Source organism: Mirounga leonina, unplaced genomic scaffold, assembly GCF_011800145.1.
Source record: "Mirounga leonina isolate KUSES-001 unplaced genomic scaffold, KU_Mleo_1.0 Mir_151, whole genome shotgun sequence".
Taxonomy (NCBI): Eukaryota; Metazoa; Chordata; class Mammalia; order Carnivora; family Phocidae; genus Mirounga; species Mirounga leonina.
The window spans coordinates 63,834,742-63,899,878 of NW_023270377.1; the positions used below are offsets into that span (position 1 = coordinate 63,834,742).

Consider the following 65,137-nt stretch of genomic DNA (forward strand, 5'->3'; position numbering starts at 1 on the left):
GAATATAAAGCAACCAAAATATAATTCATGCTAAATAAAAGGCAGCTTACTGTAATTATTACTAATGGCAAGGTATGTACTCTGGATTAACACACAGCTCTGCCATCTCATATGCAAAATGAGAATGACAGCATGCAATCAAAGAATATATACAATGCTCAAACTGTGGGACTCTGATCACCACTCTTATAAGACTGCATAAACAAGTAATATAGTCCTGTAACTGTCAGTAGTTATGGATGTGAATAATGGCCACATATTCAAAAGTAGATGTAAAAATAAATGGACACTCCTGAAATATAACGTGTGACTTTCCTTAAAAAAAAAAAAGTGACTAATTTTGACCTTAAACAGAAACTATATTTATTAATTTCCCCATGCCTCCATACTTCCAAAGAAATAAAGTATTTCATTAAATGTCCTTAAATGTCTTAGTACCCACTTAGAGTTTTATGAAATGTGATCTAAAATGCCATTTCTCATTTCAAAACACATGAGTATAACTAACTGCAGAAAATGTCAAGGTTTTGGCTATTTTTTTCCCACCTGTAGATGATTGGACTAGAATATAAACTGTATACTACATAATGTGACAAATTTACCTACTGAAGTGCTATAATCTTTTCCTTTATTTTTATTACTAATAGCCACATATATATTTCTTACACACCTTATTTCTCAATTCCATGAACATTCTGTTCTGAAATAGTAAAGTGATTTCTTTATGAAGTACATCTTAATTTTCTTATGATTCGGCTTTATTGGATGCAATTGATAGGATCAATTGTAAAATTCTCTGAAAACTTTATGGTAAATGGATGTTACTGGGAATGATCTAGTACAAGTTAAAAAACATCTGGTGACTCTATAAAATAAATGAGACACACTCAATGCCATATATTAATGATGCACCCCACCTAAATTTGTGTTACAAAAATATTGTAATTTTTATTTCACCTTCTGCATAAACATGATGTTTGAGAGCCACTCTTCATGTTTGCAACTTTCTTCGATAATCACTTTAACTGATACTAATCTGTTCAGTAAAAGCATTGAGAAACCTTGGGAACTGGGCCAAATACCCCCACAATTTTAATTCAGACACATAACATTTGTAAAACCTGCTTCATTTCACAAAAGGTTCAACATCTGCCAACATCTATTCTGCACAGCAGTAGGTCTACAGTGTACCATGATCCAGAGTCTAGCTAATGGGGGAATGTTAGCTCACTACTATGCTATCCGCTTCAAGAAGAAATGTGTAGCTTTCTCAAGGTCTTAGAATTTTCAACTCATTGGTTATAGGAGTTTCATTGTGAATTTTAGCAAAATCACAAGTAATAGCCAAGAAACGAGAAAAATGGCTCAGATGGTTAAGCGTCTGCCTTCGGCTCAGGTCATGATCTCAGGGTCCTGGGATCGAGTCCCACATCGGGCTCCCTGCTCCTTGGGAGCCTGCTTCTCTCTCTCTCTCTCTCTGTCTCTCATGAATAAATAAATAAAATCTTAAAAAAATAAATAAATAAATAAAAATAAAATGTGGTTTTAAACAAATGCCTCTCTAAACCTTTTGTGTTTAGCTGAGTACTAGGAGAACACTGAACCCTTATTGTTCAGTTTGATATAGAACTGTTTTGTTTGGGGGGGGGTTGCTTGTTTTTAAAGATTTTATTTATTTGAGAGAGAGGGAGAGAGAGAGAGCATGAACAAGGAGAGAGTGAGAGGGACAGAGAGAAGCAGACTCCCCGCTGAGCAAGGAGCCCGATGCAGGGCTCAGTCCCAGCACCCCAGGATCATGACCTGAGCTAAAGACAGACACTTAACCGACTGAGCTACCCAGGAGCCCCCAGAACTGTTTTATGAGAGAAATAGTTCTTTATTCTTAGTATTAATAAGAAATGGTGATTTCTATCTCACCAACTGCATTTCTGAGGTTATCTCAAATCCTATCACCTTCTCCTGGTGGCCATTTTATTTTGGATACATGACGTACAGATCAGAGTTCTAGAAAACAATTCCAAGGCAGTTTAAGAATATGCAGCACATATCTCTCAGTGGGATGGTAACAGGAGGTTCACGTTAAAAGAAGAAACAGGGGCTTTGGAAGAAGAAAGAGGTTGGCAATAATCCAAGGTAATAAATGCATTCAGATTCACGGAGATATGGAGGTAAGTATACAACAGTTCTTAACCACTGAAGAATTTATAATCTCTTCATTGATAAAATCTATAAGGTGCTATAGGAAGAGGAAGGAAGAAAGCACTGAAATATAACTATGTGGGAAAGTGGCTATAAAGCAATTTATCTCGAGTTGAGTGAGAAAAAAAGTCTTTGTGGAAAGTTAAGGTTAAGAATGTCCCAGACAGTTTAAGGTTGGAGATAGGTCACCTGGGATAGGGTGACAAGATTTTCAAAATTGAAAAGCAATCACACTGATAGTTCCATAAGGAGTGCTGAGTAACCACGGAAAAGCTATGCCTCGTTGAGATTTTCATAAAGGTTAATTTCACAGAGATGAAGTACCTTCTTTCCTCATCCAGAAGGTACAGCAAACCAAACATACATTCTCAAACACTGGTCTATTCTACTGGGCCCATGTTTGATAACATTATGCCAATGCTGTGCAGGATAACAGTTACCAAGGAAATCCACACCCACCAATTTAAAAGCAGGAAACTGACACTCAATGAGTCCATTCATGAAAAATAATGGACACTGTATTTCTCCCCTGTAATCAAATATAGGTATTTTATATACAAAATATATACTAATATATAGGACCAAACCACCTTGTAAGAGCAATAATACCCCCCAAAACCTATCAACAGAAACCTATATCCTATTGACCTAAATGTCAGACTCTGGAACACCAGAACCCAACGCCCCCCCTTAGTTTGGCCTTCCACTTTAATTTAAAATAAATGCATGTGCACTTTTCACTAGATAACTAATAAAACAAGAGGTTTCACATACTGGGAGAAGTTTTCAGTTTGTTCATTTGCCTCTCCAATACCCTATTAAACAAAACAAAACCTAACTATAGGAGCAAAGCTACCCCCACTCACTGGAGGGCCAAGGCGTGGGGGACTATATAGCATAAATTCCTTAACCTCATCCTCATTCAAACTTACTGAACTAATGATAAATCATTGTACCTAAAAATTACTTTTTGGGGGTTTTGTTTTTGTTTTTACCTTTCTCATGTTTATGTTCCATGATCTGGCATGCTTTATCTCTTCCCAATTTCTTTGATTTGTTGTTTTGTTTTGTTTGGGGGGGGGGGTTGTTTTTGTTTTGACTTTTCTCCAATTACTCAAGGCCAGATTAAGATGTTAGAAGGATTTAGGACCTAAAATTATGATGCCCCACAAGAATGTAAAAATTGTACCATAAAATACCAGATCATTAAAATTGGAGAATATTTAATAACCCTATCTATTGTTCTTGTTTCTTCCATTTATTTTACATATTTTAACTCCTTCCTGGATCTCTAGCAAGGTATTCCACTTCTCAGCATCCATTAGGGAAGGAGGTAGAGAATGAATGAAGGGAAAGAAGAAGGAGAGAAGGGGGTCAAAGTGATCAATCAAGAATATATACTACAGCAAAAGATTTTAAATTTGTCTATTTACTAAAATATAACTACACTGAATCAATAATTCTGGTGTTGCCACCTTTGTTTCATTTTGTTTGTGCCTGGTTGATTTTATTGCTTTCACATTAGCTCATTGGCCTTGTTATCATGCCTGTCCTTCATTTATTTTACAAAATCTCCCCACCAGTGACTTTCAGTGCATCCTCAGACCAGCAGTATCACTATTACCTGGGAACTTGTTAAAAATGCAAGTCCTCAGGCCCCACCCTGATTTAGAAACAGAAAAGCTAGGGGGTTATGCCCATGTTAGGAGGTAGTTGGACAGTTAGGTAGTCAAGCCAGGGTCTCCAACAAGAAAATATGGAGTCAGGACAGCTACAATAAGACAGCACTGACATCCTGTTTTGCAGCTTAGACAGGACAGCACTAGCGTTCTGTTTTGCAGTCTTTGCAGAAATGACTTCTGCAAAACATCCTAAAATAAGGCAATGAACCACAAAGCATTTGTCAATATCACAGGCAAGGGGCATTTAAGACATAAGCCCCCAGGTGTCAGCAAAAAAGACCAATCAGCACATTGACATTATCCTAATAGGTAGATACGTGACCAAAGCCCTGATTGGCACAACTCAGCACACCCTGATTGCTTAAGATAGTTCCGCAAAAGAGCTCATTAAAAACCCTTACACTTAAAAGGGCGCCTGGGTGGCTCAGATGGTTAAACCACTGCCTTCGGCTCAGGTCATGGTCCTGGAGTCCCAGGATCGAGTCCCGCATCAGGCTCCCTGCTTGGCAGGGAGTCTGCTTCTCCCTCTGACCCTCCCCCCTCTCATGTGCTTTCTCTCTCTCAAATAAATAAATAAATAAAATCTTTAAATAAATAAAAATAAAAACCCTTACACTTAGAAACTCCTGGGGCATCCCTCTCAGGCCCCCCCTCCCTCTGCGGGAGCTTTAGACCATCGCTCAATAAACTGCTTTGCTGCCCACCACTCTTCGTCTGGTCTACCTCTTCATTCTTCGAAGCAGCAACGTGACCAAGAACTGCGGGCACTAAAGGCAGAGAATTCCTGCAACGCCCAGAGACCTGGTTTCAACAAACACTCCAGATTCTGACATATGCTGACTTTTGAGAACCACTGCTCTATATATCTATTGGTATGGTTTTTCTAAAGCATACTTCTCTCCATGTTCCTATTCTTCTGCCTAAAATACTCCAGCATTTCCTATCCCATCTTCAAAATACAATCCAGACTTCTTTTAACATAAAAACTATCATGTGGGGCACCTAGGTGGCTCAGTCATTAAGTGTCTGCCTTTGGCTCAGGGCATGGTCCCAGTGTCCTGGGGTCCGGGCCTCGCATCTGGCTCCCTGCTCATCGGGAAGCCTGCTTCTCCCTCTCCCATTCCCCCTGCTTGTGTCCCCTCTCTTGCTGTGTCTCTCTCTGTCAAATAAATAAATGAAATCTTATAAAAAAAAAAAAAAAACACTATCATGTGGTCCGATTCATACATTTCTCCTCTACCCTCATCTTCCACCAACATAGGCCAGCCACACTGAAATTTATTTACTTCCTCTGTTACCTATGCTTATATTGTTTCTGACCACTGGAAAATCCTACATATCCTTTTTCATCCAGAACATTTCTAGGTACTCTTCAAGGTTTCCCGCCTCAGGTTCCCCACAGCCGTCCCCGACACTGTTCACCCCAGTATCTAAGCATTCTTTTTTCACTGTGTTCCCTTATCACTCTATACATGTTCCCTTAACCCTTTGCTTTTTCAAGTTTTTAAATGTGTCTCTTTCTGTTGAAGGGGAGAGTTACTTTTCTTTTGCCACCCCAGAATATGCCATTTTGGCATATTATTTTAAATTAAAGTCACTTGAGAAGCAGGAAGTGCAAGGACACTCTGACCCTCCTTTGATCCCCTGAAGGCAAGAAATAAATCTTCCACATGAAAGGTACCCTCCCTGTACTAGGAGGGTAGAAGGCATCCTCATCACCAGAAATAGGAAATTTAGGGCCAAGAAGGCTATATAAACAGCCTTGTTACTTCTTCACTAATTTACAACCCCAAGTTCAAACCTCTTCATCTCATCAATTCTTCACAAACTTACTGTTTCTTTGTCCAAAAGGTATAAAATCTAATTGCTTTGGTCACTTCCTTCAGATTCATTTTTGAGTCTTACATTTTTCTCTTATTACTGTATCTTATTGTCAACTTAATTTTTAGACCAGCCGAAGAATGTAGAATGGAAGAAGGGAAAACTTTTTCTCAACACATTTTTTAGATAGAAATACCTTAGGGGAAATGGAATTTATCTAATGATATCTTGTTCATTGCACTTCATGAGCCAGGCACATATAGGGTGAATAACTCCTTCTGTTGATGAATAATAGCTACAACATCTCAGTGATCCAAGGATCACTTATTTTGGGATTTGAACTTTCCACAACAGAGTTGTGAAGCAGTTTCAGACTAGATATCCAAAACAAGTCAACGAAAAAAAAACTGAAAACACGCAAAAACAAACAAAAGGGTGTTTTGGATTAAAAAATAATGGAACAACCTTTAAATTCCCATCAGAACTTGCATTAGTGTAAGCGGCCAAGAGGAAAGAGGGTCAGGAAACCAGAATGTGCCTAAGGGTTTTGCTTATCTCAATTTCTTTTAGAGGACAAAGACAAGGCCTTGGGCTAGAACAACCTAAAGCACTGGACTTGAGATCTCTAAATACAATCTCGATTGTAAAAGACAAAACACACCCAGGAAAACAAAAGGAACTAGAAAATGTTATGGTCAAGAAAGAGGTGAAGCGGGAGAGCTAGACTTTTGTCTCATGGAGTTGGAGAATGAATCTCGCTGACAAAGGAGAGTAAAGCGATAGTTTTATTAAGCAAGGATACAGGAAAAAAAAGCTCTCAGGAGTGAGGGGTTCCGACAGGGTTGCCACTGAGGGGTTTTAGGGTTGGTCTTTATAGAAAGTTAACCAGGGAACTTAAATATTTTTGAATTCTCTACTGACAGCACCTTCATGTAAGCAGGGCTAGTGATAACATCTTTAATGGCTTACTTCTTTTTAGGGTCTGTTTATTTTCCGTTGACCACAGGCGAGGGTCATAAATAAGACTCCCACCTCAGACACCTAGGGCAGGGTGGTCTGGAGTGTTTCCTTATCTCTGGTTTCCTTACCCCTCCACATTTTGGGGATTTCTGTGAGCCTGATCACGGAGCCCCTTATCTATGTCTTCCTGCCTAGTCCTGTCTGTCCCTTTCTCGGGGAGACTTAAAAAAAAAAAAAAGCAAAAACCTGTCTATCTTGGACATAGAGTGAGAAAACAATCTCAAGAATTTTTAAGAATAAGCTGCATGCATACACATTTATACTGTGAATGGACAGTGGTAGTGTTGTCAGGAAAGCTACATTGCAAAATAACTAATAAAAAATATCTGGACTTACAGTTTTAGTTCTGACACGTAAAGAGCTTGGAAGTCACCACCGCACAATCTGAAAGCCAACAGCTCTTCTTAGACCCATCCAGGATCTGAGGTCACAGGGCAAACTGCTGCATTAAACACCGGAGAGACAGATGAATATAAAGAAAAACAGCTGAGGTCAGTTTGCCCCTTGGCGCCATAACTTGCAGGAGGACTTAGGTCGTAATTGACTAATTCCTGGAGGCTGAGGACCAACTGGCTTGAACACTAAAGCTCCTGGAAGCCCCTACACTTTCATGGGCTTAACCTCAAGAAACTCCAGATTCTTGTGGTGAAGATGGGAGAAAACCTGATGAGTGCTTCAGACAGCAAGAGGAAAAAGTGACCATTTTGAAATAGGCCCAGTCAAGGAGACCTGCTTAAAGAGAAACTCCTTTCCCAGGGCCTTATCTGATTTGGGAAAAGGCAATTAAATTGGACAACTCCATACCCCTCTAGCCTTCCTAGTTTACTTAAGAGGAGAAAAAAGAAAGTCTAGGAAATGTTTTGAATATCACAGTTCAAGGACTCCACAACTGTAGACTCTCTTCAGTGACCACCCTCAAGGTACTGATAGAGCTTTGCCATCATCAGCCAGAGAGAAGCTCCTGAGAATTCACATCCCTCATCTGTTCCCCCTTAGACAATGAATGATGGTGTGTACCAGCATATAACACCATGTACTGATAGGCAAAACAATGGAATTATAAGATTAGGCTAAGTGTTGGAGTTTGGGAAAAAGGAATCATGGACATTTAGTAATTAGAGGCTTTATATTTTGAATGTTTATCATGTGCTAAGCATTGTGCTGGCACATTATTTCCTTCGATTCATTCATTAGCCTGGTATGTAATTACTATTATTTTTATTTTATTTTATATTTTATTATTTTATTTTATTATTTTATTTTATTTCTGAAGTTTTATTTGACAGAGAGAGAGACACAGAGAGCTAGAGCCAGGGGTTAGTGTCAGAGGGAGAGGGAAAGAGAGTCTTAAGCAGACTCTGCTTAAGAGCAGAGCCTGACGTGGGGCTCAGTCTTACAATCCTGAGATCAAGACCTGAGCTGAAACCAAGAGTCAGACGTTTAACCGACTACACCACTCAGGTGCTCCTATTTTCTCATTTTATATGAAAAATCAGAGATTAAAAAAAAAACCCCCGCTTATTTGCCAAAAGATCACATAGATGGTGCATGAAGATGCATTTAATGCTAACTCTGACTCTAAAACCTGTTGGCTGTACAGTCTGCCTTTCAAACCCACTAATGGTAGAAATTGAGGCTTTTACAAAAAAACTTCCCCATGACTTTAACCTCAGAAAAGTTCTTCCTATGTCTTTTTGAAATATGAGTTCAATTGTTCTTAAACTGGATCGGCTACCTTCCAAAGACTTAGAATGCTCTGTTTAAATTCTTTTCATTCTAACGTATTCTTACCAAGAAATTTTAGAAGAAACATAATAAATCTTATTAAACTTATTTTAAGAGTTCTTTTCCAGAAAACACTTATATTGCAAAATTGTTCAAGGGCTCTTCTAGGAAGATATCCTAGCTAAATCATGGCAGTTATATAGGATATAAAAAGAGCACAATGAATGAAGATATTGAGGAATTGGGAAATAATCCAATCTCTTTAATAGCAGATTTAATAGTGCAACTTATCTTGGGGTACTAAAAGCACTGTTTGATTTATATATACTATAGAAACCAAATTACATATGTATATTAGTGGGGGGTTGAATGCCCTTGAAATTCTAAAATACTACTTTATAATGAATTACTGTATCATTTATATCCTCCACATCTGCTGATCAGGGTATCTGAAAGATTCTAAACTCCTGGCTCCATGCAATAAATTTTATAAATTTAGAATTTTTCTCTTTTTAAAAAATTTTAATTTAATATTAATTTAATTTTAAAAGAATTATATGCATAGTTTCTTTTCTCCCCTCATTTTCTTCATGGTATCTGTAATTACTGCTCAATTCAACTGAATGCCTATTTGAGACATCATGGATTTAGTTTTTGTAATTGACATGCAGATGATGTAATTTTTATTGCACTGTGAGGTAAAATGACAGATTGGAATCATACAGATTTAATTTTTTTTTAAAGATTTTGTTTATTTATTTGAGAGAGAGAATGAGATAGAGACAGAGAGAGCATGAGACGGGGGAGCATCAGAGGGAGAAGCAGACTTCCTGCTGAGCAGGGAGCCCGATGCGGGACTCGATCCCGGGACTCCAGGATCATGACCTGAGCTGAAGGCAGTCGCTTAACCAACTGAGCCACTCAGGCGCCCCAGATTTAATTTTTTTAAAAAGTATATGTAGAGCACTTTTTCATGTGTCTGTTGGCCATTTGGATGTCTTTTTTGCAGAAATGTCTGTTCATGTCTTCTGCCCATTTCTTGATTGGATTCTTTGTTCTTTGGGTGTTGAGTTTGATCAGTTCTTTATAGATTTTGGATACTAGCCCTTTATCTGATATGTCATTTGCAAATATCTTCTCCCATTCTGTCTTTGTCTTTTGGTTTTGTTGACTGTTTCCTTTGCTGTGCAAAAGCTTTTTATCTTGATGAAGTCCCAATAGTTCATTTTTGCCCTTGCTTCTCTTGCCTTTGGCGATGTTTCTAGGAAGAAGTTGCCATGGCCGAGGTCGAAGAGGTTGCTGCCTGTGTTCTCCTTCAGGATTTTGATGGACTCCTGTCTCACATTTAGGTCTTTCAACCATTTGGAGTCTATTTTTGTGTGTGGTGTAAGGAAATGGTCCAGTTTCATTCTTCTGCATGTGGCTGTCCAATTTTCCCAACACCATTTGTTGAAGAGACTGTCTTTTTTCCATTGGACATTCCTTCCTGCTTTGTTGAAGATGAATTGACCATAGAGTTGAGGGTCCATTTCTGGGCTCTCTATTCTGTTCCATTAAACTATGTGTCTGTTTTTGTGCCAGTACCATACTGTCTTGATGGTTACAGCTTTGTAATAGAGCTAGAAGTCTGGAATTGTGATGTCACCAGCTTCCACATCACTCGGCATCAGGGAAATCCAAATCAAAACCTCAATGAGATACCACCTCACACCAGTCAGAATGGCTAAATTAACAAGTTTGGAAATGACAGATGTTGGCGGGGATGCGGAGAAAGGGGAACCCTCCTACACTGTTGGTGGGAATGCAAGCTGGTGCAGCCACTCTGGAAAACAGCATGGAGGTTCCTCAAAACGTTGAAAATAGAGCTACTGTACGACCCAGCAATTGCACTACTGGGTATTTACCCCAAAGATACAAATGTAGTGATCTGAAGGGGTACGTGCACCCCAATGTTTATAGCAGCAATGTCCACAATAGCCAAACTATGGAAAGAGCCAAGATGTCCATCAACAGATGACAGATAAAGAAGATGTGGTGTATACACACACGCACACACACACACACAATGGAATATTATGCAGCCATAAAAAACAAAAAACAAAAAACAAAATCTTGCCATTTGCAACAATGTGGATGGAACTAGAGGGTATTATGCTAAGCAAAATAAGTCAATCAGAGAAAGACATGTATCATACGATCTCACTGATATGAGGAATTCTTAAACTCAGGAAACAAACTGAGGGTTGCTGGAGTGGTGAGGGGTGGGAGGGATGGGGTGATTGGGTGATAGACATTGGGGAGTGTATGTGCTATGGTGAGTGCTGTGAATTGTGTAAGACTGATGAATCACAGACCTGTACTTCTGAAACAAAAAAATACACTATATGTTTTTTTAAAAAAAAGAAGATAGTAGGAAGGGAAAAATGAAGGGGGTAACTCCGAGGGGGAGAAGAACCATGAGAGACTATGGACTCTGAGAAACAAACTGAGGGTTCTAGAGGGGAGGAGGGTGAGGGGATGGGTTAGCCTGGTGATGGGTATTAAAGAGGGCACGTACTGAATGGAGCACTGGGTGTTATATGCAAACAAAGAATTATGGAACACTACATCAAAAACTAATGATGTAATTAATGTAAGGTGATTAACATAATAAAATAAAATTTAAAAAAACTAAACCTTCGGGCGCCTGGGTGGCTCAGTGGGTTAAGCGACTGCCTTCAGCTCAGGTCATGATCCCAGAGTCCTGGGATCGAATCCCATATCAGGCTCCCATCTCAGCGGGGAGCCTGCTTCTCCCTCTGACCCTCTCCCCTCCCATGCTGTTTCTCTCTCTCTCTCAAATAAATAAATAAAATCTTAAAAAAAAAAAACAAACTAAACCTTCAAAAAAAAAAAAAGTATATGTATAAAGAAGCTCTTTTGTTTAGGGTAATTTTAGCTTTATAGCAAAGTTTTAGCTTTATAGCAAAGTGCCTGGGTGGTTCAGTCAGTTAAACGGCTGCCTTCATCTCAGGTCATGATCCCAGGATCTTGGGATCGAGTCCCGCATTGGGCTCCCTGCTCAGCGGGAAGTCTGCTTCTCCCTCTCCCTCTGTTCCTCCCTTCTGCCCATGCTCTCTATCTGTCTCTCTCTCTCTCTCAAAATAAATAAATAAAATCTTTTTAAAAAGTTGTAATAATACAGAGAATTCCCAGATACCCCTCATCCAATTTCCTCTATTAAAATCTTACATAACCATTTGTCACAACTAAGAAACCAACGTTGGTATGTTACTATTAACTAAATTCTACACTTTATTTGTATTTCAAATTTCAATTTCTGGCACTGTAAAATTTATCTCGTGTTTTACCTACTTCATGCCTAGAACTGATCATTTCTCCAAGGAGTCCTGATTCTTTTTGTCAAAGGAAACCATGATCTAGGTACTTGGTGTGCTCACTACTACGATGCTAATCACTGGTTCTGGGCCCTCCGAGCAGACTGAGCTAGGAAATGTTTACACAAGTATCTCTAATTATTGCTGTATCCATTCATCTATATTAGGTTAAACATTAGTTCATACTGATGTCTCTACCTCTAGTCCAGTTCCGCACAGCTCATTCTAGCCTGTGGCTTTCCCTTTCCAAGAATAGGAAAGTTGGTTATCACCATCCACCTTACGTTTACTTACTTCTTCAACTCCAGTATACAAATTCTTTCCCTTCTGAAATAGAACTTACCTTATTACAAAGCCTCTTAGAATCTAAGACATCATTTTTTTTAAAGAAAAATACAAGATAATTGCTAAATCAATAAAAGAACTAGAACTTTCAAAGTTAAATAAAAATAAAATTATAGTTTGATCTTAAAACTGCTTAAGGATCCTCAAACAGTATTCTTTTATATATGAATGTATATATAATTTTTTTCATTAGTTTTTCATTAGGTGACTTTAATAGCTAAAAGGAAAAAAGACAAATTCCATTCAGAATGGCCAACCTCCTATCCCAAGGTTTTCTACACATCTTAGCTATGGAGAAAATAAGAAGAAAAAAGGCACATTTGAGTAAAATAAGATATAAAGGATTTTATTCCACCTCCTGAGAACACTCCCAAGACATTACCAGGCGTAAGTGTGAACAATCAGGTTTCTTCCCTCTGGGTTTCTCTGCTGCACGGGCAAATTTTCCTCAGGGTCTCTACAGACTCAAACGCTACAGAACAGGAATCTCATCTATTAAGGAAAACTGGGTTTGAGAATATCCAGCTGTACCCTACTCCCATTTCCATCCTTACCTCCAACACTAGCTGAACTCCAGTGACACTGCCTCGTTGTGTGTTGAGATGAAGTGAGCACTTCTTAATGGATTTTACTAAAGGCAGTTGATCTAATCAGATTGAACAACTAATCAAGTATCATCATAACCTTATTAGTTGGGACAGAGAATATACCATTTCTTTCAAGTCATTTCATAAAGTATTAATAATAGTTTCAAAATTTCATTCTAGATGCCTGCCATAAAACATAATTTTTAAAAAGAGGAAAATTATGAACATAACCCCCGCCCCCTTTCAGATGACTTGTTCTAAAATTTTTCAATTTTAACTAAAAGTCTGCAGCTTGACCTACATGTCTTCTTTTCAAAAATCTCATAGCGTGTAACTTTTCAAAGATCTCCTGGAAACACATTTACAAACTCCTCCGCAGCAGCTTTGTGTGAATTTCTCCAGCCTCTGTCTCACTTTCCTACAGATAGCGTGTGTAAAAATGTTACAGGGTTTTTGTGCTGGAAAAGGCAAGCTTCGACAAGAAATCATATCTTAACATCTTAAGTCCAAGGAAGAGGTCCCAGGACTGAGATGATTTTGCTGGAGACACAGCAGTGGCTCACTGGGTGATAAAGTCACCATGTAGGCAGAACTTGCCAGAAATCCACCCTCTAGAATGCCAGGGAAAGATCCTCAAGGGGAGGTGTTTCACTGTAAGATATCTGCCTGAGAGAGATGCCAAGGCAAATGCTGGCTTCCCGTGCTGTACACTGTAGGAACAGAGCACCGGAGATGTGACCCATGTTGCAGGAGCTAAAGTAAGCCTGGGAAGCTGTGCAAGAGGCTGACTGGGAGCATCCCAGGACTGGGAAGCCCAACTCCCCCCTCCTTCAATGCCTACCCAACGCCCTCTACCAACGATGCTGCCGTCAACTGGAAAACAAAGTATTTATTCACAGGGCCCACACATCCATTGTTGTAAACAATAAAACATGAATTTGGAGCCAAGAAGCAATAAATGGGTAACTGGCAAACTTTCCTGAGCATATGTAGTTTAAATTATATTAAGATCTGAGAAGTTACCCCGTATGCGGCTCTGTGGCTTCCAGATATTCTATTAAACTCAAATGTTGTCCACTCTTACCTTGAGGGAGTAAGACTATGTTTTTCTGCTAGTAGAGCTAAGCAGTGGGGGGAAGGAGAGAAAGTATTGTCAGACAAAAAAGAAAAGTCACATTCTTGTAATTCTTATCACAGTTATCTTTCAAAGGCTACCCCCCTTCCCCCATTGTTTCTGCTTGCTTTGTTTAATGTCTCACTATTTCAAAACACTGAGTTTGTTTATTTTTTTTTCAATTTTTATAGTCATTATTTGTGGGTTTCACTGAACTACTTCACACTGCCAACATGACTAGAAGTCTGGGTTTTCATTAAAAAGTAGATACTCGGGCGCCTGGGTGGCTCAGTTGGTTAAGCGACTGCCTTTGGCTCAGGTCATGATCCTGGAGTCCTGGGATCCAGTCCCGCATCAGGCTCCCTGCTTGGCAGGGAGTCTGCTTCTCCCTCTGACCCTCCTCCCTCTCATGCTCTCTGTCTCTCATTCTCTCTGTCTCAAATAAATAAATAAAATCTTTAAAAAAAAAAAAAAAGTAGATACTCAAGTAAAATAGAGTTTCTCAGGATCTTTTTGTTCTTTGGTTTGCAGTAGAAGCTGAAGTGTCCAAGTGCTTAAAGCTCTAAATCTCACTTCTTCAGGGTTATGAAATATTTTCCAAGATGAGTGTGTGTTCGTGTTTTCCTAGAATAATTATTAAGACGACCTCTCTGGTTAGTAATATCACTGTTTGACCAGTAGCTATTGGTCCTCCAACAATTTGTGTTCTCCTTTCACAGAAAAGACTGATTTCTGGAGAGGGGCTGTCCCACCCTTTTCAAGTCTCCATTTTTCCTGAGAAATGTAAGCAGAGGGGACGTGTGTCACATCTAGGCTAAAATGTGGATGAAACAGGAAGATGTTATGAATTCTTTCCTTCTCCAGCTGGAAAAGAAATTATCTATAACCATATATGATAGAAGTAGCATAACATGGAAGGAGCCAGGATCTTTGAATTGCCCCATGCAAGCCTGCCCACTGAACACATGTTCTGGGATACAGCAAAAAAAACCCTTTTTTTTTATTAATCAAAGAAGCAGTTTAAAAAAAATTAATTATAATCTCTTCCTTTTTTTTCTTTGTTATAGCAGAACATGGAATTGTCAAGTAGGCAAAGAAGGTACTAGAAGGCAAGATTACACACATATTCCTTTATTTTTTTTATTCTTAACTGGAAACACATGGCCAGAAGGCCTGTGTTCTCTTCCAACAAATGGCAAAGTGTACAGTGGCTGAAATGGATGTGGGAAAGTTGTGATTTAGGGGCCCAAATATGTCTCTAACCACAACAGCATGTGAGTCCAAATACAACATGTACTTTACATGGAGCATTCATCTAATATTCCAAATCTCACTTGCTAAGAAGAAACGGGATTCTGATTTATTAATGAATTTGGAACTGAGAAAAGTAGAATCTGCAGGTTGAAGGATTTTAATCTTCAGTGCTAAGTGGAGCTGAGTTAGGAATGACCCAAATGGATATACATCTAATCTTTGGGGGGCTGGGTTGAATTTCATTATATAAGAAGAACACATAAAATAAGGAATAGCATTTCAATTAATTATTTTATAGGCTAGCTTGACTATGTCTTACCATCTTTTCTTTTTGTTTGGAATAGGAAATTTTGTCACCTTTATAGCAATCTGATTCTGTAATGGGAACAAAATTATTGACCACAACAACCCAATATAATACAGAAGCTGATATTGTATCTGTAAGACTCAGTTCTCAAAAAAAAAACATTACTCTATTTGCATCAACAATATGAAGATGTATTTTTATAGTCATTAATACTATATACATGATTACAGTGTACATTGTCATGCATTTGACTTTTATATCTCAAAACTTGAAAATAGAAATTTTACTCATTCCTCCCTTTCATCTCATTTTTAGCAGAGTTCCATTTTGTTTGTTTGGCATAGGTATAATTTCTTTCCTCATATAGTCCCTATGTGCCAGAAGAAGCCTACCTCACCTCCAAAAGCTAACTTGGGCCCAAGTGAATAGATAGCAACCCCATCCTTCCTCTTCAGTGATTGGTTTAAGAAGGGACACGTGAGGCAATTTGGACCAATGGGATGTGAGAAGAAGTTTTGAGGAAACCATGATGCAATTATTCTTTTCTCTTCTGGAATTAATTCATTAAATGACTGTTTGCCCATTCTCTTTTACTGTTATAAATTGATCCAAAGCCTGGAACTGATACCATGATCTCAATAACAGCCTCACTGATGAAACCAACACATGTAAAGAGGAAGAGCCAAAAGATTTACTGGAGAAAACAGTGAGAGACATTGAATTTACTGGTAGTTATATTAGCTAGCAATTAATATCAGGTTTCACTGTTTAAAACAGTTGTATATTAATTTTTCCTGAAGGCATCTAAATGATTGAGTGAAAGTAATTCTTCTAAATATGACAGGGTTTTCCATATAGATATTTCTCTCCATTTTTTTTCTCTCAAGTATTTGAGAGATCAGAGACTGAGTCTTTTAAATTATTCCAGAGCTTGCCTTTGTCTTATGGCTTTCCCTCTAATCACAGACAGATATCAAGACTATGCATATTCTTGATGCCAGAATGTGAAAAATTAATTCCTTCTGAAAACGGAACTTTGGACTTTGTATCTCAAAACTTGAAAGTAGAAATTTTATCACTTCAGCTTAAGAAAATATCTAATATATTTTTACCACTTTCATTGATGTCTCCTAAACAGGTCCTTTTGTCACCAAAAAAAGGTAATATAATTCTGTTTTTTTTCTTACAGGTGTTGTCATGGATTTTATTTATACAAGTCACTCAAATTTGAGAATGTGAAGGTTTCTAAATATTATCTACCCTGCACAGTGAGAATTCTTATTTCCACTATGTGAAAAGTGAGAAGATGAAGTACTATTGGAAAAGTAATACATCATGGTCTATTTTGGTATTAATTTGAATTAATCTATCTAACTGTCATGAGGCCATTGATATATTGTTCATTCTGAGACAGTTCTTTATTGGCTTCATCATACATCAAATCCATGCACCACAGAAATCTATTTGTGGACTATGGATTTAAAAATAAAATATCTGTCTATTGAGATATTAAAAGTCAAATTCTCTTCCATGTCCTGGGAAATAAGGAAGTTGATACATAGGGACATGCATGCATAAATAAGAATAAGACAAACTGCTTGCCAACAAAAGAGATAATAGATTAGTAAGGATGAAGAGGAAATGTGAATAAAAATAATTCAAAATAAGAGGAAAACACTGTGTTTGCTTTTTTCTATTTTTGTTTGTGTTTAGTTTCATTTTGTGTTTGCTTTTGGATGGCTTAGTATAGAAGCAGCTAGATTCAATGTTTTAAATAGAAAAAAATAGTATATATTATGTCCTTCTTAATTAATAGCAGGTTGGAATGTTTAGTAGTGGAGTGTCCTCCTGGTTTTGACACATAAATAATTCTAAGCTTCAGAATTAACTGTGGAAAAACAGAAAATCAGGAAAACTTTTTTTTTAGCTGTGTAACATTTTTGCCTTTAAAGAGATTTAACTATAGTTACAGAAAAGGGCTTCATTAAATTTTCTCATATTATAGAATTTCAACTTTTGAAGGTGATTCTTGAAACTTATTTTGAAGGAAACATCACGCAAGATTTCACTTATTTTTATCTTAAATTATATTGCTCCTTGCCAAGAATTTTCTCTTTGCATTTGCAAGGAATTTTTGAGATTTTTCTTTCAGAAATGTTTCACGTTGCAAATGCAATGTTTACATAAAATTACTGCTCTCATTTTTATCAAAGAAAAGGCAGAAATATTTAGACTTGTTTGTAATTTCACAAGAACAAAAATGATATATAAGGTAGCAACTGTGGATATACTAAGATTCTATAATTACTCTTACTGATTTATTATTTATAGTTAGAAAAATGATTCCTTCTTTGTGTCAAAGTAGTCTCACAGATAAGGCCAAATCTTTTCGTACACCTGGAAAGTTTGTGGTTCTTCTAGTTTGTTTATTATCTTGATTATATTCAACAGTTTCATGATTCTCATTTTAATCAGTGATGCATGTTTACGGTTGAAAGCATAAAGGTAAATGAAGAAACTCATATAAAAATTAGTTAAATAATTCACTGTGGAGAGGAATAGATCTAAAGGCAGTCTTACGATTTTAGGCCAAACATTAAATTCAGTATAACTTGTGGGAGCATGAAAACCTGATATGTTAGAATAGATTTTGATTCTTATGTTGACTATTTCATAAATAGTCAGTATCAAAAAGACCTAATCATTCCTTAGGAAATCACAATGGTTAGCTCATCCATTGCCAGCATTTCAGTATCTGAAGGCCAGTATGGTTGGTAAAAATAATTTATTCATTCAAAAATAATCATTATTCAATAATACATATTAGACACCCTCTCTATGCCAAACATTATTCTAAGCATCAGGATATAGCAGTAAACAAAACACCATCCTTTATTTGTGAATGACCTCATTATTTTTGTAGCAAATCATATGGAATCTATAAGAAAGTTACTAGAATTAATAAGTGAATTTAGCAAGATTTTGGGATACAAGATTGATACATAAAAGTCATTCATATTTCTATATAATAGCAACTGACAACTGAAAATAAAAATTATAAAATCAATAGCATTTACAATAGCACCAAAATCATGAAAGACCAGAATCAATCTGACAGACTGTACACTAAAATCTGCCGAACATTGCTAACCGAATGAAGATATGTCATATCTATAAGTAAAAAGACTCAATATTAAGATACCAATTCTCCCCAAATCGACCTACAGATTAAATAGAATCCTAATCAAAATCCCAGCAGATATTTTTGTAGAAATTTTAAAAATCCAATTTTAAAATTAAAATGGAAATGCAAATAATGTAAACTAGAACCTTGAAAAAGAAGAGAATTTTCTGTAATGGTATATACATGTCATTATAAAGTTGTCTAAGCCCATAAAATGTACAATACTAAGAGTAAATCCTAATGTAAACTATGCACTCGAGATCATAATGATGTGTCAATGTAGGTTCATCAATTGTAATACATGTACCACTCTTGTGGGGGATGTTAATAAGGTGGGGGGGCTATACATGTATTGGGGTAGAGGGGTATAGGGGACATGTCTATACTTTGTACTCAATTTTGCTGTGAATCTAAAACTGCTCTAAAAAATAAAGTATATTAAAAAAAGAAATTTTCATTACTAAAATTACTTGATTTCAAGTATAATGATAAAGCTACAGTACAAGGCTATGTGATAGTGACATAAAAACAAATGGGTCAATGAAACAGAACAAAAAACAGACATGTAAATAGATATGAACACCTGATTTTTGACAAAGGGGTGGGGGAAACACAGTAGAGAAAGGACAGGTTTTTCACCAAATGGTGCTGGAACAATAGGAACAACCCATATGCAAAAGTATGGATCATTGATCCATACTTTGCACCATATACTAAAATTAAGTCAAATGAATCAAAGATATAAATGTTATACATAAAACAAAAAACTTCTAGAAGAACATCTTTAATCATCAGGGTCACATACTCCAAACTAAAATGTGAAACATGATGTTAGCAAAACAGTGGGGTAGGAAGCTCCAAGCTCCTATCCCCCAACAGATCAAAAACGCAGAATTTAATTAGAACCAACTTTGTTAGAACTCTGGTAAACAAACGTTTGCAGCAGCCAAGAAAATGTTAAATCAAGACGAAACAACATTAAAATGGAGGAACAACTTGCCCTTGCCCCACTCCCTCCCTGGTTTAGCAAGAGTCAGAAATGTGAAGTCTTGTATTTCCAGGGTGGGATGCTAGTCCCTGGTTGTGGCAGGAATGAGCAGACCCGACTCCTAAGTTTTTGTGTACGCCCATTCTAACCAGTGAGAGGGCTCTATGAAGGACTGACCAAGGTACTAGTTTCTTTTTCACCTAAAAATTCACCTAGGCCTGGAAAGTGGGGTAATTGTTCAAAAAACATCCTAAAATGGATATGATCTGCAGCAAAAGATTACAGTCCTCTCAGAATGCCTGAGGCCTGGGAGGAAAAGCAAGGGAGTTTCTTTGGGAAATTAGGGCATTCAAAAGCACACACTAATATGGGGGGAATTCAGAAAGCCATGTGCATGTCCAGTGCAAGATGCGTGCTCAGAAATATCTGAGATAACTCTTAAGCCTTTACCTAGCTAGGTGTTAATGAAGTACCCTGGCACAGAGCCAATCTGCGAAGACTAGGGGAGGTGCAGGAGTACCCTGGCACAAAGCCAATCTGCAAAGACTAGGGGAGGTGCAGGAGGGGGGTCATTTGCTTTAGGAGTTTGTACTCAACGAAACCTCTGTCAAAACACTAGCTGAACACAACCTAAGAACAGACGTCGGTGACCACAACACAAGAAATAAAATCTCTGTGAAAATAGTAAGTCACTAAACAAATGGACTAGTCAGCTTTCAATAGTCAAAAAAGCCACAAACCCTAGGGAAAGTGGAGAATCTGATTTCCAGTGTCATTACATTATGATATTTAAGTGTCTAGTTAAAAAAAAATGCACAAGGCTTGGGTGCCTGGGTGGCATAGTTGGTTAAGCCGCCAGTTCTTGGTTTCAGCTCAGGTCATAATCTCAGGGTCCTAGGATCGAGCCCTGTATCGGGCTCCACACTCAGCAAACAGTCTGCTTCAGGATTCTCTCTCTCACCCTTTGCTCCTCCCCGCAGCTTGCTTGTGCTCTCTACAATTAGCCATCAAGAAAATGCAAATCCAAACCATAATGAGATAACTCTTCATACCCACTAGGATGCCTATAATAAAAAAAAAAAAAACAGATAATAACAATGTTGACAGGATGTGATGAAATTAGAACCTTAATACTCTGTTGATGAGAATGTACAATGGTGCAGGTCTTGTATACTATGATCTGGCAGTTCCTCAAAAGCTCCCATTGACCCAACATTTCACTCTTAGGTTTATTCCTTAGAAAAATGAAAATCTATGTCCACAAAAAAACCTGTACATGACTGTTCATAACAGCATTATTCATAATAGTCAAAAGGTAAAACAACCCAACTGTCCATCAACTGATGAAAGGATAAACAAATGTGGTATATCCATACAATGGAATATCATTCAGTGGTAAAAGTAATGAAGTACTGACACATGCTATAACATGCATAAATTTTGAAAACATTATGACACGTAAAAGAAGCCAGTCACAAAAGATTACATTGTATGATTCCATGTATCTGACTGTCCAAAACTGGCAAATACAGAGAGACAGAAAGTAGACTTGTGTTTGCCTAGGGCTGGGTGGGGATGGAAAGGGGAATTGCTGCCGATGGGTCTTGGGTTTCCTTGGGACAGCATTAAAATGTTTTAAACTTAGACTGTGGTATAGTTGCACAACTCTGTAAGTATACTAAAACCCCCTGAATTATTTATTTAAATCGGTGATTGCATGGTATGTGAATTTTATCTCAATAAAGCTTTTACTAAAAAAATTTTAAAGACTTTAAAAGGAAATGTTCATTGGAATGATATCAGGGTTATCCTACTCAGTGTATTAACATAAACAATATGGTCTAAGTCAGTGGTGAGTAAACATGGATGTATCACTTGGGAGATTCATAAAACTACAGAGCCCTGAGCTTTTATTTTCATTAATGATATCTAGGCTGACTTGAAAGAGATCTATCATTTCAAAAAAAAACCCATTTCCCCTAAAATCAGCATAAATTGCCATTTACCATTTGCCAACAGCTGGTTAAATTAAAAGTAGTCTAATATTTTACTACCGCTATTGATATTCTGCTAGATGCACAATAGAGAAATACACGATTCATATAGATATATATTTTTTCTAACTTATTAAACAAATGAAAACTCATCATTAAGGTACATGGCAATTAATACACTGTTACCTCATATCAACTTTTCTTATTAACATTTCCAACTAAAATTTTCAGTTTAACTGAGATAATAAGATCTTTAAGAGGTTGCCAAGTAAATGGATCCTTTTGTAGTAATACTAATACAGAGGAGGGAAAACCAGAATTATTACATTTTATTTCACATAAAAGGTATCTCTTTTTCTCCTATCTCTCATTTTGTATCCTCCAGGAAGCTACCTTTAAGCAATAAAATAAAATTGAATTATTTCTTATTTATGTCTCTTCTTTTCACACTTACTAAGGCATTGTTTCCATTGTTTCGACTCTATATTCCTCAAGAAATACCTAGTCTTTGTATCCACTTAAAATCTGATATTCCTTCATCCCTGTATCATTCACTTATTTTTTTTTATTTTTAAAGATTTTACTTATTTATTTGACAGAGAGAGCACAAGCAGGGGGAGCAGGAGAAGGAGAAGCAGGCTCCCTGCTGAGCAAGGAGCCCAGTGCAGGGCTTGATCCCTAGATCCTGGGATCATGACCTGAGGTGAAGGCAGATGCTTAACTGACTGAGCCACCCAGGCGCCCCTCCATTCACTTATTCAAAACCTATTCAACTTTTCTATAGTGTTGTCAGACTCTGTGCCTTTTTTGCATACATTATGAACAAGGCACCATCCTTTCTATAAGGGAAGAAAGACAATATGAAAGCCACCTGTTTCAACAATGAGTTAAAATAACCCAGGGTAAATGTGCTCACACAGTGATATACATAGTGCAGCACTAATAACGTAAGTGACAGCAGTCAGAGAAATGGAGGTTAGGGAAGATCTAACAACATAGAAATTCTTGAGCTCTGGCATGAAGAATGAGTTTGCCCCTTTGCCAGAGAGGCGTGGCTGGGTATGTACTGCAAGGAAAGAAAACAGCATTTCTTAATAAAGGCAGGGAAATAATAAATTGTATAGAACAGTTATATTAAAACAGGATTGCATTTTTACTTCTGCTTCTAGGAAGACAGAGTAAACGTACTTTACCTACTTTACCTACTATTCCTTCTATACACATGTCTACATGATGAGATGAAGTGGAGTGAATGATGCAAGTATTGTGATGCAGCATTAGGCTACTACTGACCTTCAGACAGTATGTCAGGAGGAAGGTCACCTCCCCACTTCTGGATCTCGGTTGACAACGGGTAACTGAAACTGCAGAAAGCAAAACCACGGAAAAGGGGGACTCCTGTTGAAAGGCAAATTGAAAGAGAAAAAAGAGTCTTATTTATTTCACAATAATTCTCTGCCTTGAATCAATTCAAGATACAAAGGAGTTTGCCTTCCTACTGATTATATCAATTTTTAAATTGCACTTATTGCTATTTTTCTCTTATTCAGAAAGATTTATTGAATGTCTGTTATATGCCAGGAACTATTCTCAGTAGAGCAATAAAAAAAAACAGAAAAATTTTTCATATTCATGCAGCTCAAATTCTAGCTGGAAAGATATAGGAATAAACAAATAGTGAAACAAACAAGCGAAAAGGATGTCAGAAGGCATAACTACTAAGGGGATGGCTAGTGAGATATACATGGAGAGTTGTTATTTTCATTGGGGTAGTCAGGGAAACTGACTTATCCCAAGATTAATGCATGCTGACGGCAGGAAATTTTAACGAATAAAGATGAACAAAATGAAAGACTGAAATATCTTTTGTTTTATGACCCTGGGATAGATAGCCTATGTTAATATTGTATTTTGACTACAGTGAACATCCATAATTATTTCATGAGTCTAATTTCAAATGTCAGTCAATACCATTACAAAATTGTCATAATTTGGGGCACCTGGGTGGCTCGGGTCATGATCCCAGGGTCCTGGGATCGAGCCCTGCATCAGACTCTCCGCTCAGCAGGAAAGCCTGCTTCTCCATCTCCCCCTCCCCCTGCTTGTGTTCTCTCTCTCTCTGACAAATAAATAAATAAAATCTAAAAAAAAAAAACATTGTCATAATTTTTTCTAGTAAGTTATTACCATTGGCATTGGATGGGAGTAACCACTTCTTGAAATACTCATTAACATTGGTTATTGCCATTCATCAATATATGATGAATCTGACTTATATTTTTTTAGTTTTTGTCATCAGCATAATCATGCCATTTTGTCTTTAAAACAGTATGGGGATGTCTGGGTGGCTCACTCGGTTGAGCAGCTGCCTTTCACTCAGGTCATGATCTCAGGGTCCTGGGATCAAGCCCCATATCGGGCTCCCTGCTCAGCAGGGATCCTGCTTGTCCCTCTCCATCTGCTCGTGTGCTCTATCTCTCTCTCTCTGCTCTCTCTCTCAAATAAATAAGTGAAATCTTAAAAAATAAATAAATAAATTTAAAAAAAACATAGCATGCATTGTGTGATGGAATATATGTTCATCCAACTTATAGAACTATTTTAAAGGACAAGGGGATGACGTTTTCTCACAGTATGCTAGAATGGTAGTATACTGCCTTGTATCAATAGCGCATGTATGGCACAAAACCTCAGTTACCCTTTGCAGAGCGTTGGCACATTTTAAATATTTTTTTATAGCTTTACTGAGATATAATTGGTGTATAATAAACTACACATATTTAGCTGTACAATTTGATAAGTTGTGACATTTGTACAAACCCAAGTAATTATCACCACAATCAAAATAATAAACATTTCTATTATTCTCAAAGTTTCTTTTGGCCCTTTCATAATCTAAACCTCATCATATAACATCATTCACTTCCCAGGATAACATTTATTTACTTTCTGTCACTCTAGATTTGTTTACAATTTCTAGAATTTTATATACATTGAGTATTATCTACTTTTTGTATTCATTGTATTTCACTTATTTGTATTCATTGATTAATGAACATTTGGATTGTTTTCAGCTTTGGCCATTATTACAAATAAAGTTGTTATGAACACTCATGTACAAATATTTTTGTGGCTGTATTTTTCATCTATGCAAAGTAAATATCTAATTGTTGGGTGGTATGGTAGGTACGTTTAGGTTTTTTTAAAAACAGCCAAACCGTTTTTCCTATTGGTTGCCTCATTGTACCTTCCCACCAGTTTTGGAGTCACCTTGTTATGGCAGCTCTGTGGCACGTTAAGTCACGGTTCACACCGTATAGGAATTGAGACACTTAAGAAAGAGAAATATCAAGGTCAACTTCAGCAGTATGAGAAGCTATACATTTAAGTTCATTTTATCATAGTCTTGCTTCAAGTTGGTGCTAGGCAACTTTTGAGAGAGACTTCTACCCAGGAACTGAAAGATCAATCTGGAACAGTGGAATACTCTACCCTCAAGTTATCTAACCGTCCTTGGTGCTACCCCTCAACAAATAAGGACACCTGCACATGAAAGTTCAGGAGACACAGGCTGATGACCTCTTGCTCCTGTCTCTTTTTCCTCTTTCCTTTCCCCAAATCACTCATAGATGGGAAAGGAGCTATATCATTGCACTTTACCCCATGCTTCTGAAATGTTTCCTAAAGTCTCTGCTCCATAACAGAAAGCATTCTCATTAAGCCATATCTCCAGCTCGTTCTGATAGTACCCTCCCTCCATCAGAGACAACCACCATCATGAGTTTGGTGTGTACGTTTCCTAATAATATTTTATACTTTACCATGAATAATATATACATATATACATGAGCAGTATACTCAATTGTTGCATATAAGAATTTAAAATTTCTTTATTAAGAATACATAAAGGTATGGGAGTTAGATGTCCTTTTTCTGTTCTTTTAATGGTTACCAATAACAACTAATAGACATACTTACAATAATATTTTAGTAAAACATTCTAAAGTAAATCAGCATATCAACCCCCAAAGAAAAGGATCTTACTAAGCTTTAACCTTTCTTTGAACTCCCAATTCCTGTCCCAAAACATGTGAAGTATGAATGTATTTATTATTTTATTTTAGGGCCCTTTAATTTTTTCAAAGTGTTTTATGTGGTGCTCACCTTTCTTTCTAGAATCCCACTCCTTCTGCCTGGGGTTATTTTTCTCCTTGGTATAATATCGATGACAGTCTGTGGAGTGATTGAAGAACAAACACTTCAAAAACATGTTCATTTTATTTAAGCTTGTTTTAAAGTCCAAAAATGATAAACACATTCATAAAAATTATTCAACAGTACTGCTACTCTGTAGCATATAAAACCAAGAAGCAAAGGTATATAATCTTAAACATATGTTTAATAGTCCTTGTTTCAGGATTCAATATTAAGTAATTATTATTTATGTATGTAAAGATTATCCATGAACTCTTCTGAATATTATACAAAATTTTTGAATTACTGAAGAATTTAGATATTGTGTTTAAGCTCGGAAGTGTAAAGCATAATCACTGTTATATAAAAGCATCTGTCATTATTATGATTCAATTTACATGAACGTAAATTAACATTTTTCATAAACTTAAACATCGTGTAGATTTTAAGATATATTACAAAGCTGTAGTAACCAAAGCAGTATGGTACAGGTACAAAAACCCACAGAGCAATGGAACAGAATGGAGTCCAAAAATAAACCCACACTTTTACGGTCAATTAATAAATGACAAAGAAGGCAAGAATATGCAATGGGAAAAAGTCTTTTCAACAAATGGTACTGGAAAACTGAAAGAATGAAACTGGACCACTTTCTTATACCACACACAAAAATAAACTCAAAATGGATTAAAGACCTAAATGGGAGACCTGAAACCATAAAATTCCTAGAAGAAAACATAGGCAGTAATCTGTTTGAAATCAGCCCCCATAAAAACACTTTTCTAGATATGTCTCCTGAGGCAAGGGAAGCAAAAGTAAACTACTAGGACTACACCAAAATAAAAAGCTTTTTTTTTAAAGATTTATTTATTTATTTGAGAGAGAGAGAGAGCACAAGAGGAATGGGCAGAAGGAGAGGGAGAGAGAGTCTTAAGCAGACTCCATGCTGGTGGGGAGCCAGAAGCAGGGCTTGATAACTCACAACCCTGAGATCATAACTGGAGCTGACACCAAGAGTTGGATGCTTAACCAACTGTGCCACCCAGGTACCCCCAAAATAAAAAGCTTTTGCATAGCAAAGGAAACCATCAACAAAACAAAAAGACAAACTTCTGAATGGGAGAAGATATTTGCAAATGATGGGTCTAATCAGGGGTTAATATCCAAAATACACATATGAAAAAAAAACTTATAAAACTCAGTACCAAAAAACAACTAATCCAATTAAAACATGGGCAGAAGACTTGAATGGACATCTTTCCAAAGAAGACATACAGATTACATGAAAAGATGCTCAACATCACTAATCATCAGGGAAATGCAAATCAAAACCACAATGAGATATCACCTCACACCTGTGAGAATGGCTAAAATAAAAATCACAGGAAACAACCAGTGCTGGAAAGGACATGAAGAAAAAGGAACCCTCAGGCATTGTTGGCGGGAATAGAAATTGGTGCAGCTGCTGTGGAAAACAGTATGGATGTTCCTTAAAAAATTAAAACTTGAATTATCATATGATCCAGTAATTCTACTACTGGGTATTTAACCAAGGAAAATGAAAACGCTAATTCAGAAAGATATACACAACCCTATGTTTACTGTAGCATTATTTACAATAGCCAAGATATGGAAGCTGCCTAAGTGTCCATCAATAGATGAATGGATAGGGGCACCTGGGTGGCTCTGTCTGTTAAGCGGCTGCCTTTGGCTTGGGTCATGATCCCAGGATCCTGGGATCGAGCCCCGTGTCAGACTCCTTCCTCAGTGGAGAGACTGCTTTTCCCACTGTCTGTCGCTCCACCTGCTCTCGCTTTCTCTCTCTCCCTCTCTCTCTCTCTGTCAAATAAATAAATAAAATCTTAAAAAAGAACAGAATAAAACAAAGAAATGTTAGGATAAGATTTCTGTGTCAGATATGAAACTACCTATATCTAATATGATCACAGACAATAATCTTCTGTGTTATCTGCTCTACCGGACAGACATTATTTGCTTCTTTTCCAGACAGAAATCACAAGTTAACCTTTCGCTCCTTCAGAGTTGAAAACTGCCTAACTAGACAGTCAAGCCAACACTGCAGTGAAAGAATGTCAGTAATCCTTCTTGGCTATTTCAAGTTTAAAATAATTTTCTGGCTATTACATATAATAAGTCTCAAGGTTTTATCAGACCTCAATTTACTTCTAGTGGTCTCAACAGTACTTGAATTCCAAGACCTTATATAGAAGAAAAATAAATCCCATGACAGTTAAGGCATATTTGAAACTCTATGGTAGTGGACTAAACTGATATTTTTTATAATATGGTTAGTTTGTTAAGCCTTAAAAAAATTCCATTCCAAAGCCAGGTAAATTTGTATTTAGAAAGCTTTAATAGTTTGTCTGGACTACATGGTCTTTTTCATCATTTGGGTAACAAAACAAATAAATGTCCTAAAAAATTGCTTCACTAGAGAGATTAAAATGATGAGTTCTGTTATATTCAAATTGTAAAGTTTCATTTCTAGAGTAGCTTTTACTTATAGTAATCTAACATCAGGGCTTTTGCTTAAGTGACTATATCTGCCAGAAAATCTCAATGAAGCTTTATGCAGGGATTAGATAAAAGAAATTATGCCAGATGATTACAGTTTTTGATGGTCCATTCTTAACATCTGAATATACTTTCTTTAGCACCATATCATTTGAATTGATATTACCACTATATTACATGTTAACTAATAATTTAATTCAATTTATTAGACTAATTTATTTCCATTAATGTTCATAAGCCAACATTTTTTTTTTCTAACACTGGCAAATACTGAACACTATAATGCCTAAAAACCTCTCTTTCTATTCCATGTAATGAATTTCTTTATCCCTCTTACCCTTGGTCTTAATATGAACATCATAGGAAATTTAGATGTCTTCTGCCCTCATCTTCAATACAGTGTGAAATTATATAGGTATTTCCAACACCCTATTTGCTAGCACCTAATGCTATTTTTTTTTTCCTCTTTCCAGTTAATGGGCTCTTGCTCTACCTGGTGAATAAGTAGAGAATACAAATAGTCAGGCCCCAGCTGTATCACTCCTTTTGTGGATAGAGTCCCAAATGTTGTAACTTTCCTTATCCTTGTCAAAAATATATCTGATTTTGTTTCACTTCTTCAGAGAATCTGTTTTCCAGAAGATATGTTAATAGTTGCTGATATATTAACTCACTGTCTTCTAAAAACACATATTTCAATAAAGGCCTCAATGGAAACAGTACCTCTAATGGAAGTTCAGGTTTCACTAATAATGAACTATCAAAAAGAGAATTTAAGAAAATTCCATTTACAATTGCATCAAAAAGAATAAATGCCTAGGAATAAATGTTACCAAAGAGGTAAAAGACCTGTACTCTGACAACTGTAAGACATCAGTCAAAGAAATTAAAGACACCAACAAATGGAAAGATATACCATGATCATAGATTGTAAGAATTAATATTAAAACATCCATAGCACCCAAAGCAACTTAAAGATTCAATGCAATGCTTATCAAAATACCAATGGCATTTTTCACAGAACTAAAATAAATAATCCTAAACTTTGTATGGAACCACAAAAGACCTGAAAAGTTAAAGCAATCTTGAAAAAGAACAAAGCTGGAAGTATCACACTTCTAGATTTCAAACTACAGTTCACCTTTGAACAACATGGGGGCTGGGGTGTCACCCTCCCGGTATGGTCAAAAATCCATGTATACCTTTTTAAAAATTTTTTTATTTATTCATTTGAGAGAGATGAAATAGAAGGAGCAAGAGAACGAGCAGGGGGGAGGCTCAGAGGGAGAGGGAGAAGCAGACTCCCCACTGAGCAGGGTGTCCAATGCAGGTCTCAATCTCAGGACCCTGGGATCAGGACCTAAGCTGAAGGCAGATGCTTAACCAACTTAGACGCCCAGGCACCCCCATGTATAACTTTTGATCCCCAAAACCTTAACTAAATAGCCACTGTTGACTAGAACCCTTACTGGTAACATAAACAGTCAATTAACACATATTTTGTATGTTATATGTATTATATACTCTATTTCTACAATAAAATAAGCTAAAGAAAAGAAAATGTTATTAAGAAAATCATAAAGAAAATACATGTATAGTACTGTATTTATTGAAAAAGAAATCTGCATATAAGTGGACATGTATAGTTTAAACTTGTGTTGTTCAAGGATTAACAAAGCTACAGTAATCAAAACCGCATGATAGTGGCACAAAAACAGACACATAATTCAATGGAACAGAACAGAGGGCCTAGAAATATACCCATACATATATGGTCAATTAGTATATGACAAAGGGGACAAGACAGTCTCTTCAGTCAATGACATTGGGAAAACTGGGCAGGCTACATGCAAAAGAATGAAATTGGACCACTTTCTTCCACCAACACAAAAATAAATGCAAAATGGATTAAAGACCTAAATGTAAGACTTGAAACCACAGAAATCCTAGGAACAAAACATAGGCAATAAACCCTTTTAGCAATATTTTGTGGACCTGTCTTCTCAGGCAAGGGCAACGAAAGCAAAAATAAACTATTGGGACTGCATCAAACTAAACAGCATTTGTACAGCAAAAGAAACCATCAAGAAGATTAAAAGACAACCTACTGAATGGGAGATGATACATTTGCAAATGATATATCCAATGAGAGGTTAATATCCAAGATAAAAAACTACTATAATTCAACACCAAATCACCACAATCTGATTAAAAAATGGGCAGAGCACCTGATAGGCATTTTGCAAAGAAGACATACAGATGGCCAACAGACACATGAAAAAATACTCAACATCACTCTTCATCAGGGAAATGCAAATCGAAACTACAGTGAGATATCACCTCACACCTGTCAGAATGACTAGTATCAAAAAGACAAGAAATAACAAGTGTTGGAGAGGATGTGGAGAAAAGGGAACACTTAAACACTGTTAGTGGAAATGTAAACTGGTGCAATCACTATGGAAAACAGTATGGACATTGTTCAAAAGATTCAAAATTGAAATACCATATAATCCAGCCATTTCACTTCTGGGTATTTATCTGAAGAAAAAAAAAAAACACTAGCTCAAAAAGATATATGCACTCTACGTTCATTGCCTCATTATATATAATAGTCAAGATATAAGAGGAACCTAAGTGTTCTCCAATAGATGAATAGGTAAAGAAGCTGTGGTACATATATACAATGGAATATTATTCAGTCATAAAAAAGAATGAAATCTTGCCATTTGCAACAACATGGATAGACCTAGAGAGTATTATCCTAATAAGTCAAAGTGGAATAAGTCAAAGAAAGACAACTACCACATGATTTTACTTACATATGGATTCTAATAAACAAACAAGCAAACAAAACAAACAGACTCATAAATACAGAGCACAAACCAGCAGTTACCAAAGCAGAGGTAGTGGAAATATGGGTGAAAGAAGTGAAGGGAATTAAGAAGTACAAACTTCCAGTTATAAAATAAATAAGCCACGGGGATGGATGCAAAGTACAGCTTAGGAAACACAGTCAATAACACTGCAGTAATATTGTATGGTGATGGATGGTAACATGGTGATCACTTCATAATGTATATAAAGATCAAATCACTATGTTGTACACCGGAAACTAATATAATATTGCATGTCAACTATACATCAATAAATTTTTTAATTCTTTCATTTTTAAGAATAAAAAAACCCCTCAGGTTTATTAGTTTCAGGGCTGCTATAACAAATTGACACTGATTGGGGGGTTAAAACAACAAAAATTTATTCTCTCACAGTTCTGGAGGCTAGAAGGTGTTGGCAGAGCCATACTCTTGCTGAAGGCTCTGAGGAACATGTTCTGTGATGTTCTTTACCTTCTGGTGCACACCAGCAATTTCTGGTGCTCTTTGGCTTACTGATGTATCATTCTAAACTCTGTTTCCCTCATCCCATGGCATTCTCCCTGTGTGTCTCCTGTGTCATTTCTCCGCTTCTTATAAGGACACTAGTCATACAAGATTAGGGCCTGTCCTAATTCAGTGTTAAGTTACCTTAACTTGATTACTTAACTTGATTGTAACCATCCCATTTCCAAATAAAATCACATTCACATGTACCAGGGGTTAGGATTCAATATATCTTTTTTTGGGGACACAATTCAACCCACAATCCCAGGTTCTGCGCCACAGTGTTCTAATTCTCCCCAGATGGTTGAAAGTGCTCTAGCTCAAAACATCAGGAGACATTCAATTTAAATTGTCCATCAACTGCACTTTTCATAGTCTAAGGTGACTGTTCTTTCACTACCTTTTTGTTTGAATGCAGATATGCTTGGCTTTTGCTCTCAATATTGAAGCCAAAATAGTGAAGGAAAATTAAGGGAGGTATGCGAATCTGCCTCATGCATCATCTGCAAAATTGTCAGGTAAATTTGGACTCCAAAATTTTTGTTTTAGTGTTAGTGACTAGAAGCAGAATAAACATCGTTTGATTTGCAGTCAGCTTGCTACATTTGTGACATTACAGCAGTAGAAAAAATATTGTTGAGAAGCATAAACTAAGAAAATTTAATATGGAAGTCATTGATTTAGTCTTGGGAGAGACACTTTTTCAAACAATAAATGCATTTTATTGCTGCTTTTAACATTCACTACATTTTTCAGCAGTGTTGCCATATAAATATTAAAGATATCTTTAAAAGTAAATTATATGCAAATATATGGATATTAAACATCACATGATTGTAAAGCTATTAGATACTGTTTTTAAGTCTGCAGGAAAAGCTAATTTGGTCCTGACTTATTCACATTTTTGATATTTCAGTAAGGTTCAGCTTAATTTTACCTTTGCTTTATGAGAAAATAATTTGCTAAGTATATTTATCTTATGAAGAAATTGCCCTGTTTATGTGACAAATTGTATACATATTTCTTGTAGCCTGGAAACATTTACATATGAATAATTGATATATTAATTATAAATCATTCTTAGCTGTTAGTTAAATCAAGTTTTCTAAGTTCCTTTTCCAGAGGAGACTGTCTAATTCAAAGCAGAGTATAGCATAGTAGAGGGTGTTATAAAAAAGCATTTCTATATAAGAAAAAGCTTTTTAATGCATAATGTTACTTATCAAATAGAGCTGCCCTTTTTTTCAGTGAAATAACTTAGAATATGTTTCTTATACTAGATTTTATTCTTGATCATTAACTTGTTCATATTGAGATAGAAAGCAAAATTTGAGTGAGTTAATATTAAAGATTGATGGTTTCTATAAATAAGTGAAAGATGGACACCAAGGAATTTTTCTTATACATTGTGGAACTAAATATAATTTCATTTGTTATTAAAAGAATTAGGTACTTGTACAAGATTGCATTCTTTTAGCACAATGAGGGAACTGAAGATGTATATGTCTAACATGACTCAACAGGATTCAGGAGATGTGGGGAGTCTGGATGAATCTGTTACAAAAATTTACAAAAGAGAAATCTTAAGACATTTTAACTTTGTAATGAGTCCTCACAGAGTCAAAAGCTAGTGGTGGTTACTGGGAATAATGGAGAGAATTCATGCACCGAAGTGCCAGAAGTAAAACAGAGTTTATGGTTCAGGTATTGCAGAGAGAAGCAGAACAAATCAGAGACCTGAGGCTCAGACAAATTCCACTGAACACATGGTTACTATTTCACCTTCGCTTATTTCCATACCTGTGCATTAGGTAGCTTCAAGCCTCAAGATGTGCTTACACTCCTGAAAACCCTAGATGTTACCTAGGTATAGTAAGAAGTTTAAGTTCTTGAATGCCCAGCTCAGAACATGGGAATAAAGAAAAGGAATTCGAAAATCTCTATGAAAGTTTTAGAAGACTCCTTATCTTCCACAATCATAAGACAGATAACCCTGAGCTTGAGGGTTACAAAGGGTTACAAAGTTGCAGTGCCAATTAAATGTAGCACTCCACCAGGCATGGTGTGCAAGACACTGGAACCGAGAATAGTGGGCCATTTTGGTAAAAACAGAGAGGACCAAGAAATTTGAATCCCTAAATTATCCTACACCTTCCTTAATTGTAAAAGCAGCCAATCCTTACCAGCATTACTGTCCATAAAATCTTTCGCTTCAGGCAGTTGCCTCAAGGATGCCTGTTTTGCACAAAGACCAGACCTCACCACTTCTTATTGCTTCTAGTCCCAAACAAGAGATTTTTATCCTACCATGCTCCAAATGGAGAAATAAAAGATCTACTCTGGAAAAAGATAGCCCTGATCCAAAAGAATTGCAGAAACTTGCTAATGTAAATATTAGCAAGGTGAGCATGTCTGGGGAAAGGGAAATATCCAGACCTTCCAGAAATATTAGATGTTGGCTCTGAATTGAAGCTAATCTTTAAAGACCCAAAACCCTGCTACGATTCATGGCCAGAATAAGTGGCATTGGAAGTCAGTTTAAAGATGAAATTGTGGTGTGAGGCATCTCATCTCATGAGACATCTACTAAAGTCATGGCCACATGCTGTGGTTCTTTCTTTGGTTCTAGAATATATACTTAGTAACCGAAAGAATCCCTAGATTTGTTCCTGTGAAGTGAGGGTCACTATGGTAAGTGTGTCACGTGGAAGCCATTATATCACACCTGCACCAAGAGAGTAAATTAAAAGCAATGTCCTATCCCAGGAGATGGGCAGAAATCAAAGCAATTTTCAAATACCTAGAAGACTGCTGATGATTCTTACTGTTTCTCCCATTAATTTACCTTTGTGGTTGATACAAAAGCCAGAGAGACCTTGCAAAATAAATGATTAGATACTATTGCAAACTTAATCAGATCATTTTACCAATCACAACTGTGATGGGAAAACAGAGATTTTAGTGGATAAAACCAATACATCCCAACATACCTATTTTGCTTTATTTTTTTTAAGATTTTATTTATTTATTTGAGAGACAGAACAAGAGAGCATAAGCAGGGGGAGCGGCAGGCAGAGGGAGAGGGAGAAGCAGGCTCCCCGCTGAGAAGGGAGCCCAATGTGGGGCTCGATCCCAGGACCCTGGGATCATGACCTGAGCCAAAGACAGGCACTTAACCAACTGAGCCCTCCAGGTACTCCTATTTTGCTTTCTTTAATTCCTATCAACAGACATAAACATAAAACATCCTGACTGTTTTATCACAGGATATGTTGATTCATCTGCTCCTGGTCATCACATAATCCAGAGGGACCTTGACTGACCTGTTATTCCTCAACTATCAGGCTGGTTCATTTTATTGATGACATTATGCTGATTGGCCCTGGCTACAGGATGGGGCAAACTTTCTAGCTGCCTTAGTAAAACACAGGCATGCAAGAGGATATGGGATGAACCTTGCAAAAGTTAAGGAGCCCAACATATCTGTCCAGTATCTAGAAAAGAAAGGTATGCTGGAATACTCTTTCTAAAGTGAGAGACAATCTACACTATACCCTGTGAGAAAAGAGATACAATATTCGCTTGGATTCTGATTCTTATCTTTATTACCTGCCATGTCCAAAGCACTGGAAATGTCAGTGAAACTTGGCAAGTTATAAGGGAACCCAGAGTAGGGTTTTAGACTAAGGACTCGTCCTCTTCTGCACGGTTCTAGCATTGCTACTGTAACCTGGTAGAGACTGGCCCTGGGCATTAAGTGATTGACTTAAGTTAACTGTCCTTCATGACTGGGTATTATCTGATCAATAAATAATAAGTTGTACATAAGCAACAGCATCCCATGCTTAAATGAAAATATTTGTTAAAGAATGAACAAATGTTACTTTTTAAAAACATTTTTCAAGCATTTCATTTCCCTTTTACATTACCTTATTCTGATTGATACATTCCTTTAATTGAAAAGAAATTAGAAGGAAATCGTTAAGAATATTTAACTTTCTGAAGAATGTAGAGACATCCTCAAATATCAACTCACATGGTACTGAAATAAAGAAATAGTCTAATGGCTCACCAGAGGGCAAAAGGTAATCCAAAAAATAACTGTGGGTTCCTTCAGGTGCCCTTTGCTATTCATTTCCTTCCCTTTAATAACAAATAATTATATATATGGAGTTATATCTGGCAATATTTACCCACTCATTCATTATTCATTTAGATGATAAATAGAGAGCTAGAAATGATAGAGATAGAGAAAGTCTAAATCATAAACGGTGCAATAGATTTTAAATGAGTTCTTATGACATTGGATGTATAAGTTGATAAAGGAAATGCTTATAATTCCACTGATTCAGTGTCTTCATTTCTAAATAGGAGTAGCTTAATAATTCTAAAGGAAGACAAAAATATTAATGTGAGTTACTCATAAGCTTAATGAATTTTGTCCAAACCAAACAAGAATTTTTCTTAAAAATTGAACAAAAGTTTGTATTTACTGTCTTTATGATGATTAATTGGATTAATGAAGCTTAACAAATTTTAACAATATTTAAAACTATTTAATGGAATTCAAATTGATTTAACAATTTAAGTGTTCTGTCAACCATGATGAAAAGATGTTAAATGATCCCAAGTTAATTAGTTTTTGATGCTTAACCAGAATTATCTAGTCTTTTGAGCCTAAAAGCATAATGAGGATTTCAAAAAGTTTAGTTATTCCCAGCTTGGTTTAAGAAGGCTAAAGACACTAAGCCTCATTTAATGAGGCTTAACTAAGTTTAATGAAGCTTGAAAATTTTAATGAAGTTTAAGTTTTAATAAGATATGAGAACTCCCTCTTATTTAAAATTATGAAGATTTTTCTTTATATCTGGAAAGTACCTTAATTCCTAAGGCAATTATGAATACAACGAAAATCTATTGATAAATAAAGATGACCTCTAAAGGATACAATATGCTTTTTGGGCTGCAGAGGAAGGGCAATCAGAAAACTGAAATTGTGAGTATTGCAATAAAATAGCAGATAATAGATTCCTAGAATCTGACGGGGCCTTTTCTTCCATTTTATTTGATGTTCTACCCAAGGCAAGATCCCTCTATATACTATTCCCAAATTGCTGTCATTTAGCTGTAACGTTGAACAATCCCTGTGATAAGGCTACTACTCTAGAAAACATCACATCGGACTTTTAACTGACTATTTATAGATAACTAATTATTTTATATTGAGATGCAAAATGGTATTATGAAGCCAGCTTGGCTTACATTTGAATATTGACACCAACAGTTACCAACTGCATTTATACACATTGCTAGAAATAAAACATAATATTTAAATACGTACATTCTGGACTTACAACTGCCTGAGTTTATACTGCAACACCAATATAAGCAGACTAGCTGTGAAGCCTGAGGGAAGTCATTTAACCTCTCTGAGCCTTGATGATTCAAGAGGATTTATTTCTTCATAGAGTTGTTGTGTGGCAAGGTGTGGGCAATCGGTGAATCTGGATAAAGGATATTTGGGAATTCTCGTACCGTTCTCATATATTCTAAATGTTAGAAATCATTTCAAAATAAAATAAATATAATTAAAATTAAAATACACCTCTGTGAACATCAAATAGTTGAATTGTGTTTTTATTTTGTTTCAGCCTATTCTGTCCATCTCTAGCTATTCACTGGAGTATTTAATCCATTTAAAATTAATATAATTAAATGATTGATTAATATATGTTTTCTATTTTCTCCTCTGTTCTTTGTTCTTTTTATCCTCTTTTTCTCCACTTGGATTAACAGAGTACTTTTTTTTTTTTTTAAGATTTTATTTATTTATTTGTCAGAGAGAAAGAGAGAACACACAAGCAGGAGAAGAACACAAGCAGGGGGAAGCAGCAGGCAGAGGGAGAAGCAGTCTCCCCGCTGAGCAAAGGGCCCGATGTAGGACCCTGGGATCATGACCGGAACCGAAGGCCAACACTTAACTGAATGAGCCAGCCAGGCATCCCTAACTGAGTACTTTCAAAATAATCCTTTTGGCATTTCATTTTATTCCCTCTGTCATTTTTATGAATACTTCTGTTTTAATGTTTTAGTGGTTGTTCTAAGGACTAAAATAGTATCCTTAATTTATCACAATCTTTCTTGAATTAATATTACACCAGTTTAGAAAATCAGCAAGGAGACAGTGGCTTTGAATGACACACTGGACCAGATGGATCTCATAGCTATATTTGAAACATTCCATTCTAAAACAGCAGAATACACATTCTTTTCAAGTGCGCATGAAACATTCTCCACAAAAGAAGTCTCAACAAATTCAAATGATTTAAGTCATACCATGCATCTTTTCCAACCACAGTGCTATGCAACTAGAAATCAACCACAAAACAAATAAACAACTGGAAAAAACACAAATACACGAAGGTTAAATAACATGCCACTAAACAATGAATGGGCCAATCAAGAAATCAAAGAGGAAATAAAAAAATACATGTGGACAAATAAAACTGAAAACACAATGGTCCAAAATCTTTGGGATTCAGCGAAAACTGTTCTAAGAGGGAAGTTTATAGCAACACAGGCCTAATTCAAGAAACAAGAAAAACCTCAAATAAACAACTTAACCTTATACCTAAAGAAGCTAGAAAAAGAAGAATAAACAAAATCCAAAACCAGTAGGAGGAAGGAAATAATAAAGATTAGAGCAGAAATAAACAATATAGAAACTAAAAAACAAAAACAAAACAAAACAAAAACCACAATAGAACAGATCAGTGAAACCAGGAGCTGAGCTGCTTCTTAGAAAAGGTCAGCAAAATTGATAGACCTTTAGCAAGACCATAAATAAAAAAAAATTAAAAAGAAACAAAGATAGAAGGAAAGGAAAGGAAAGGAATAAAACAGAAAAAAGAAAGAGAAAAAGAGAGAGGACTCAAATAAAATCAGAAATGAAAGAGGAGAAATAATAACCAACACCACAGAAATACAAAGGATAAGAGAATATTATGAAAAAATGCATGCCAACAAATTAGACAAACTGGAAAGAACAGATAACTGCCTAGAAACATATAACCTCTGAAAACTGAATCAGGAAGAAATAGAAAATTTGAACAGACCAATTACCAGCAATGAATTGTATCAGTTATCAAAAAACTCCCAACAAACAAAAGTCCAGGACCAGACAGCTTCAAAGGTGAATCCTACCAAACATTTGAAGAAGAATTAATACCTATTTTTCTCAAACTATTCCAAAAGATAAAAGTAGGAAAACTTCCAAAGTTATTTGGTGAGGCTAGCATTATCCTGATACCAAAACCAGATAAAGACATTACAAAAAAAGGAAAACTACTGCCAGTATCTCTGATGAACGTAGATGCAAAAATCTTTAACAAAATATTAGCAAACAAAATCCAACAACACATTATAAAAAACCATTTGCCAAAATCAAGTGGGATTTATTCCTAGGTTGCCAGGTTGCTGGGGTGGTTCAATATTTGCAAATCAATCAGTGTGATACATCATCTCAACAAGAGAAAAGATTAAAGTCATTTAATTATTGCAATAAACACAGAAAAGGCATTTGACAAAGAACAACATTCATTCATGATAAAAACCATCAGCAAAGTAGGTTTAAGGAACATACCTCAGCATAATAAAAACTATATATGAAAAACCCACAGCTAACATCATACACAATGGTGATAAACTGAGACTTTTCCCCCTCAGATCAGGAACAATACAAAGATATCCACTCTCACCATTTTTATTCAACATAGTACTGGAAGTCCTAGCAACAGCAATCAGACAAGAAAAAGACACAGAGGGCATCCAAATTGGTAAGGAAGAAGTAAAACATTCACTATTTGCAGATGACATAATATTATATACATAGAAAACCCTAAATAAAAACTCTACCAAAAACCTATTAAACTGATAAATTAATTCCATAAGGTCAAAGGATACAAAATCAGTTGCTTTTCTATACACTAATAATGAATTAGCAGCAAGAGAAATGAAGAAAAAAATCCTACTTACAACTGAACCAAAAATAATAAAATAACTTAACCAAGGAGGTGAAAGACCTGTACTCTGAAAACTATAAAACATGGATGCAAGAAATTGAGGACAACAAAAACAAATGGAAAGATATTCCATGTTCATGAACTGGAAGAAAATATTGTTAAAATGTTCATATTACCCAAAGCAATCTACAGATTTAATGCAATCTCTATCAAAATACCAGTAACATTTTTCATAGAACTAGAACAAAAATCCTAAAATTTGTTTATGGAGCCACAAAGGACCCTGAATAACCAAAGAAATCTTGAAAAAGAAGAACAAAACTAGAGGTATCACAATCCCAGATTTCAAGATATACCACAAAGCTGTAGTAATCAAAACAGTATGGGACTGGCACAAAAATAGACACCTAGATCAATGGAACAGAATAAAGAGCCCAGAAATAAACCCACACTTATATGGTCAATTAATCTTTGACAAAGAGGCAAGAATATTCAATGGAAAAAAGACAGTCTCTTCAAAAAGTGGTGTTGGGGAAGAAAACTGGATAGCTACATGCAAAAGAAAAACTGGACAATTTTCCTACACCATACACAAAAATAAACTCAAAATGGATTAAAGACCTAAATGGAAGACTCAAAACCATAAAAATCCTAGAAGAGAGCATAGGCCATAATTTTGCTGACATCAGCCATAAAAACATTTTTCTAGATATGTCTCCTGAAGCAAGGGAAACAAAACAAAAATAAACAATTGGAACTACATCAAAATAAAAAGCTTCTGCACAGCAAAGGAAACAACGAACAAAACTAAAAGACAGCCTACTGAATGAGAGAAGATATTTGCAAATGACGTATCTGATAAAGGGTTAGTATCCAAAATGTATAAAGAACTTACACAACTCAATGCACAAAAAAACCAAATAATCCAATTTAAAAATGGGCAGAAGACATGAATAGACATTTCTCCAAAGAAGACATATAGATGGCTAGCAGACACAGGAAAAGATGTTCAACACCCTAATCATCAGGGAAATGCAAATCAAAACCACAATGATATATCACCTCACACCTATCAGAATGGCTAAAATCAAAAACACAAGAAACAAATGTTCCCAGGATTTGGAGAAAAAGGAACCCTTGTGCACTGTTGGTGGGAAGGCAAACTGGTGCAGCCACTATGGAAAACAGTGGAAGTTCCTCAAAAAATTAAAAATAGAATTATTATATGATCCAATAATTCCACTACTGGTTATTTACGCAAAGAATACGAGAACACTAATTTAAAAAGATATATACACGCCTATGTCTACTGCAGTATTATTTACAATAGCCAAATTATGTAAGTGTCTATTGATAGATGAATGGCTAAGGAAGACATGATATATTTAATGGAATATTACTCAGCCATAAGAAAGAACAAAATCTTGCCATTTGCAACAACGTGGATGGAGCTAGAGAGTATTATGCTAAGTGAAATAAGTCAGTCGAAAAAGACAAATAACTTATGATTTCACTCATATGTGGAATTTAAGAAACAAAACAAATGAACACAGGAAAAAGACAAGCCAGAAAACTATAGACTCCTAACTATGGAGAGAAAACATGGTTACCAGAGGGGAGGTGAGTAGGGGGATAGGTGAAATAGGTGATGGGGATTAAAAGTACATTTACCATGATGAGCACTGAGTAATACATAGAATTGTTATATCACTATATTGTACACCCAAAACTAGTATAACACTGTATGTTAACTACACTGGAATTAAAATAAAAAAAAATATTCCAGTTTAGGTATAATATAAGATGGTTACAAAAGTAATGTTCCATGATACTCTATTGCTATCTTTTTATGCTATTGTTATGATGTCATTTATCACTACTTGTGATAAAACCCCACAACAAATGTTACTATTTGTTCTTTAAAGACACAATTTGTATTTTAAAGAAATTAAGAAAGAAAAAGTGTTTTAAAAGTACTTACTTATCATTTATAATGCTCTTCAGTGCTTCCTGTAGATTTACCTTTCCAACTTCTTTCTTTTTTTTAGACTGAAGAATTGCCTTTAGTTTCTTTCTTTCTTTTAAGATTGTATTGATTTATTTGAGAGGGAGAGGAAGAGCGTGCACGAGTGGGGGGGTGCAGAGGGAGAGGGAGAAGCAGACTCCCCGCTGAGCAGGGAGCCCGCCCTGGGGCACAGATCCCAAGACTATGGGATCATGGCCTGAGCTAGAACCAGATACTTAACGGACTGAGTCACCCAGATGCCCTGTCTTTAGCATTTCTTGTGATGTAGAACTTTTGGCCACCACAAGTTGTATTGCCTTTGGTTTATCTGGAAAATGTCTTTATTTAGCCTTTACTTTAGAAGGTTACTTTTGCTGCATATAAACCTATATTTATAGTTGCCTTTTTTGTTTGTTTTTTGAAGGAGCTGTGTTTGTTCGTTTGTTTTTTCTAAACGACTTTAAAGATATCATTCCATACCATCTGGCATGCTTTGTTTGTAATAAGAAGTCAGACACCAGATTTAACTTTTTCTGTACATAATATGACTTTTTTCTCTGGATGCTTTTAGAATTTATCATGAATTTCCAGTAGTATTACTCTGATGTACCTTAGTATGATTTTCTTGCATTATCCTGTCTGGAATTTGCTGAATATCTTAAATTTGTGAATTAATGTCTCTCATGAAATTTGGAAACTGTCTAATCACCATTTCTTTGAACATATTCTGTCCTGTTTTGTTGTTTCTCTCCTCGGGGACTCCAATATTAAAGTGCTTGGCACTAGATTGATTTGATTGATTTGTTGTGTTTTGTTTTGTTCTCTTGCTTTTTAGCCCTACCTTCACTGTACTTTTCTCAGCAAAGCTGGTAATGGTGTCGGACTGTGGAGACAATTGTTGGAACAAGCAAACTATTCTCTCATTTTGACTGTATTCAAGACCATAAGCGTTCCTGCGTGCCCCTATTTTAACCAATAGCTTACCTGGCCTCACCCCAGGGGGTCAATTTCTTATATTTTTTTGCCAGAGTTCCTCCTACTCCTGCCTGAACCAGACCAAACAGTTGGGTCACTACTCACATATGAATTGGTTCTCTTTCTGGGAATTGGTTCATCAGGACTTTCCTGCATCCACTGTTCTTCAGTAATCTCATAGATGAGTATGATTTTCTATTTTCCCTAGGTTTCCTTTTGTGTTACTCCAGGAGTGAAGGATGAGCATGTCTTTTCACATCCTAACTGGAAGTGAAATCCCCTGTCACCTGGCTCTAATGAAGTTGTAATCCATGGGATTTTTCTTTTGTTATCTTTGTTCTATTTGATTCTTTGCTGCTGCTATAATGGAGCTTATGGAAATTCTTTATGTAACTTTTAGGTCATACTATCTTGGTTCCTATTAAACTTGCATTTAAGGGCGCCTGGGTGGCTCAGTCGATAGGCCTCTGCCTTCGGCTCAGGTCATGAACTTAGAGTCCTGGGATAGAGCCCCATGTTGGGCTCCCTGCTCAGCGGGAAGCCTGCTTCTCCCTCTCCAGCTCCCCTTGCTTGTGTTCCCTCTCTCACTGTCTCTCTCTGTCAAATAAATAGATAAGATCTAAAACAAAACAAAACAAAACAGAACTTGCACTTAACCACTCTTGTTTTGATAAAGTTAGTCTACAGCAACAGAGACCAAGAAACCATGTTTTGGTTTACAGTTACAGTGATATTAACCAAGTTAAAAATTTTTTTTTTAAAAAGGAAATACATCTTTCAGAGAAATGTTCTTAATAAAGTCAGAGATTAATTTTTCTTTTAAATAACTTAAAATTAATTTTAATAATTTATTCAGAGGCACTGCCAAGGACTGAACTCTTGATCTTCAGTTTACTTTTTACTTTTTTTATTTTTTTAAATTTTTTTTGACTAAACATTTGCATTTATTATTCTTTCTCACATAAACACTTTCCACCCCATTTTATCCATCCTGAGTATTCCTATGAGATGTCAGTTGATCTTTGAAATATAGGAAGAGATTGCCTTGAATTCTCCTGCACCTCAAAGTATGCCCTTTAAAAGTCTAAAACTTCCCTAACATTTTTTTAAATTTTACTATGTTATGTTAATCACCATACATTACATCATTAGTTTTTGATGTAGTGTTCCATGATTCATTGTTTGCGTATAACACCCAGTGCTCCCTACAGAACGTGCCCTCTTTAATACCCATCACCAGGCTAACCCATCCCCCCACTCCCCTCCCCTCTAGAACCCTCAGTTTGTTTCTCAGAGTCCATAGTCTCTCATGGATCGTCTCCCCCTCCGATTTCCCCCCCTTCATTTTTCCCTTCCTATTGTCTTCTTTTTTTTTTTTAACATGTAATGTATTATTTGTTTCAGAGGTACAGGTCTGTGATTCAACAGTCTTACACAATTCACAGCGCTCACCATAGCACATACCCTCCCCAATGTCTATCACCCAGCTACCCCATCCCTCCCACCCCTCAGGAGTGATTGACTACTTTTTACTTTTTTTAAAAACAATGTCAACATCTATGAATATTCCATCTTCTAGTATATTGTCCAATGTCTATTATATCTAAGAGATTACCAACAGCAGTGTTACATTCCTGCCTTTAATATCTGATATTTCTCAGTGTTCCCCAATGTTGTTACCCTAATAATATGTACACATTTCCTACTAAGGAAGCAAATAGCCAAAAAACCCAAAAAAATAAAAGTAGTAATTTTGTGTTCTGTCTCTCTCTTTCTCTCCTTCTTATTTTTACATTGTTTATTCCAAATAGGAATTCTTTCTTGTTCTTGTGAAAATACCCTTAAAAGCATTCATTAACAGTGGGGGAATTCGGAGGGGGAGACAAACCATGAGAGACTATGGACTCTGAGAAACAAACTTAGGGTTTTAGAGGGGAGGGTGGTGGGGGGGATGGGTTAGCCCTGTGATGGGTATTAAGGAGGGCACATATTGAATGGAGCACTGGGTATTATACGCAAACAATGAATCATGGAACACTACATCAAAAACTAATGATGTAATGAATGGTGACTAACATAATAAAATAAAATTTTAAAAAAAGCATTCATTGGGCGCCTGGGTGGCTCAGTCGTTAAGCGTCGGCCTTCGGCTCAGGTCATGCTCTCAGGGTCCTGGGATCGAGCCCCGCATCGGGCTCCCTGCTCAGAGGGAAGCCTGCTTCTCCCTCTCCCACTCCCCCTGCTTGTGTTCCCTCTCTTGCTGTGTCTCTCTCTGTCAAATAAATAAAATATATATTAAAAAAAAAAAGATTGTTAGAAAAAAAGCATTCATTAACATCTTCTTTAAGATTTATAGCTTTTAACTCTATTCTTGTGGGATATTTTTATTATGGTTATGTAAGACTTCTTACACATCATTTATAAATTCATATTTAAAAGTCTGAGCATATCAAAAAGCCCTGCTTGTAACCACAGTTTTCCTTTTCTTAGTTTAAATCTTTTGGATTTGACACACCTAAATCTTATGTTATTTTTTTCTAAATTATATTTTTAAATAAATTTATCTTTAAACAAATTTTATTTTTAAGTGAATTAAATTTAAAATTTGTTAAATTTTATATTTAAAATGTATTATTGATTTGAATTATATTAACATTTGAAAATGACCATATGATCTTATCAACCCCATTACATTTAATCAAGTTATCGATCATATTAAATTCGATCTATTCAAAGTTATAGGTTCTCCCACCAATTCATTGTCTTTTCTAGGATCAAATAATTCCTGAATCATAGGCCGAGGTTCTGAAAATCAAATCCTATTCTTTGGCTACTTAACTTATGTATTTATTTAATCTTCTAGAAGTCTCATCTCCATAAAATACTGCACGACTCATAAAATACTGCACGACTCAAGATGAAAATATCATTAATTGTATCATTTTTGTCCTTGATTATTATCTATGAAAATGTAAATGATGGTAATTAGCACCAATTTGCAACAGCTCTTTATTAAGCACAATTTCCCTTAGGCAACTGTAGTAGTTCACTCAGACTTTGGCCAACTATACTAAAAATATTTCATTCACCTCTACTTTTTTGCTCCTAGTCACAGTTCCCAAAATAATTGTTATCAAACCATAAGGAAGTTTTGCTTTCTGTTGACAGTTTCAAGGAGAGTAACAAGAGATGATAGATTTAGAACAAAGAATAATTTAGAACAGATATCATATGAGAAACACAACCAGAAAAATCTACCAAACAACCATCTGACCATTTGATCTGCTGAAAGATCAGAGGCCCCAACCAGCACCCAAATATGTGCCTAACATCTTCATCTTAACAGCCTGAGCAGAATTATATTTCAAATAATTAATGCTATTTTCTCCATAATTTCTTACTCTTGTGCTCTGTATATAGTCTTAGGAACCTTGTCAGCCATGGAAGACTGGCAGATAAAGTAGGTGCTTGCAGAATTAATTTTTCCATTTCAAAATTAAGGATAAAACCCGAGCTAGAGGTAGGCAGGAGGGATTAGGATGGGATCACTGTCCTGTGTTATCTGGTTTCCAATAATTGAAATATATATAGAGAGAAAGTTGTTTTGTTTTCTTGTGAAAGTGTAGATCGTGTTACTCCACTCCATCTTAGTTGGAAGCTGTAGTCCCCTGTGAATTTTTTATTTGGAAACCACCCCATATTTATAGTGCATAATCACTTAAAAAGTACAAAAAAGAAGTAGCTATTGAATAATTTATATTTAAAATCTCAGACTGGTGAGACTTTTTACAAAGGAACCAGGCTTGATGTTTTATAAATGTAATAGTTTTCACACTGTGTTATAATCATTTCAAATTAATAGTCTCTAAGTAAGGTAGCAGTCCATCAGTAAAAAGGCCGTTTTCTGGATGGCCTTTGCTACTTTCGGTTGTTTCAGCTTTCAGCAGGAAGTCTTTATATTTTCAAGTGGAATACATTCCAGTGATGCTTTAAAAATAACAATATAGCACCTGTTAAAGTGTGGTCAAAAAGCTTTACCTTAAATCTGAAAAATAACTTAAAAACTCCTTTGCATTCCCCTTTGCACACATCATTTTAAGTTTTTTGTTGTTGTTGTTGTTGTTTTAAAGATTTTTATTTATTTGACAGAGAGAGACATAGCTGGAGAAGGAACACAAGCAGGGGGAATGGGAGAGGGAGAAGCTGGCTTCCCGCCGAGCAAGGAGCCCAATGCAGGGCTCGATCCCAGGACCCTGGGACCATGACCTGAGCCAAAGCCCGACGCTTAACGACTGAGCCACCCAGGAGACCCTCATTTTAAGTTTTAACTCTTGTGAATTACGCCTAAGATTTTGAGTATGGGATAATGGCAAATTTATATATTTTTAATGAAATATACAAAGTCACATATATACCAACATAACTGTTGTTAAATTCAGGCTTCTATAAAGCTAACTTAGAAGTCCACACCATATATAGTCAGCAATGATATTGAGTGTTACAGTTATGAATGGATAGGGCGATCATTTTGTCTTGTGATGGGAGTTTAATTCGATTGCCCATCAGAGCCGCAGCTCAGACTTTATTAGTGAAGTATTTTTTTAAATAGTAGGAACACACGTATTCATATTTGTGAAAAGATAGAACAATGCTTATACTGTATTTTTAATTTGTAGGCATACTTCTCAAGCAGAAATTATCTATCCTTAATGGAGATAAACACAGATAAGTACATTATGTTTGTTTACAACCAGATTACATATTAATCAATTAATTTATATTCTAAAATCTCAGCTCTCGGTCTCATTCAATTTGTTGTACAATGAAGTTCTTGAATCTCTCTCCTATGCCTCTTTTTTTCAAGGTAATAAATCTCAAAGGTAAATCAAATTAAGTTCTCTAAGCTTTTTAATACCCTATTTGCAAACTGTTATCTTGTGTTATTGTGTACAGATAATATACTAGAAATAAAAGGAAAAATATGAACAGGGAATACCAATAAAATTAATTTTCCCAGGCCACAGAAACTAAGACCAATAAATCTACAATGAAGGGATTAAAAATGGTCAGCATCCACTGCTCTGTTATTCTCCATCACTTTTTGCCTTTCTGGTCAGTGCTTACACTATTTACACAGGACCATTTCCTCAGGCCCAGACTTCCGTACCACCTTTGAAAACTGCCAAGATGACACGGCCCTCAAAACAGTCCAACACTCTAAACTCCATTGTATAATATACTCAGACTCTCTAGATTTAAAGTAATGTTTCTCCTCTCCCATTTAGCATATAAATGCATAAAAGTAAAAAAAAAAATTGATTTGTCTACTATGTCTTAGGTTCAGATAGCATAGGTAAAGTCAAATTCAATTTACTTCAATTTTTATACATTTTGTGTTTTGTCCTATTGTTAAAATATCTTTGTAACTATGACATGAAAAATACAACATTTAAGCAAATTTTATGCTATGGATAATTCATATACAAGTTTTTCTGAAATATAAGAGAACAGATAATGAATTTAAGAATAGCATCGTCTTAGCATGAAAGAGTTAATTGCCAATGCTTGATTTCAGTTGCATTGGAAGATCCTGCTATTAAAGAGAAAAAGAAAACTTTTTAACCATGGGCTGATTCTTGATATTTCCACACTGAATGCCAGTCATATGGCTTAAACACCTGACCCTGCTTAAATGAATGTGTTCTTGAGAGGAGTAAGAAATTCAACTTCTATCATATATTTATGCCTTATTATATATGGTTTATAAATCCTTGACTAGAAGAGTGGGAGTTCAGAATGTGAGAGAATTGAATAACTAAAAATTAGAAGAATATGGAAAGAATATGAAATGCAAGCACTCAGGGTGTTCAATGCCACTAATGTATACAATTGCTGATTCTGTATTTTTGCACTCTGTGCTTCTTACTAATATCCCATATTAAAAAGGATACTTGAGGAGAGGGGGGTGGGGGGATGGGTTAGCCTGGTGATGGGTATTAAAGAGGGCATGTTCTGCATGGAGCACTGGGTATTATATGCAAACAATGAATCATGGAACACTACATCAAAAACTAATGATGTAATATATGGTGATTAACATAACATAATAATAAAAAAATAAATTAAAAAAAATACTTAAATACAAGTAACCCCCACACCTCAAAAGTGTTTACAATATTTTTGGTGTTCTATATTTTACTTTGTCCTTTTCATGATTTATAAATTGCTATCATTTCAGTGGAATGTTTAAAGCAATAAAAATATTTTTATTTTTAGTAAAAAATAACCTAAAGCAAAGAAGGAAGCTCTAACCCCCATGCCAAAATTTGCACAGGGTGAGCAAAGGCACTTCAAGTATCAAACCTAATTTCTTTTATTTTCAAAAGAAAATTTAGAAAACATGGATTCAGTGGTTTGCCAATTATAGTCAGAGGCAAATCTAAGATTAGGACAGAAATTTCCTAATTGCTCAGTCTCAGTAATTAGTGTACGTGGTATCATAAAAATCCTTCCATTCACTTCCCTCTAACGTTGCCTCCCATCTATTCATATCTTTGTCCTATGTTCTACATGTGCTCTCAGTGGAAATGTCAACAAAGTATTACTAACGTATGTAATCATAATTGAGGTTGTCAAATAACTCCTTAGGATTATTTGACAACCTTAGGAATTATTCTCCTAAATAATACTTGTATTTTTAATGACATTTGTTAGTCAAATATCTAAGCAGAGACAAAACATTGCAGTGAGAGGAGAGACTGGTATTTAGGAACTTACCCTATGGCTTCCATTGTCTACCAAACCATTCACTCACACTACTGTTAACAGGTATTTACTGAACATGTCCAAGTTAAGCTTCTAATCACAGACTTATCCCAAGATGCTTCACACCGGCACTAGGAGAAGGAGGGGGGTGGGTTTGATGGAATCTGTAGATACAGTGAGAATAAGAATAAATATAGCTTTTGCTTAAAGTTTGTTAAACCTTGATCTAATAACAAATATAAAGCAGATTTTGAGCAATACGGGAGAACTATTAGATATCCCTAATATAATCCCAGAATTTTTATGGGAAGCTGCAAGGAGAAAGGGACAAAATCTGGGCCAGGTAATCAAGGCATAAAAAATTGTATGTCACTATTGATATATAATAATGTAGACAGACATGAAACTACTGGAAAAAGTTTAGGGAGAACTTAGGTCATCAAGACAAAATAAAGGGAATCATGGATGCCAAGTTCGAGCACACAAATGAGGGAGAGCCTTCAAATGTTATCTAGAGTATAAGGTCATAAGAAGAAAACCATACAACGTCATAGGCAAGAATAAACTGGGACTATGGAATGAAAAATAGGTACATGAAAGCCAGGAACATTGCCTTAGATCTGTCACAAACAGGAGTCCCAAGTGGGGTCATGTTCAAAGGGAACCCTTTCCATGCACAAGGCGTGAAGTAGGTAATTGTCTACCAAGCTTGATGTCAGATGCATGGGAAGGCCCTACTATATAAAACAAACAAACAAACAAAAACCTCCTTTATCCATTGACTGGGTTTTGATTTAATATTTAACACCTCAAGCATTTGGCCTAAGGTTTTGATACTCCAAAGAAAAGAAATCTGTTGTCAATTCTTTTCACCTCAGCAAGGCAACATCAGGATTTATGGTGAAATCTCCAGTCTTCATAAACCTGAAACCTATAGGATTAGTAATCAAACTGTGGTTTACACACTGGTAGTTTCAACATAACTTTCTTCATATTTTTTTGGTACTGTATACATGCTCCTATCATTCTGAAAGTAACAGTGAACTAATAATTATGTGTACTCATGTTTTACTCATCTAATAGTCTCATTTAAAATCCATAGAGGAAGGCATTGTAACTTTTATTAATTCTTTTTTTTTTTTTTTTTAGATTTTATTTGAGAGAGAGAATGAGAGAGAGAGCACATGCGGGGGGAGGGTCAGAGGGAGAAGCAGACCCCCCACCGAGCAGGGAGCCCGATGCGGGACTCGATCCAGGGACTCCAGGATCATGACCTGAGCCGAAGGCAGTCGCTTAATTCTTTATCCTCGAAACTTAGTATGGAATCTAATATATGGTAGACATTTAGTATTAGTTGATCTGAAACTTTACTACAGGTAATTTTGTTCAAAAAAAGAAGTAATTTTCAGCATGTAAATCATATATTAATTCTCCTGATTGGCACACAGTCTGAAATGGTTTTTTTTTTCTTTTAATTTAGGTAAGTTCCCCTCTCTGAATTGGCTGCCATGTTTTAAATTTCACCATCCTCACTACAGAATTAGTTAATGTTAAGAATCCAAATTATGTTTCTACTTCTGTCCAACTTATCCTTTGTCCTTGAATGTCACTTCTTTTTTCCTAGATCTAAATTCCAGATAATACTATTGATTCTTTTGTGTGTAATGTAGAGTGATGTCCTTTATCCACTTTCAGTAGGACATGCTGTTTGAAATGCTTTCTCCTAGTAAAGTAATATTTTCTGATGCAATATTGAATGAGCTACCATAAATCCTTCCTCAAATATTGTTGTATAAACATATATATATTTAAAAATACATACACACAGGCTCTCACCTGTTCATCTTTCAAACCAATAGTTTCTATTTGGCTGTGGTTCTAGGAACAATTTGTATCTCTGGAGTAGAGTGAAGCCAAATGTTTTGTCTTTGTTCATTCAGTAAGATGACTGAAGCAAGTGAGTTCACAAAAAAATATAATTTATAAAGGTGTCTAAAGAAGGTTTTGAACGGGACGCCTGGGTGGCTCAGTTGGTTGGGTGGCTGCCTTTGGCTTAGGTCATGATCCCAGAGTCCTGGGATCAGTCCTGCATCAGGCTCCTCACTCAGCAGGGAGTCCGTTTCTCCCTCTGCCTGCCATTTCCCCTCCTTGTGCTCTTTCTCTCTGACAAATAAATAAAATAAAATCTTAAAAAAAAAAAAAAAGAAGGTTTTGAACAATTATAACATTTTATCAAGACACCAAAACTCTTTGCCAGGGAGTTCTTAGATTCATGTAATAGTTTATTCAACACTCATAAATATTTCTCTTTTGTCACTGCATTATAATAAGATATTTTGATGTGAGAAAATTTAGATGAAGTCAGATATGGCATGGTTGATCTTATTTCAATCAGCCTATGCTCTGGCTTTTTTTAAAACTCCCTTTTCTCTGAATAATACACTTCCCCTTCTTTGGAATATTTATTAGTAGTTAGAAACTAACTCATTTCTGCCTGTACAGACCACATCCTTAGATCCTTGGATGCTCTCAGTTTCTTCTGAATAAGTAGCCTACTCCATGACCTTGCCACCTGCCACAGCCAAATGAAGTAGGTGGACAGTCAACTAAAACAGGGTCAATGGGAATTTGTCTCCAAGGACTGCAGAGTTGTTACCCAGAGAGATTAGAGGTGCAGTCCCTGCATTGAAAGAGTCTAATGTGGCCGTCACTGGACTGACATGAGCAACTGGAACAAAGAAATTTGATGTGCCAGGAGAAAGATGAAAGAAGCTGACCCACAAGGAGAAGTAGAGATGAGAGAAAATATGAACCCAGAAAGAGAGACAGAGAGCAAGAAACTGAGATAATAGTTTTCTTAATGTCTGATTATCTTATATCCTGGTTCTTATTCCCATGACTAAATCCTATCTGACCTTTACTAGAAATTAGGAAAATTTTCTAAGTATAAATGTTCTTCCTCACCAGCATAGAATTCAAGCTCATGTTTGCACTTCCAAACTAAGACTATACAGGTCTCATAGTAAGTAGTCAAAAAAAAAAGGCGGGGGGGGGGGATATTGACTAAAATACAAAGGCCATTTGTTTAGATACTTTTGTTCCAAGAAATCAAATAGATAATCTTTAACTCTCATATCTGATATAATCATCACTGAGAGAGTCCCTGATATAGGAAAAGCATTGGGTCAATGATTTTACATTATCTCATTTTATCCTCCAATAAACCTAGGAGTTATGTGTTATTTCCAGTATTTCACAGATGATGAAACTGAGACTTCAACTTTCCTAAGGTCACAGAGGCACTAAGTGGTGAAGACAGAATACAAATTCAGGTCTCTGACTCTGATCCCGTGTTCTTTTTATATATAATTCATGTGAACTTGGTCAGTTTTGTTTCTATGTATCTAGTTTATGATTAGATTATTCTTTAAGTATAATTTCAGATTAAAACACTAAGCTAAAGACTACTAAAATGGCTTAGAAGGTTTGTAATTATATTATTTGTTACTTATTGCTTGTCAAATTAAGTGAAAGAATTTGAAAATTAAGGGACATGAAATCAGAGATAGCTAATGGCTAAAGACCGAAAGAGGACTAAATCAGCCAAATGCAATTTAATCTAATATAGGAATTTATTTTGATTGTGCCTTTTAGGGAGTAAAATGGTATCTTTTTACTATCTTTAATTCCAACAGTACTACCTTTTATGAAGATAAAGTTGGCAACTTTTTTGTTGAAAAAGTATGTACTTTGTATTCTCTAAACATGTTAGACACGAATGAATAAATAAATACCCTTATGACAAATATCTGAAAAAGATGATTCATAGAAATGAATATTTTAACAGCATTGTTATAAAAACTCACATAACAAGTAGCTACTACACATTTGAGAAGATATTTCTTATTAATTTAAAATAGATTTCTCTCTCTGTGACCAAAATATTCATGCAAAATTATAAGTACTACATTATTTTTAATGCACTTTCAAAATTTTATATTTTGACAAGGGTTGGTGTGACATTGTACTTTCCAGTGAAAAGATTATCCCAAATTAATGACTCAGATAAAGCATATGCAACCCCAAGTTTTATTTTTACAAAATAAATCCATGAAAATAAGTTTGACTAAGCTACTAAAAATAAGTCTCTCTTTATAAGCAATACCATTTGCAAATACCCTTTTGCTAGTATGTCATCAAAAGACAAAAAAGTGACTTAACTCTTCTAAAAGTTATATCATTTTAAACTTTAAAAATCTTGACCAGCAACTAGCAGATTAAAAATAATTTGTACAAATTTAGGAAAATAATTTTTGAAACATCACTCTCATGAAAGATTTTAGAATGGAGACTAAAATATAGCTATACATTTAAGACTTTGAGGAAAGAATTTCTTTCAGATGATGAAAAGAATCTCTTCAGTGTTACTTTAAGCTTTACGTGATTTTGTTTTGTTTTGTTTTAATGAAAAAGAAGACTGAGACACCAGACACAGTTCACTGAGACAGTTCCATACATTAAGCAAAAATATCAATTATAGAGAAAGTCTGGAAAAGGAGAATTTTTAAAGTAAAGCAATCCTTAAAAATAAGATAAATGTCTATGGAACCAGCGATGAAATATCAGATGTGAAAAACAGAAAGCAGGGTTGAAACTTCAGGTGTTTGGGCTTTGTGTCCAGCAACAGGCACAATAGATGGGGGAAACAGAGATTTAAAATGCCTCAGTGAGGTAGACACTGAATCTGGGTTCAGTGTGGATCCAGGCCTATGAATGGGGAGCAAAGAAAAGCTATAATTTTCCCAAGCAAATGACTTATATAAAGAGGCATACCTAAGAATATGAGGGAGGGGCGCCTGGGTGGCTCAGGCGTTAAGCGTCTGCCTTCAGCTCCGGTCATGATCCCAGGGTCCTGGGATCAAGCCCCGCATCGGGCTCCCTGCTCAGAGGGAAGCCTGCTTCTCCTTCTCCCCCTTCGCTGCTTGTGTTCCCTCTCTTGCTGTGTCTCTCTCTGTCAAATAAATAAATAAAATCTTAAAAAAAAAAAAAAAAAAGAATATGAGGGAAAAAAACAAACAGAAAAATCTTCCCATTAAGATCAGGTACCAAGCCACTTGCTAGGCCATGACTTAATCTGAGGTTTCCCCACTAACCCCAGAAGATGTAAGTGCTAAGCTGACAATAAAATATCTGGTTATATACACAGGATTATAAACACCAAATTGAGACACCCAAAACCAGACAAGAGGAGCACAGAGAGGGAAGGAAGGGGAGACAAATGCCATCATAGCTGGGCCTACAAACCAAAATTCCAAAACCAATGAGGAAAAGAATGATAAGAGCAATAGATTAAAAAATCAAAATTCACAAGATGGTCACTTCGGATACAATACAAAATAGTGTATCTGAGATGACCTTAAGATAAGTAATTTTGCAGATTCTCAAAAGCACAGGAAAAAGGTAAACATGAAACAAAGATCAGGACAATATGAAAAACAACTAATTCTAAATATCAGGTATTAAAAATGTAATTATTGAAATTAAAAATTTAACAGATTTTTTTTTAGGTTGAAAAGGAACACAGTCAAAGAAAGTATTATTTTCTTTTTTATCTTAAAAAAATGCACAGCAAACATAGATGAGCTAGTAAGATAAAGAGTGAAAACACAAAAAAGAAGTTCAGAAATAGATGTCAAATGACTGATTTAGTGAGAGGATCTAATGTATCTCTAACAGGAATGCATGAGAAAGACACTGAGGAAGTGTTGGAGAAACAATACCAAAGAGGTAAGGCTGAGAATATTCTAGTACAATTGGAAGACATGAATCTTCAGTTGGAAAGCACACTTGGAAGAACAAGCAAGATAAACAAGAATCACTGTGTCAATGCATTGTAGTGACATAATGGTAGTTGTACAGTATTAGATAATATTAACAATAAATAGTACATGAATGAGTAATGAAAGATTTTCACATTTAGAAATATCTGGGAGGGGGGTTCCCTTCTCCCTAGGAGGCCCAATAAATTAAGATGTTCCATATGTTCATTTTTCAAAGTATTAAATAAAACATTCAGAATTCCCAGTAGTAAACATCAAATGTTAAGGGTTTTTTTTTTTCTTCCTTTCTTTCCATTTTATTGTTTTGATTTTCTATTGGAGCTCAGTTTGAAAGAGTTGTTAATTACACTTTTAAATTAAAAAGCACATTGCCATCATATATCACTGCCTGTCCTCTTTCTTCTTATTTTTGCCTTTCTTTCATGATCACTATTCTTATTCCCTTCATCCCATTGCTAATGTGCTTGATTTTGCCCTTAAATATAACCTCATACAAGTTCACAGCTGGAAAGGAATTTTGCTTCTGATGAATCATACCTTGAGTCTCACTCATGTCTGATTTTGATATTTATATGAGACTTTGGACTTTGACTTTAGAATTGATGCTGGAAAGAGTTTAGAATTTAGGGGCTGCTGGGATGGCATGCATGCATTTTGTAAATGAGAATGGCATTAATGTTGTATAGCCAGGAGTGGAATGGTATGGACTGAATTACGTCCCTCCAGAATTCATATGTTGAAGCCCTAACGCCCAATGTGATGGCAACTGGAGATGGAGCCTTGGGGAGATAAACAGATTCCAAAGAAATCATGAAGGTGTGACCCTCCTGTTGGGATTAGTGCATTGTAAGAGGCACCAGAGAGCATGCTTCCTCTCTCCACCATGTAAGAATACAGTGAAAAGCCTTCTGGAAGCCAGGAAGAGAGCCCTTACCAAAAAACTGAATCTTGATCTTGGACTTACCAACCTCCAGAAATGTGAGAAATAAATCTCTGTTAAGGCACCCAGTCTACGGTATTCTATTTTGACAGCCAGAGCTGATTAATAACAAATATTTTTTCCAAGTTTCTTTGTATTTCTTTATTTATAATAATTTTTGTTTTTCATTTTTCTTTCCTGCCCTGCACTTGACAGATCCAATTTCTTTTGATGGTTTTAAATTCATTCATTCTTCAATTTTTTTTTTTTTTTTTTTTTGGTCCAGTCAGTACTCTACCCCTTACTATTTTCTTTTTTTCTTTCCTCTTTCCTTTCTTCCTCCCTTCCTCCCTCCCTCCTTTTTTCTTTCTTTCTTTCTTTCTTTCTTTCTTTCTTTCTTTCTTTCTTTCTTTCTTTTCTTTCTTTCTTTCTTTCTTTCTTTCTTTCTTTCTTTCTTTCTTTCTTTCTTTCTTTTTTTCTTCTTTTTCTCTTTCAATTCAACAATATCTCTGTCTTCCTGAAAGGCATGGTAAATATTTTAATACATTTTATCTTCCTGGGGTCCCTGAGACCTTCCATGGCTTTCTCCCACAGCAAGTTCTTTTCTTCACTAGACTTAAAAAAATGCATTCCAGTCTAAGAAAGAAAAAATAAACCTTAATTTCTTAAAGAAGATATAGGAGAATATACTTACGATCTTAGGATAGGGAAAAATATTCTTAAACCAGATCCTCTCCAAAAAAAATGTAATACTAACTTTTTGCATTGTGCCAAATAGGCAATGAACAGGGGGGTCAAATACCCATTGACTGGTTTCTTTTTCTCACTATTTTGAAATTCAGATTACTAGTTCTGAAAGAATCAAATGCAGTTTTACTCGGAGAGAAATCACGTCTTATTTTGGTAAATTTCTGAACCCTTTTGGCCCTTAAGATTTGCAGACTAATAAGCAAATTTTGAACTCCATCTAAGGTTAATTCATACTCTACGGAGCTCAGACTCCTCGCAGCAGTTAACACCTAAGCAGGGCAGGCAAATAGGCTTGATACTTGCTCCTGTGTTTCCAACCTCCTTCTTTTCCTCAGGGACACACAGGTTTTTGCAGCGCGCAATTTGCATGAATTAAAAATCGCTCTGGGAGCTTCCAGGTTGGTGAACACGTGGAGACGGGGGCAGAGCCGTGCTCCTGGAGAGAGCATGGACCCTCTCCCCCCGTTCTCTTGCCCTGGTACTTTGTATCTCTTCCTCTGCGTGTTCATTCTCAGTCGGCTCAAAAGCTCACCTTTCCACAGAGGTTCCTCTTTCTGAAATGCGCGCAGCCTCCTCGCGTCCAGCTGAGCAGTGAACCCAGAGATGATGGGCCGAGACAGCGGGAGCCCCTGCGGTGCCCAGACCAACCCCCAAGTGGGAGCTACAATTTCCAGCGGCCCCTGCAGAGGGCGCCAGCCCGCGCCGCGCTGTTCCCGCCAGTTCCCGTGGTGGTGATCGAGTCCAGCGCTCTACGCAGGCGGAGACGTTTGACCGCCTGAGCTGCCCCAGCAGCTTCAGCTTTACTACCTGTGCCGGCTGAACGATGGCGGAGTGATAAAAAAAAAAAAAAAAAAAATGGCTTTCACACGGTGAGTTTTCATTCATTCTGCAAGATGACATTTACATTTGCTACCAGTCCTTCAACACCCAAAGTGATCTAGAAAGGAGATGCACGAAGTGCGCGGGATATTCCCACAGACCCAATCAGTGTAATAACAGTGAAGCCCGGAGCTTCCCAGGCTCGGGATAAAGAACTCAGGTTTGACATTGATATCATAGGCTATATGACAGTGTGTTAGATGTTCTGGTTCTGCAGACATGTTCTGAGTCTCAGACCCTCAGGATGATGGCCATTATGCATCATCGACTGAGCATTGAAGGAGGGCTTTGGATTTAAGCATCATCTCTAGATATCTTCTGGAAGGAGGGGTGTTCCTTGTTGGGTCTGTGATAAGTCAGGAAATTGTCCTCCGCAGTACATTCTGGGATACTTGACTGTTAGTCTTGTGAAGGGTGGTGAAGATGTTAAGAGCAAAGTTCACCTAGTCAAAGAATTCACCTTTGGTATAAACATAATTTTAAAGATTTTTTTTTTTTTTAAGATTTTATTTATTTATTTGACAGAGAGAGAGAGATAGCGAGAGCAGGAACACAAGCAGGGGGAGTGGGAGAGGGAGAGGCAGGCTTCCCGCTGAGCAGGGAGCCCGATGTGGGGCTCGATCCCAGGACCCTGGGATCATGATCTGAGCCGAAGGCAGACGCTTAACGACTGAGCCACCCAGGCGCCCAACATAATTTTAAAATACGTCGAAAAATATGCCTTGGTTGATCAATATATTCTTGAAAATAAAGAAAGCTAGGATAAGATTTTAGCCCTTGCCCTTGAGACAATTCATGAGGAACTTCCAACAAATGTTCCAAAAGCATCACAGTTCACTTCAGCATTGTAAGCATTTCAAGACGGTAGCCAGCAGATGTCAGAATAACAAAAAAATGACAAATGTGGACCCAGGCTTGAGTGGGAGATCACGCCCCGACCCTGTTTTCCATGGCTGGATATCAATGTTAGCAAAGAATCCATCTTTTACTGAAGAGTTCTCTTAATATTCACACTAAAATAGGTTGCATTTCTGTGCCTATTGATTTACAGAAAGTAGATCAGTTTGATCCCTTTGCTGTTCTAAACACAGTCCCCATCTGCCACGAAATGGGTAACATTTCCACTAATGAAGAAGAAAAAGAGGAGAATGAAAACTGAATCTGATATCAAACATAGAATCAGAGATTATAAGAAGTCCTTTCTAGCTCCCTAGATGGAAGTTTTCAAACAGTTTCGTGAAAACCTGGGTAAGTCCTGAAAAGGTTAAGTTCTCAAGAAGAATGATTTACAAAAAGACTTCCGAAGATAACAATTACCCCCAAACCAATGTGGATATTTTCAGTCTAAAATCAAATACTTAAAAGCCATTCAATAAATATGGCAGGACCATGTATGCATCTTAATGCTCAAAGCAAAATTTCCTTTTCTTGAGAAATAATTATGTTGAAAATACTCCTGAGAACACCAAAGGAGAGTGTCAAGATTCCTTGAAGGGGCAATAAGGGGAGGAATAAGTGGATTGCAAGTAAATTTATAAAATTAATATGACACAGTGATAATTCTAAGATTTCCAATATGAATACTCAGCTCTACCAATTGCTGTAGATAGAGATAAGTGAGCAGTAATATGCCTGAGATTTTAATCTCACCCTAATGGATACAGCCTCCATATTTCTGCAGTGACTATTCTAGGTGAATGAGAGCTTTGTCCTTAAATCTTTGACCTTAGTTATACCTGAAGTGTGTATTCATTCATTCAGTTACTTCCTAATTTTGCTTACTAATATTTTCATTAGTCAAGCTACACTTTTAAAAATCATTTAAAAAATCATTTTAAACTGGGTATCTATGCCTAAGAAAACTTCAATTCAAAAGATATGAGTTACTATATTACAATATTAGGGCCTAGTAGAGTATCTTTTACAACTAGGAGTTGTAGCTCCTAATTTCTACCCTCAGAAACAATTGGATTAGTCCCCTATAAAGAAACAGCTTAGGAAAAATAGCTGACCTCTCCAACAAAACTGTTGTATTTGTCAAAACACTTGGACTTTCAGGGCGCCTGGGTGGCTTAGTTGTTAAGCGTCTGCCTTCGGCTTAGGTCATGATCCCAGGGTCCTGGGATCGAGCCCCGCATCGGGCTCCCTGCTCGGCGGGAAGCCTGCTTCTCCCTCTCCCACTCCCTCTGCTTGTGTTCCCTCTCTCGCTGTGTCTCTCTGTCAAATAAATAAAATCTTTAAAAAACAAAACAAAACACTTGGACTTCCTATATATCTGATACTTTAATTTTAAAGGTTTTGTTTCTTCCTTGTTTGATTTTGTGCAATAGATTTTGAAGTATCAGATTTCTTTTGCCTGGCTTTACAGCCAATCGAAACATAACAGTTGTTCTGGTTTACATCCTATTTTCTGAGAAACATTAAGAAGCAAGCTATTGGGCTAGTGCTTTCCATGACTTATGAAAAATTTCCTTTCTTTGCATTTCCTTTACAATGTTTTCTCTATAGTTACACAGCCTTTTTTTTTTTTCTTTTATCTTTTGGTTTACATAGAGCAGACTAATGCAGGCAATACACTGAAATGCCTTTGCATTCCTTTCTCTTTGCCAACTTTTTAAAGAAGTATTACAGACTATTGTGCAAAACAAACAAACACAAATGCCACTCTTGATTGTGGTCTATATATGAGGATCGTGAAAATGGCACAGTAAAAAACAACCTAAATCACAGTTGATTTGGGAGAAGTGGGATCAGTGTGCCTTATGAGAAACATTAAGTGAGATTTTAGCTCCATCTTGTGTCCTGTGGTAGGATCATATCTTGGAAATTAAGCCATCATAGTAGACAAGACTCAGATTAGGCAGCTAGCATAAGGCTGGGCACTAACTCAAAGCAGCTCCAGTCAAAGGCATGTTGCTTTGTGTTTCTTAGTTGCTGTTCTGAAAAACAGCAATGCAAGAGAAACATTCTTAGATCTAAGGAATTTGCCTAATACTTACAGAGCCAATCAGTGCAAGTGCTCTTTCATATATGAGCTTTAAAAATAGGAAGGTTTGAGATGATAGAAACCCTGATTTGCTGAAAATAACAATGAGATGGTGATGAAAGTCAGGATGGCCGTAACACCTGGAAATAACAAAGTTCACAACACATCTAAGGACAATTTTACATATGCACGAATGAGGACATATTGTGCTTTTTTTCCTTTTAGTGCAAGTATATTTCAATAATAACCATTTTAGAGCTGGATTGAGATAATAGACAAAAAACAAATGAAGACCTAGAGGCTATGAATAATAAAATAAATATATTTGATTATATAACTAGGCTATATTTAGGAGAAGGGGGAGCTTAAATTCACCAAATAGAGAATAATCTTTATTGTATACCTATAAAACATTTACAAAAATTAATCATGCACTTGGCTAAAATGAGTATCTTAAATCCCAAAAGTAGCGTGTTTGTAGATCACATTCTCATAATAAAATAAAACTAGAAAAAGAATTTTAAAAGTTTCATAATTATTTAGGAATTAAGAGGCACACCCAACTCTTGAATCAAAGGGAACAAAAAAGTAAAATTATGAACTAAAAAACAATGAAAAGGAGAATACTTTATAGCAAAACCTAGGGGATCTAGAAAAAGCAGGATTGAAAAAAAAGTTTGACCTTCACAAAACTCCATTATTCATGAAGAAAGATGAAAAATAAAGGAAATTAGTATTTATCTCAAGCTATTAGAAAAAGAATGACAATCTCAAATGAGGAAAGAAAATTAGTAAAGATGTAAAGAACCAATTCGCTTAAAAATGTTTTATTAAGAAACAATAATATAAAACAAAAACATGCTTATTTGTGTCTGGTTGAAGGGGCCAAACACAGCATTATTTCAAAGTCATCCCAGCAAAGTTTTCAAAGTCTGACTGCTCCATGAACCCAAATCAGAGGCTTTGAAATTTAACATTTTTAATAACTTTTTCAAAATGTATCAGTACTCCATCTAATTTTGAATTGCCATAAGAGCTTCTTACCACCCAACATGGGTGTTGTTTCACATATTCCTGCACAGAGGTTAGGAGTAATTGCCCAATTTTTTCTCTATAGGGCCCAAAAGTAAATACCTTAGGTTTTGTGAGCTGGATTGTGTCTGATGTTTGTCCCAGCTACTCAACTCTGCCATGGTTGCTCAAAATCAGCCATAAACATTTAAATGAATAAGTATGGCTGTGTTCCAATACAAATTTGTTTATAAGGAAAAAAAAAAGAGATTTGGGGATGAATTTAGCCTATGGGCTGTTTTACTGACCCTGGGTTCGACTGACTAGGGACCATAGATCTATATGTGAGTATATATAAGCAAATTCACTTCAAAACAAAGAACATATCCATTTGAGAATGATAGTAAAAATAATAATAAAATAATTATTATAATTACTATTATAACTATCACTTTGGTGGGGCCTTAGGCATTTTATATATTTTATTTTATTTTATTTTATTAAGTGTAATTTCTCACCTAATATACACATCAACGCTATGAAGTAGGTAGTGATATCACTGCCCTTTTCCAGATGGAGAAACTGAGGTTTTAGACACTTAAGATATCTGCCTAATGTTCTAATTGAAAGGTGGCAGTTTGAGATCTGAAGTCATGTCTGTTGAGTTCAAGTTCTAAAGAGCTCCACAGCAATACTTGGAATCACGGTATCATATACCCAGCACATGAAGGTGTTTTTCAGGGTTCAGGAAGTTATTGCTACATGTCCATATTTCTCTGAAGGCACTTCCACTCCATTTCCCAGGAAGCAATACTTCATCCCATCCTCCCTTCCCACCTTGCTCCAGCATTGAGTTCTCCCTAATGGTGGAAGAAGTGAACATTCCAATTAAGAGCTCACCATCCCCTGAATCACAAAATCATCAGGTTAGGACCAAAGCATTATAACTGAGGCAGCATGGACCCACTCTCTCTTGTCCTTTTGGAGTGAGTTGTGTCCAAGCACAGCAAATGCTTGCTCCTATAAATTCCATTGGAATAAACTGAAGAAGCAGGGCTTCTTTAGGCCCAGCTTGTCTGCCTGCAATGTGATGGACAGATCAGAGACTTGAGGCTGAAAATAAAGATAGAAATACCCTGCTATGTTCTTCAATCCAGTTTTGCTAGTAAAATTTCTGAACCTGTTTTAATACTTACTGGGTTCTTGTCTGACTTTAATTGGTTAAGTTCCCAAAGATGGGAAGAGTGAATAATTAGGCTCACTCAAACCTCCTGACTATAGGAACCATAAAAATTATAATACATGCCTGAGGCTACTTGAGAGTCCACATTATTTCTGAAATGTTATTATCTGCCTAGAGTATACCCAAAGGCAGAGTAACTCTAAAATCTGTTGAATTCCCCTCCATTTGACAAATCTTTAAGAGAATTTCTTAAACAATTGGCTATAATGAAGTTAATGGAAGACTAACAAATTATAATATGATCATGAAACAGGCTGGAACTGAACCTAATGAGACAAGGTGAAATTGCAGAAGACTGGAATGAATTACAAGGGTCAATGGTAGTCACCACTTAAATGAACTCTTTGATATGATGAAGTTCAACTACAATGTGATGATTAAGGCAAGAACGAGGACATTAAAGGAAGAATTGTTTTCATGGAGTTCAAATGTTCATCTGTATGTAAGAAGAATGAAATTCAGGCACAAAGATACATTCTTTGAAAAATATGGTGTCAGGCCAATAAGTTACTGAGGAAAAACCTCATTTGTTTACAACATTTTAAATAGCTCCTTTTAGATTCTAGTATCTAAAAGTCTTGCCTAAGCCCATGGCTTGGGACAGTCATCAGAACTTTGCTTTCATGCAATCAGGCAGAAATACAGATTCTTTTGGCCTCATCTAGCGAGATCACAGCCTGTCAGTTTGCACTCTGCAGCTACAAGGAAAACGAAACTTTGGAATGTGAGAACTCTGCCTGGGTAATTGTAACAGAGGTGAGAGAAATGTCTGGCACATAAAAAGTTTGTTTTCTTAAATTTGAGGATTCAAACTTGCTAATCACACAGCATTTAACAAGCACAGTCAGAAGACAGTTTGGAATTATTTCTGGTTTATCTACATAGGTTCAGTAATAATATATAAAGAAAGAGGTTTTTTGTTTTTTTTTTTTAAGGAAAAAAACCTGTTGTATTTGAATATAAAACTGCGACATGAATCCTTTCCACTATTATTTAAATATATATTTAATCAGCCTTGGAAAAGTTCTGACCAGTAGATAGGTGGATAATGATGTGAAAATGTTGAAGTTCAGAGCAAATGGTCAAGAAAATTCTTGAGGTGTTTTCAGTGCCAAAAGGATGGTTTTATGAAAGCATTGGATAGGACCCGTGGGCAGAAAGAGCTGTACTGGGGTTGTGAGGAGTAGCGCTGTTGTTGGGAGAAGGTCATTTACTACTGTCTAGTAAAATCTGTCATGAGACCCTTCAGATGTATATCAGTGGTCCCTATGATGGCCAACATATAACTTGCAGGGTAGAGATAAAGGAAGTTTCCAAAGGAATTTTTATATGTTAAAGGAGACTCACAGGATCCTGGAGGTCAGGCTAATGTTAAGCTAAGGTTAACTTTTGCCCTTAGCAAAGTATTTTTTTTTTTAAGATTTTATTGATTTATTTGAGAGAGAGCACACAAAGGGGGCAGGGAAGGGGCAGAGGGAGAGGGAAAAACAGACTCCTCCTTGAGTAGGGAGCCCAGCTAGGGGCTGACCCCAGGCCCCTGAGGTAATGACCTGAGCCGAAGGCAGACTGAGCTACTTAGCCACCCAGCCCTTAGCAAAGTATTAACATCAGGGTAGTTGAGTTCCTAGAGGAAGATCACTCTCCCAAGGACTTGTCTCAAGGACTTGTCAATGGGCTGTAGGTTGTAAGGATATTTAATTTTTTTTTTCTTTTGCCTTTGTTCTCCACATCAGATTAGATGTACAACAAATGAAAAAAGATAAGCATCTATTAATTAGATACAAAACTGAAATTAAATTTTAGGTTATGGGTAAATTAATAGAAGACTGTATTCTAGTAGAAAGTATATAATTTGAAATGTGAATTGTAGTTTAGGGTGTGGATAAAAGGGAGTAATTAACACGGGAAATTGTAAACATTGCTTCTAATTTGCTAAAAAAGTTTGGTTTGAACAGTGTAATTCCAGAATGCCTTTTAGGTAGTGAAGTTTGTATATCAAACAGTTACATGCTTGGATTTATATCATTAACTCTC

The 65,137-nt window shown here is 36.1% G+C and overlaps 1 pseudogene; it reads left to right on the forward strand.

Moving 5' to 3' along the window:
• The first annotated feature begins 33,190 nt into the window (after positions 1-33,190).
• LOC118011656 lies at positions 33,191-59,173 on the forward strand (annotated as a pseudogene).
• The last annotated feature ends 5,964 nt before the right edge of the window (positions 59,174-65,137 follow it).